The sequence below is a fragment of the Microcaecilia unicolor genome, chromosome 11 (genome assembly GCF_901765095.1).
Source record: "Microcaecilia unicolor chromosome 11, aMicUni1.1, whole genome shotgun sequence".
NCBI classification, from domain to species: Eukaryota; Metazoa; Chordata; class Amphibia; order Gymnophiona; family Siphonopidae; genus Microcaecilia; species Microcaecilia unicolor.
This window is the reverse complement of record NC_044041.1, coordinates 114,116,367-114,187,561: the sequence shown is the minus strand read 5'-3', so window position 1 is coordinate 114,187,561 and position 71,195 is coordinate 114,116,367. Positions and strand designations below refer to the sequence as shown.

At 44.7% G+C, this 71,195-nt stretch overlaps 6 protein-coding genes across 6 annotated transcripts; 4 read left to right on the top strand and 2 right to left on the bottom strand.

Annotated features, from left to right (window-relative positions):
* The first annotated feature begins 29,045 nt into the window (after window positions 1–29,045).
* On the top strand, window positions 29,046–29,382 carry LOC115480897 (histone H4-like). The gene has a single exon (XM_030219871.1). The coding sequence runs from the start codon at window positions 29,046–29,048 to the stop codon at window positions 29,355–29,357; it is 312 nt and encodes a 103-aa protein (XP_030075731.1). The 3' UTR covers window positions 29,358–29,382.
* Window positions 29,383–29,829: 447 nt separating this feature from the next.
* On the bottom strand, window positions 29,830–30,229 carry LOC115481068 (histone H2B type 2-E-like). The gene has a single exon (XM_030220066.1). The coding sequence runs from the start codon at window positions 30,226–30,228 to the stop codon at window positions 29,848–29,850; it is 381 nt and encodes a 126-aa protein (XP_030075926.1). The 5' UTR covers window position 30,229; the 3' UTR covers window positions 29,830–29,847.
* A 322-nt stretch (window positions 30,230–30,551) lies between these two features.
* Window positions 30,552–30,968, top strand: LOC115480427 (histone H2A type 1-E-like). The gene has a single exon (XM_030219092.1). The coding sequence runs from the start codon at window positions 30,552–30,554 to the stop codon at window positions 30,942–30,944; it is 393 nt and encodes a 130-aa protein (XP_030074952.1). The 3' UTR covers window positions 30,945–30,968.
* A 7,454-nt stretch (window positions 30,969–38,422) lies between these two features.
* Window positions 38,423–39,082, top strand: LOC115480157 (histone H1.11R-like). Its single transcript, XM_030218641.1, has one exon. The coding sequence runs from the start codon at window positions 38,430–38,432 to the stop codon at window positions 39,057–39,059; it is 630 nt and encodes a 209-aa protein (XP_030074501.1). The 5' UTR covers window positions 38,423–38,429; the 3' UTR covers window positions 39,060–39,082.
* Window positions 39,083–46,253: 7,171 nt separating this feature from the next.
* Window positions 46,254–46,634, bottom strand: LOC115479787 (histone H2B type 2-E). Its single transcript, XM_030217983.1, has one exon. It carries the CDS (start codon window positions 46,632–46,634, stop codon window positions 46,254–46,256), a length of 381 nt encoding a protein of 126 aa, XP_030073843.1.
* A 319-nt stretch (window positions 46,635–46,953) lies between these two features.
* On the top strand, window positions 46,954–47,379 carry LOC115479784 (histone H2A type 1-E). The gene has a single exon (XM_030217980.1). The coding sequence runs from the start codon at window positions 46,954–46,956 to the stop codon at window positions 47,344–47,346; it is 393 nt and encodes a 130-aa protein (XP_030073840.1). The 3' UTR covers window positions 47,347–47,379.
* Window positions 47,380–71,195: the final 23,816 nt, after the last annotated feature.

Genomic DNA, 71,195 nt, shown 5'->3' with positions numbered 1-71,195 from the left:
CAAATCTCCCACGTTCTCCATTAAGGCTAACACTGCCTTCCATCCAGTTCCACCCTGTAACACTTCGGTATTCAGGGCTAAGGACGCCCCCGCTCACTGATGATGCTGTTGAAACCTGAGCTCATTGCAGATAAGATTCAATCAAGCCAGAAGGTATCAAAGGTCTTTGCTGCTTGGCTGCAGTAGCAGCAGCTCTGCCCCTTCTCTTCGGCATTACAAGGTAATTAGAGAGTAACAGTAAAATCTCAAGGAGCTCTAAAACACGTCTGTCTCAGTCAGCGGCCATCTTGGAACCCACCACTCAGGATTTTATAGACCTCAATCGTATCCCCCATCTGCTGTTTCTTTTCCAAACTGAAGAGCCCTAACCTGTTTAGCCTTTCCTCATATGGGAGGAGTTCCATCCCCTTTATCATTTTGGTTACTCTTTTCTAATTCCGCTATATCTTATTTATTTTTTTAGATATAGCAACTATAATTGAACACAGTACTCAAGGTGAGGTCGCACTATGGAGCAATACAGAAGCATTATAATAATCTATAATAATTCCTAGCATCCTGTTTGCTTTTTTGGCCGCCGCTGCACACTGAGCAGAATATTTCAGCAAATTGTCTACAGTGACACCTAGATCTTTTTCTTGAGTGCTGGCTTCCAAGGTGAAGCCTAGCATTTGGAAACTATGATTTGGATTATTCTTCCCAATGTGCATCACTTTGCATTTGTCCACATTAAATTTCATCTGCTATTTGGATGCCCAGTCTTCCAGTTTCCTAAGGTCTTCTGTAATTTTTCACAATCCACATGTGTTTTGACAACTTTGAATAGTTGTGTCTGCAAATCTAATCACCTTGTTTCGTTTTCTGGATCATTTATAAACATGTTGAATAGCACCGGTCCCAGTACAGATCCCTGCAGCTCTCCACTACTCACCCTCCATTGACAAAAATGGCCATTTAACCCTATCCTCTATTTTCTGTCCAATAACCAGTTCCTAATCCACAATAGAACATTGCCTCCTATCCCATAACTTTTTAATTTTCTCAGGAGTCTCTCATGAGGAACTTTGTCAAAAGATTTCTGAAAATCTAGATGCTCTCTTTCAACTGGCTCACCTTTATTGACATGTTTATTCACGCCTTCAAAGAAATGAAGCAAATTGGTGCAAGACTTCCCTTGTCTGAACCCATGCTGACCATGTTTTTCTGTGTGTTCCATAATTTTATTCTTTATAATCCCACTAATTTGCTCAGGGTTACCTTTATGTAGTTTGCCATATCACCCCTAGAACAGTTTTTAAAAGTCTTACATTGGCCACCCTCCGATCTTCAGGTACTACAGGTGATTTTAACGACCAATTACAGATCACTAACAGCAATTTCACGTTTGAATTCTTTCAGTACTCATCTGGTCCAAGAGATTTACCACTCTTTAACTTGTTAATTTGGCTCAGTATTATGTCTTCCAGGTTCACCGAGATTTCTTTCGGTTCCTCTGCATCGTCACCCTTGAAAACCATTTCTGGTACAGGTAGATCTCTTACATCTTCCGTAAAGACCAAAGCAAATAATTCATTCAATCTCTCTGCTATGGCCTTGTCCTCTGAGTGTCCCTTTTTCTCCTTTATGATCTAATGGTCCCACAGATTCCTTCAAAGGCTTTCTGTTTTTGATGTACCTGAAAAACATGTCACTATATTAATATGTGAAATACATCTGGTCTGGGCTTCCATGATGGTATTTTTAAACAGTGCCCATGTCTGATTGCAAGTCCAAATCTTTGCAGCAGACCCTTTTAGCTTCTTTTTTTTAATTTATTTATTTATTGGTATATTTCATTATTTCACTACAAATTGTGAATATGCAATCGGCATTACAAACAGGAAATACATATAAGAATAAATCTCAAGGCCTATTCGTCCACAAATTAAGAAACATTTGGTTCCAAGAATCAAGAAATATAAGCAACAAAAGGTAATAAAAAAAACCCCAAAAACTACCAGTTGCTACCTCGGGTTAACGGCCCTAGCCTGCTATTTATGGAAGGCATACAACATTCATATCTACTCTAGCATCAAGAAAGTCTTTTAACTGTTTAGGGTCAACAAATTGAAACTGTTTGCCCTCCAGCAGTAAATTACATATACAAGGAAATCGTAATACAAAATTTATTCCCAATGCCAACGCTCTAGGACGCTGTTCCAAAAAGGCCCTGCGTCTAGTTTGTGTAGGCTTTGAGAGATCTGGAAAAATACGGACCTTTGAGCCCATAAACAGGTTTTCTAAATGTCTTAAGGAAAGTCTTAATATAGCATTGCGATCAGGCTCCAGAACAAAAGTGACAAGCATAGTAGACCTCTGAGTAATAATTTCCAGTGAACTCTCGAGGAATGAGGTTAGATTCATTCCATCCCCCACCACTGGGGGGTTTCCATCACCTCCCTTTGGGTTCCAGATGTAATAGGCCCGTGTTATGGGGGGCAATGAATCCTTATCCATTCCAAGAATGTCCACCATATATTTCTTGACCATTTCAACAGGTGGAATTAAAGGAGACTTAGGGAAATTTAGGAACCTAAGGTTAAGTCTCCTAGCCTGATTCTCCAAGTATTCCGTTCGTTTATGAAGAAAAATATTATCCTTAACCAAAGCAGTCTCTAAAGTTCCCATTTCTTGCAATTTGGTACTCATATTTTCCAATTTCGAGGACTGCTGCGCAGACACCTGTGCTTGGAGTAGCGCAGCTTCAGAAAGAGTTTTTATATTGTCAGTATTTTCTTTTAATGTGGTTTGCATAGAGATTTGAATGTTGTGTACCATGTCCCCTAGTGACTCTAGTGTCACAGTTGCTGGTCTAACCACGCCACAAGCTCCAGAAGGGGGTTGAGTTTGACCACCAACTTGAGACAGTTTAGTAACAATGTCCTGAGGAAATACCTGTAGTGCTGATTGAATTAGTGCTTCTCTTGGCTGGGGTTCATTCTCTAACGCTGCAGTCCTTCCCTCGAGCAGTTTGGGTTGAACTCCTTCGTTCTCCGTCCCTGCTTGGGCTGCCAGCAATTCCCTTCCGGGCTGAGGCGGAGCAATGCGCTCCACAGGGCTCAGGGAAGCCCCGTTAGCGCTCTCAATCGACGCCGACGCGTCGAGAGCTGCAGAAGGGGTCGAAGTTCCCCGAGGTCCCGGTAGCTGCCTCGGGAACTGCAGAGTCGTCTGCCGCCACGCCAAAGGTGCCTCAGGAGCCGAGGAATGCTCCTTGACTTTCCCCCTCCGTTTCCCCATCGTAGAGGTTACAGAGGCAGCGAGAACGGCAGGAAAAAACGGAGTCACCTCAGCAGCAAACACAGGTGCGTCCGGTCAAAGCGCCATCTTGGAATCCCCTTTTAGCTTCTTTTTAAACGTTTTCCTCATTTTGTCAGTCACCCTTACAAAAATTAAATGATGCTATTGTAGACTTCCTTAGTGACTTCATTCCAGATAGCTCAAATTTATTCATGTTATGATCACTATTTCCCAGTGGATCCAATACATTTACCTTTCATACCATGCCCCGCATTCCACTAAGGCCTAGATCTAAAGTATATCTACCTCTTGTTAGTTCTTGGACCAGTTGCTCCAAGAAGCATTCATTTATTATGTCTAAGAACTTTGCCTCCCTGGCACTCCCTGATGAAACATCCAGTCAATATAGTGGTGTGTAAAATCAATGAATACTAATCCAATGCTAAATACAGGGTACAATGTGCCCCAGGCCATCAGAAATCAGTTACCATTCAATTCTATGGTTCTTGAAGCAGTGTTAAAAAAATAGTAAATCTGGTAAAATCTATTTTTTCAAAATCCACCTAAAAAAAGATCCTAAGATTCTGGCAGTGGTAGACAGAAAACTTTACTTGGGAGCCATGCTAGCAGAATGAATTGCAGCCCATGATCTACAAATTCTGTATCAGCATTCTCTAGTAAACAAGGCATTAGACATGCTTTCCTCTGATCTATCTCAACCCATTTTTGAACAAATATCTAGTCATTGAGGAATGTACTCTACATCTTATTTGGAATATGTTTGACTTATATGACACTTCATCACACATTGCAGCCCACAAATCAGCTTGTTTGTGAGCATTGGGTTTCCTTGGGAGCCATACTAGTAGAATGAATTGCAGCCCATGATTTATAAATTCTCAATTATCAGCATTCTCAGGTACACAAGGGCTTAGACATGCTTTCCTCAATCTCAACTCATTTTTGAACAAATCTCTAGTTGAGGAATTTACATCTTATTTGGAATACATACGACACTGCATCACACATTACAGCCCACAAATCAGCTTGGTTGTGAGCATTGGGTTTATGTGAAGACCTCCTAGAGTGGCAAATGATCCATGTTTTGGAGACAATTTATGTGGAGACAAAGTGAGAGACACTGAAAAAACTGTGTTTCTTAACCATGTAAAATGAATTGGATATTTTCGTGCATTGATTATGTTCTGAAGTGTATTTCTCCTATTTGGCCAGCAGGTGGTGTTTCTTTGCTGTAAAGCTGTTGGTGTTTTTTCTTTAGTTGACACAAACAGGAAGCAAGAAGCAGTATCTATTTGAAATCTTGTTGACTGGGTGCTGATTGGCCTAGGATCTCATCTCATTTGGGCTTTACTGGTTTTGAGTTTAGTTTCAGTCCAGAAGAGAGAGTTCTTTGCTGAAGCCCTGTTAAAACAAAAACAAAAACAGTTATATTTGATAACTGGTGAGCAGCTATATACATCCTGATCTCCCCAGTTACATTCTAGGAAGTATCCAGATGTTTAATTAGTTTTCTAATTGATCTATTTTCAGTTATTTGTTACTGTTTGCTATTGACACATTTTTTGTCCACTGTTCCAAGGTCTGAGAAGAAACATGTTTGTTCTGCCTGTCTGGACTGATAAAGAATCCTGGTGGTTTGTGTGTTGGGTCTGTGAGTGCTTTCTGGGAACGGTTGGAACACTGGAAATGTGCTCCAGTAACCTAGAAATCACTGGGAAGACTCGCCCAGATGCGGTTGTGACCCAGTCGGTGGGAGGAGGGTGCTAGTGTAGAGCACGAGCGGCAGCTGCAGGTGGACCTGAGCTGTGCTGGGTATAGACCCTCTAAGTGGCCGTGGGGTAACCCCTGACGGGTGACTAGGTATTTTGTGACAGACCTTGTCCTTTTTTGTAGCAGCAGTGGGATTGTCAGACTCAGTGTGTGGAGTGAGGGTCACCTGCCACTGAGTGGTTCAGAGTCCTTATTTTTTTTAAATCTGTAACCTCCAGACACAGAGCACAGTGAACAAGTGCAGCAGTAACAGGGTCCCTTCCTGTTCAGAGTTTTTTTTTTTTTTGTAGTGTTAGGAGATTAGCAGCATGCTGATGGTGACTGGCAGTGGCCAGCAGACACTGGAGATACCTAACCTAACAGAAGGGCAACTGGATAACCTCAGCGGGGAGGAGCTGCAGGAGCAGCCTGCGCAGAGTTCTGGGGGGGGGGGGGGGGAGAGAGCAGACCCCTTAATGGTAGAGGCCTGAGAGTTGGCAGGGCCAGATGCCACACCAGCTGCGATCTGGTAGATCTACATGTTAGAGCGACAGTGGCTACACCAGCTGCAGCATGAAGAGAATTCTAGTTGCGGTGAGAGAAATGGGAAGAGTGACAGCAGCGCGACGAGTGTGAATTCCAGCTGCAGAAAATGAAGCTGGAGATGGAAATGGTTCATAGCCAAAGTTTTAATCCAACCACTGCAGCAAGGCCTGAGGCAGGATCCACAGCCCGGATTGGGCCCAACTTGTTTTCGCAGTTTAATGATATCCGTCTATGTCACATCTGGTATCTAACTGCCTTTGAAAAAAATTTGCCACCTCAGTGAGGTTCCTCAAAGATTGGATGCGCTATCTGGGAGGAAAGCTCATTGGTAGAGCACGAGGCATTTCAAGGACTGTCCATGGAGACGTGCTCCATGTTTGAGGAGGTGTGCAAAGCTTTGTTGAACCGTTCTGCCATTACCCCTGAGACATACAGACTAAAGTTCGGACGTTACAAAAAGGGAGTGGATGATACAGTGATTTTGTGATTCAGCTAAGATACCAGCATCTATGGTGGCTTAGTGGAGCTGAAGTTAAAACCCCGGAGGATTGCCAAAACCTGGAGCAGTTTCTTTATTGTCGTCCAGAGGTGAGGGAACATGTTTATTTATTTATTATTTAGATTTTGCTCACACCTTTTTCAGTAGCAGCTCAAGGTGAGTTACATTCAGGTACACTGGATACTTCTCTGTCCCAGAACTCACAATCTAAGTTTGTACCTGAAGCAATGGAGGGTTAAGTGACTTGCCTAAGATCACAAGGAGCAGCAGTGGGGTTTGAACCGGCCACCTCTGGATTGTAAGACCAGTGCTCTAACCACTAGGCCATTCCTCCACTCACCATCCCCATACTCCAGAGAAGGTGGCAGAGTTGGCTGACATCTTCATGTCTAACCATCCCTGGTTGGCAAAGAGAAGCCATCCTTATCCGCAGCAGCTGGGATCAAAGGGCAGCCAGGGCCCTAAGCCAAATATCCATGCAAACTGTCAGCAAACCCTCCAGTGCTCTTCAAAAACCTAAAGACTTTAGGCATTGAACGTCCTTGTTGCCAGTGTGGGCGTACAGGACATTTCAAAGTGGATAGTCCAGATTATTCACTAAAGAGCATTCCAGTTCCTACGCCAAGGCTGGTGTCTTTTGTGGGTGGCTCCAGTACTGTGAAGGAGACCCACACAGTTACCACAGCACAAAACGTTACTGGTCATTCTTCAGTCAAGGAAGCAGATGGGTTTCCACAACACTACAGCATCCCAGTAACTGGCTGGGTTTGTGGACACTGGCTCTAGCATGACTTTAATTCGACCGGAGCTAGTGCTGGAAGATGCTATTCTACTAGGGCCCACTGCAAAGGTAGTGCTTGCTAATGGATGCAGAGAGATTGTACCCATTGCTCAAGTATTCCTTGATTGGGGTATCCAGCCTGGATCCAGAGAAGTAGGCATAATGAAAAATATGCCAGTACCAGTGCTGTGTGGGACCAACAGGGGTCAAATGAACCGTACCCTTTATAACGGAGTCAGCATTTCCACTATGGGGACCAGTTGTCAGGCCAGGGTAGTCCAAGAAACAGCAGAGATCACCTCTCCAGTTCAGGTGGAACCAGCTGACCAAGCAATAGGAAGAGGTGCTCCAGTATTTCCACTAGCACCAGTTCCAGCGGTGACTGTGGCTATGAGTATGGAACAGCCTGACTTAACTGATACACCTATTGATCAGACTGATGGCCATGATTTGTCAGAGTCACCAGCAGAGACCCTTCCAGATCTGAATACTGCTATAGGACAGAGACATTTTTTTCAGGAAGCACAGTGCACTGACCCTGACCTGGAAGCTCTGAGGCAAAGGGCTGGTCAACAAACCAGTGAGACTGGTAAAGATCATATCCTATGGAAATGGGGCTTGTAGAGAGATACTGATCCTGTTGATCCTAATAGCCCTGTACAGCAGGTCAGCAGCTTATAGTGCCCAGGGCATACAGCAAACCTGTTGGCTGGGAGTATTGTTGAACGTGTGATGTGTGCCAAGGAGTAGGTTTAGCCCAAGATCACCCTTGAGCCCCCCTGAAACCTTTACTGTTATCAGCGAGTCCTTTGAGAGAATAGCTGTGGCTGTAGTGGGGCCTCTAGCTGTCCCAGGAAAATCTGTCTATTGACAGTGGTGGACTTTGCTACTGGATATCCTGAAGCAGTAGCGTTATCCTCCATAGAATCAGAAACTTCTCACTGCCCTGCTAGAAATATTTTCCTGGGTAGGATATCCACGAGAAATACTCATACCAAGGGCCACAGTTTGTCTGAGTTGATCCAGAATCTGTGAGCACACTGGCGTGAAATCTGTACATACTACACAATATCACCCTGAAACTAATGGGTTGGTGGATAGATTTAATGGTACATTAAAATACATGCTAAAGACTGCTGTAGACTTCTGTAGAGACAGAGATGGAGGAAAAATACTTACCCTACCTACTGTTTGCATATAGAGAAGTACCTCAAGAGTCTACAGCGTTCTTATTTGAGATGCTTTATGGCTGGAGGGTGAGAGGGCCCCTTAACCTAATAAGAGAACACTGGGAGGGGAAAGTTGGTGCTTGACACCCCTGTAATTGAATATGTAGTTAATGTGGCAGAGATGAGAAGAAGTTGTGGGCTTTGTCAGAGATAAAATGCAGCAGCCCAGACTAAGCAAAAGACCTGGTATGATCATAAGGCCTGCAATAGAGTTTTATGATGGCCAGCAGGTACTTGTTATAGTCCCAGTTAGAATAAACTTCAAGCTAATTGGGTGGGACTTTACAGGGTCATAAGGCATCTGAATGATACAAACTGTTATATCTATGGACTCTCAAGACAGAAAGCAGTGTACTTTTCATGTAAATATGTTAAATGCCTATGCAAATCCCACAGTTGTGCTAGCTGTATGCAGTCTACACGATATGTGTCAGGATAGTGAGCCCATACCTGACCTCGTAGTAGAGACCTTAATAACAAATTCTACTGGGAGAGCAATTAACCCCCACCCAGTGACAGCAGTTAGAAGCAGTATTGCAAGAGTATGCTGATGTGTTTTTCACTAAACCAGGACTTACCCATTTGGCTAATCACAATGTAAACACGTGTGGCCATGACCTGCTGAAATAGGGTCCCTATCAAATATCTACTGAGGTGGGGAGGCAAACGAAGCAGGAGATTGATTGGGATGCTAGTCCTAGGTGTTATCATGAAGTCTCATAGTCTCTCTCATTCCCAAAAAAGATGGCACAACCTGCTTCTGCATGGATTACTGGAGACTTAATGATTGTACTTTATCTGACGCCTATCCGATGCCCTGGATGGACAAGTTAGACCACTTAGCTGGGCCCCAGTACCTGACTGCGATGGACCTTAGGCGAGGGTACTGGCAGATCCCCCTAACAGCGGCTGCTCAGGAGCAATCAGCATTTATTACTCCATTTGGTCTGTATGAATTTACTGTGATGCTTTTTGGAATGAAAAATGTCCCTGGTACATTTCAATCCATGGTGCATTGTCTGCTAGTTAGACTCCATGAGCATGCTGGGGCTTATCTTGGTGATATCGTGTACAGTCAGGTTTGGGATCACCACCTGAGCCATTTGAATGGAGTTCTGGACCAGAACAGGGAGGCCTACCTGACTGTAAAACCCAGCAACTGCCAGGTGTGGATGGCAGAAGTGCAATATTTAGGGCACAGAATGGGAGGTGGCCAGTTGAAGCTATTCAAACTGGGCCCAGTACCCAAACTAAAAAGCAAGTGTTGGCCTTCCTTTGAACAGCTGCATATTACAGGAACTACACTACAGCACTCATAGCCAAGCTCCTAACTGACCTAACTAAAAAGAGACTACCCTGAATTGTTACCTGGTCGCCAGGGTGTGAAGCGGCCTTCCACTCATTAAAGACAGCATTAGCTACTGATCCAGTGCTAGCTGCTCCTACCAGCAAAGATTTGTAGTACAGACTGATGCCTCGGCATAATGCATTGGGGCTGTACTCGGTCAAGTGAATAGCAGAGGGGGGAGGATCACCCTATTGACAGCCTATGCCACTATTGAGAAAGAATGTCTGGCCTTAGTGTGGGCCCTCAAGAAGTTACAACCATACCTGGCTAAAGAGGGTCTCAGGTGAGAATTGGAAGCTACTCCGATGGAGCCTGTCCTTTCAAATTTTACAACTTCACCATACAGCATCAGAAAGGCAGTGAACATGGTAATGCTGATGGCCTTTTGAGGAAGGAAGAGCCAGAACCACCCCTGATACTGGACTGTTGAGACCCGATCAGCAGTCTGTAGAGGCTGCAGTCTGGGGTCTCTCTTTTAAGGGGGGAGGTGTGAAGAGACAGTGTGTTTTAAGCCTGTAAAAGGTGTTGGATATTTTCCTGCATTGATTATGATCTGAAGTGTAGTTCTCCTATTTGGCCAGCAGGTGCTGTTTCTTTGCTGTAAAGATGTTACAGAGACCTGAGTGTTTTTTCTTTAGTTTGACACAAACAGGAAGCAAGAAGCTGTATATATTTGAAATCTTGTTGACTGTGCTCTTATTGGCCTAGGAGCTCATCTCATTTGCACTTTACTAGTTTTGTGTTCAGTTTCAGCCCAGGAGCAGCCAGGAGCAGAGAGAGAGAGAGCTCTTTGCTGAAGCCCTGTAAGACAAACAAAAAAAAATTATATCTGATAACTGGTGAACAGCTATATTTGTCCTGATCTCCGCAGGTACTTTCTAGGAAGTATTCAAATGTTTAGTTAGTTTTCTAATTGATCCATTTTTCTGTTTGCTATTTGCACATTTTTTTTGTGCACTGTTCCAAGTTCTGAAAATAAACACATTTGTTCTGCCTGTCTGGACTGATAAAGAATCCTAGTGGGTTGGGCTTGTGTGTGCTTTCTGGTAGTGTGGCTCCAGTAACCTAGAAATCACTGGGGATAATTTGAGAGCGGGAGACTTGCTCAGAGGCAGTTGTGACCCAGTCAGTGGGAGGAGGGTGCTAGTGTAGAGCAGATGCAGGTGCACCTGAGCTGTGCTGGGGATAGACCCTCTAAGTGGACACGGGGTAACCCTGCGTGGCTGGCTAGGCATTTTGTGACGGACCCAGTATCTCAGATCACGGAAGATTTCTCTACAGTCAAAAGAGCTCAGCATGCCTACAAATTACAAAGGCCAACTCCTCAAAGAAAATGTCCAATTCCTTTCCTCACAAATCGTATTATTCTTGCTACTACTGCGAGTATTATTACAAGAAGAGATATCATCCCTGCTCTTGTCCTTCAGAACCTTGTGCTACATCTTGGAATTCTTGCCAAAAACAAAGGCCATGAGAAAGAATAACGCAGCAGTAACTGGTGGGAGTGTGCCTTCATCCCTTAACTTTTTTCAGCAGGAATGGCACACAGTCACCACAGATCAATGGATATTGAAGATAATTGTGCCCCCCCCTCCCATTTTTTTTTTTTTTTATACAAATCTTCACACTTCTCAGTGCAAGATTTTACAAAGGAAATCATTTCACTCCAAGCAACCACAATAGAGGAGGATCCCACTCAACAAAAGCGTCATGGTTTCTACTCCCATTATTTTCTAATTCCATAAATGTCGGGATGTCTAGGGCCATTTCTCCATTTAAGGAAGCTGAATTTCTTTGTACAGAAGGAGAAATTCAGAATGTAGATCTGTCCCACTTTCAGACACAAGGACCATGGTCACAACAGGAGTTGCAATTCCTCATCAACCTAGTAGAATGTCAGGTGATCCACCACACACTTCTTGCTTTTAGACATCTCTTAATAGGGAAATCCTTCCTATTGCAAACATACAACCAAGTGCTGATGTTTTATGTAAGCAAAAGTGAATGGGATCACAGAATTTATGCAGAGAAGCTTGTTACATATGGCTCCTTGCCATTCAACTACAGGTCCAAATTCAAGCAACGTATATCCCAGGAAAGCAAAACATTTTTGCAAACAGTCTCACACGAATGATATCTCTTCAGCAAAGCCACCTGGAAATTTTTTCTGAAATGGGGAACACTAGAGATCAATTTCTTTGCTTCACCAATCAACACCAAATGTCAGTTCTGCTTGAGAATTCCAGCACACAACAATCTGTCACTGACCAAATGAACATTTGCGGGGTTGTTTGTCAGCTTACACCCCCTCATGTTTATTCACATGAGGGGGGGTGTAAGCCCATGACATGCCTAGGGCTTCCAGTTTGCCAAACCATTCCAGGACACATACTGTTTCAATATGCTGGCATACATGATGCTTCATAGATTGCAGATCAGTCATCTGGCGCTTGTCCCTGACACGATGGAAGTCTATCCGTATGCAATGAGATCTCGTATGCCACATATTGTGATTGTGGAGCTGATGGGTTCTGAGCATGTGGTTATCTTTCTCTTTATGATGGTGACTTTAGACTCCACTTTGACCCCGTTCTCCCATAATCAGACTAGTGTCCTAGTATCTAGCTCAATATCTAATGCTGTAGAATCATCTGGCATTACATATCCATATACATTTGGATATGGAGTGCATTGCAGAAATATTTCTATTTGCTCTTCATCTCTCTTCCCTCAGTTCCTCCCTCTCTTAATCTTTCTCCAGCTGTAGACATACGCAGACAGGCTCGGGGGCCTGGTGCAGTGAGGCCTGATGTGCGGTTATACCTTTGTGTATATCATTTTAGCCAGGTAGATATTGTACTGCTTTCTCTCACTACAGGCACATGCTTACTTTGTGTGCAGCACTTCACCAATCTGTTACTGCTATTGTATACGGTACTTTACTGGCAGAATCAGGCCCCTAACATAAATGTTTAGCATGTGATTTCTGTCTGTGACATGAGCAGTGCAGGATGCAGGTCCTGTGTCAAAGTTTCCTCATCTGGCCTCATACAGATTGTATGTCTTTCTGGATGGAGCTTGCCGATACCCTGAATGCGGTCTGTTTGTACATTGAGGAGATTGCCGCCCCCCCCCCCCCCCCCACCCACACACACACACACACACACACACTGTGCATTTTTCCCTTCTCACAGTATGTTCATATGACTACCAATGGCCCATGTTCCAGTACAGAAGAGCACGTGAGCCTGATCTCAGTTCTCTGGGAAAGTTGTTTCTTAGTTGTTTACCTGCTTGGGGTGAAATATCCTGCCATGATATCGTGCATAAGGCCATTCAAGGTGGGTGTGGAGAATCCTCATTGAGGTGAGATAATGTGCAGCATCCCCAGCTAGCTTTCTCAGGTTAATGAGCATCACAAGCGGTATAGTCAGAGTACACTTGCTGGGGGAAGAAAGCAGTACCTGCATCAAGTACACTTCACGATTCTGTTCTCTGAACACTCTGATCCCTGTATGGCTAATGTTCCAAACTGAGGATAAGGATATGCATCATCTGTTAGGATGTGAGGAGCCATCAGGTGCTCTGGGAAGAGTGTCATGAGAGAGGGATCTGAACCACACTTACAATTTCCCTCATGTGTGGCTGATGTTTTATTTATTTATTGCATTTGTATCCCACATTTTCCCACCTCTTTGCAGGCTCAATGTGGTTTACAATACATCATGGATAGTGGAAATGAGAAGAGAATAGACATTTGGTGTTACAGAAGGATTTTGGGTTGCATGGTAATGGAATACATGATAGTGATATAACAGAAGGCATTATTTACATTTCTGGATATATGTGGGAGTTTCACATGTTTTGATCTGGCCTAAACACTGAGCAGCTGCCATGTCCACTCCCAGGAATACAGTGTACTGTCTATTAATGACATCACACACACACACACACACACACACACACACACACACACACACACACACACACACACACACACACACACACACACACACACACACACACACACACACACACACACACACACTTTCAAAGCACTTAGACGTATGAAGTTCCATAGGTTACTATGGAACTGTGTAAGTCTAGTGCTTTGAAAATACACCCAATGGGGGCTTATCCTGCCCTTTCTTTATGTTTATGTTCAAAATGTGAATCAATGCCATTAATCAGTGGAGTATGTGAACAGTCCATCTCATTAATTATGAAAGGGTGGTTGTTGGTGGTGTGGGGTCCTTCCTGGGGTGGGGGGGTGTTAGGGTAGTGGGTGAGGAGCCCCCTCCACAAACACCTGAATGTATTCACTGACTCCACATTTGGAAGATTTAGAGGTGCAGCTGCAAAATGTCAATTTTGCGGCTGCACCTGTAAAAGGTCTATTTTTATATGGGTTTGGCTCACACCTTTTTCAGTGTGAGCAAACGCTCGAGGTGGGTTACTTTCAGGTGCTGTGGCCCTGGAGAGAGCTCACAATGATATTTTGTACCAGAAGAAGTGGAGAGTTCAGTGACTTGGCCTGGCCAAAATCACAAGCAGCACCACTGGGATTTGAACCCAAATGATATGGATTTGATCACTCCTTGTGGTGTTAGCCAAATCATATGTGTTATGTTTTATATTTGACACATTTTATATCTACACATTATTGGCTAACATTACATGATGTCATACCCACGCACTATTGGAGGAGCCAGAGTGCTATGCTAATTGTTTTCTTTGCCTGAATGTGCCAATAAGTGGATGTTGTGTTTCCTTAAGTGCAAAGGTGAGTGTGTGTGCATCACATGTATCCTATATTTATCTGTTGCATGACCCTCACTCATGTTGTGCTACTACTGTGTTGCCCTTATGAGATGTTAGGTAGATGTGTAGGCTGCTAGATACTAGTCTCCGATGTGCAAGGGAGTCTGTTTTGTGTAACTTTTGGGAGTGTTTGGTTCAGTAGATAACACCTTGGAGGGGGGGGCCCTCTGTATCTGTGAGTGGTGATCTTGAATTCAATATTATCCTGTCATATATTACAGTGGCTAATGGTGCTCTGCAGAGCGGTGTGATAAATAGAAAATGGTTAAAGTGAGGTCTCTGAAATATGCAGGAGAACTAGCATTGGCAGGCTGTTGAGTTATTATAACTGTTAATGATGTAAGTGTACTATGCAGCTGAGTGTTAGGGAAGGTGCTTGTGAATTGTGGACTTGGAAACACTCATGTGCCATAGGCATTGTGTTTGTACACCTGCCTCATCCCACATGCTCTGTGTTTAAATAATATGTACAAGTGGTGATCTGGTGTGCTTATAAAATGCATATGCAGGTGTGTGTTTTGCTCTCACAAATGATGCAATAATATATGTATAGGTGGCCACAGTTTGAGACAGGGCAAGGAATGAATGCTGTAGGTTAACTGACAGGTCAATGTCAGGTATAAGGAGGCGAACGTTTGTGGGCCAAAAATGGGTGTGGCAGGTGTCATTGTCCTAGTTGGCTGTTGAGACTTCTGTGTCAATCCCGTTAGACCTGTTTCCTAGGGCAGTGTTTGCAAAGTCCAGTCTTGGATTACACCTTCCCAGTCTGTTTTCACAAATATAATCATAAACCTGATTTGTATACACTGCCTCTGTTAAATGGCAATCTCTTTCATACATTTTAATAGTACCTAACTGGTAAGAGGTACTCCTGGACCAGACTTTGTAAACACTGTCCAAGGACTGCTGAGAATCTAGTTTTGTGTCTTAACAGTCCTTGGGTGACACTCATCACAATGCTGTCTTGGGTGGTCTCCAGCTGCTACAAGTGTGTAACGCTCATCAGGTTGTGTGGTGTAGGTTGTTCTAATTCTCTACTGGCACTGCTTGGAATGAACCTTTTAAGGTGGTCTGTAGATACTATCCTACATCCTCAATGTTCTTCTGTTACAATGGGTGTCCTATGATCACATTGTATACGCTGAGGGACTGCATTATCTACAACACTGTCTTTTGGGCCTTACACTGTTTGAGAGGGTCCAGATCTGTGGGAGTATTGTTAATCCTTCCAATGGTGCACTCCATTTTAGGCCTTCTGGCTTCATAGATTTGTGCCCCACGCCCCTGATTGTCAGTCAACGGGTCAGGACACTCATCTTGCCCTTCCAGCTTCAGGTTATCCAGAGAACAAGAAGGTTTACCTTAGAGCAACATTGTTTCTTGTATTTCTTTATTGTTCAAACTTCTATACTGCTTAAATCTAAGCGTTTGACAAAATACAAACCAAACATAGGCGCCCGGTATAAGAGGCTTGGACCGTCAGATTATGATTGACAGGTGAGGTCGTGATGATGACGCCGACACGACACGCCGCATCAGCAGCCCCCAGTTCCGCCCATGGGGCTCGCCGCTCGGCCCAGCCGCAGGAGGATCAAGATTGCAAGAAGACTTTTTTGGACTGACGCGCGTGACTACGACGCCAGGTCATCCCACATTCAGCCTGGCCCCCCAACCCCAGGCAGTTGAGTTCCACCCGCCCCGCTCTGGTTCTCACCGTCCTGTGTGCCTGCAGTGCTTACTGCTTGCTTGCTTCTTTCTTCGCCCCTCGCCCGGGCTCTCGCCCTCAGCTCACGAGTCACGCCACAGCAGCCAGTCAGCCTTCGGGCGCTCGCTCCCATCCCGTGGTGTGTGTACTGATCTGCACAGGAACGCAAGAAGAAGGAGACAGAGTCTGATGTTCCCTATCCCTCCCACTTCCTTCTAGAAATTTGCACTGACGACGACCGTACCTTGGATTTCAGGAGACAGAGGTAAGGTGCTGCTGACTTACTCTGCAGCAGGTTTTAAAACAAAAGAAGTAAAAAAAAAAATACTTTTGTTATTTTTGTAAGTTAGATCTCTTTGCTTAAACATAACTAAATGCTTGGGCTATATAAGCCAAGCAAGCCCCTAATGCTTTTGAGTTTTTTCCTATATTGTTTGTGATGATGAAGACAGACTGTGTGACCTCAACTATTAGGCAGAGATGCTGACTGACGCTGAAGCCTGAAGGTTTTAAAACAAGTCAAAATAAAAAAAATAAATATTTTGTTTCATGCACATCTCTTTTGTTTAAACATAACTAAATGGGCTATAAGCCCCTAATGCTTTTGGTTTTTCCTATATTGTTTGTGATGACAGATTGCGATCTAGTGCCATAGCCAGGGCAGCTGACACCCAGGGTGGGTCGCTGCTGTGCACCCCACCCCCTTTAGCCTCCCCAAACAGTTGGGCCACCGGCCGCCTATGAAACCAAATCTACCTTAAATAGAAATTACAATACAGTCAACACACACACCAAAAAAATATGATCTCTTCCTCTCAAATCCATGCTGCAGTGTGTAGCTTTTGGTGTGTTTTTGGCATGAAACCTGCCTGAAGCTTTTATTACACACTAACATGTACATGGTTTTAAATTCTTGGTATGACCAGGACTTGTGCATTTGTTTGAGCCTCACAGTTCAGTCACATTTCCATGATTTTTGACAGGGAAAAAGCTCTGATGGAGAATCCACACTACTGCTATTAGCCAACTGTGTAGGTTTGGAAGAGGGGGGGGGGGGGGGGGGGTCAGCCCTCCTTGCAAGACTCTTCAGCAAAGTACTATGCCAGCAGAATAGTAGATGTGCATAGAGAGATGATGAGTATAGTAGTTCTCACTTAAATATTTTGCTAATGTAAAACACACATAATAAATGTACAGACACACATGAATATCTTTTGTACAAACAGTTTGGCCTGGGGATCTTATTTACAGATCTGGCATAAACACTGTGTCCCTCCCATGTCACTAGGAATTAATGGGGCAATCAGGACAACAAAATCAATGTTCTAGGCATCTGTTATCCACAGGGTAAGGTGACACAAACATTTCCTCACCCTGCAAATAGGGTTATGGCTTCTTGGTGTGAGCAATAGTGTAAAAGAAGTGGGAGAGCGACCAAGGATACCAGAAACTGGAGGATGTTCGATAATAAACAATTTTATTAATAATTTGAAGACTCGACACAACGTCGTGTTTCGGCCGTCAGGCCTGCATCAGGAGTCTATAAAAACATACATTTATATAAAAAAGTGGAAAAGACAAAGTATAATACACGCAAAAAAAATGTAAAACAATAAGTTTGTAAATTAAATAAACTTATGAATTTTGAAAATTTATGTGTATCAATATGGTTGAAGAACTTTTAAGAAATACACACAAATACAAGCTAAAACCATACTATATGTGAAATGGCGATGCAATAGATGTATTTCAAAAGCAAGAAACGTCATGCAAAAACACATAGAATTGAGCAAAAAATAACAAAGAAATATAAAGCACACGTGTGTTGATTAGGGGAACAAATAGTTAAAAGCCTTGATGTCATAGCATAAAAACTTAGGTGCCATTATATGTACAGCATTAAAATGACATACATATTAAAACTATTTCATGTAAAATACATGTAATGTGATGTCACTGGTATGAATAAGTGAATGACGAGATGCAAAGTTAATGGATAAAATTATATAGAAAAAATGGCAAATTTAGATATCTGAGATAAGGATAACATCAGACAATAAAAAATACAAATCAAAAAACAAAAACTTCAATATTCTATTTAAAATAACACTGACCTGCTTTGCGCAGTGCTGCGTAGCAATGGTGACGACAGACCTTTTAAAAGTTTACAGCTGACAGAAGATATGAAACGTAAAATGTAAGAATGAATGACACCTGGTAATTTGATATAAAAATTGTGTGATATATTGAGAGACACTGACCTCTAGGGCAAAATATTGCAAAATAACGTTGAAGATAATCCTTCGGACGTAACGTTGTAGTCTGTTGAAAAGAATAATGAAGAAATATGTACACAACTAATTGTGCTTGAAAAACAAAGATGATGCAGAGAGTTGAAAACCAGGGAACTCAAACGCTACCAGAAATATAAGGGAACAGGGGCAGTGGTTAGACTTGAAACACTCGGAGCTACACATATAGTGACATGATGATACATGAATGAAAATGGACATGAAGCAATGAAAAAAAAACGAATAACGGAAAAAATAAATAAACACTTGTGCACAACTAAAGCAAAGGGTGCAGAGAAATAAAGCGTGAAAGGATTAAGTGGTAAAAGTAGTTGCGATATTAACCTTTAAAAAGTTGCAATACTAACCTTTAAAAAGACTGTGTTTGGGAAAAAGATGCCGTCAGATGCGCTGCACGCGCTGTTTGTAATGCAATTTGAAAAAAAGGTGCCTTGAAAAAAGCCGGCACTATAAACAAAAAAAGGCGCCAAAAACAAAAAACGCCGAAGTACACGGAAGCGAATGACGCTATACCGGAAGTGACGCACTCTACAGTGTGCCGATGATACTGAGGAAAATAAAACAAATTGCGCAAAAAAAGCTCAAAAGAAACAAAAATAAAACATTAAAAATGTGGATAAAAAACAAAACGATGTACTGTGCTAAAAGAAATCTATGATAAAAAGAAAGCGCTAAAACGGAAATGACATTCACAAAGGAACCGAACTTGTAAAAAACCTGGCTAATAGAAAAAGAGATGGATGGCAAAAACATATTTGAATGCGAAAATTAATATGCGAAAGGTCGCAATGGTGCTAAAAATAATACCAAAATAAAAAAGATAAATAAATGTATGATGATGCGCCAGTCTTGGGAAAACGAAAGCGAATGCTGTCTGAATTGAAGATGACGGTGGTTGCTGTCTGGGAAATGAAAACTAGATGAAATATGATGAAAAGGCAGCGCTAAACCAAAAAATATATATATAACGTGCACTGAAAAAGGGGGGCAAGTGGCAAAACCTGATGGAAAACAAAATAATAAAATAATAAAATTTTTATAGTGCCAGAAAAATGCCAAAATGAATGAAGTGTGAAAAGTAAATAGTTGACGGTACACCAGTCCTGGGAAAACGAAACTGGCGAAATTAAAAAAAAAGTGTAATAATGATGGTGGTAGTTATCTAAAAAACAGAAACTGAATAAAAATAGAGCACACAACAAAAGCAAAAAATGAGAGTAGATGTTGAATAAAAATTGAAAAAATGGAACAATGAAAAAATAAAAGGTAACCATGCGAAGGAAAAAGTGTTGAATATCATGATAAAATTAAAACGGAAATAATACGTTTAAATTATTTGTTAAAAAGGGGAAAGGGGGAAATTGGCTAAAAAATAAATGTATAATTGAATAAAAAAATAATAAAAATAACTATGAGATATGAACCATCCTAGAGCTAGAGAAATTAAACAATAACATAAATGATGCAATCATCTTATTTGTAACATGAAAAACAATAGAAAAAGTGAATATGAATTGTATAAAAAATGAAAAATTAGGAAAAGAGAAGAAGATAATAAAAAAGGGGAAAATACTGGTGGAAAAAATACTGATTGTATGGGTATTCGTTAAATATTAACTATATTAAAAAGAATGTTCATAGAAATGGCCGGTAGTCAATCTCGTTGTTTAATCCATCAGGTGTCAGGGTGTTAAGATCAAAAATAAGTTTCTGTTCTTCCTGTAGCAGTTGTCTATCCAGGTCGCCTCCTCTCCATTTCCTGATCTTGGTTTTGAAAACAAGAAATTTGAGGTCTGAAATCGAATGATTTGCTGCATACCAATGTTCGACAAGAGGAGCGGATTCAACCTTCCTTTTAATGCAACTCCTGTGTTCAATGATGCGGGTCTTTACTGCTCTAAGGGTTTTGCCAACATATAACATAGGACAGGGGCAGATAATAATGTAGATAACAGATGAAGTGTTGCAATCTGACGTATGATTTAATTTGAAAGATTTCTTGGTTTTGGGATGAATAAAATTGCTGGTTTCGATACAGTGAATACAAATACTGCAATGGCCACATTTTCGGAATCCAAGTGGCAGTGAATCTATAGTCACATCAGGTAACGTAGAAGGCACGAGGTGTTCTTTCAGATTCTTATTTCTAGAATAGGCAATGACTAATTGCTTATACTGAAAGCATTCTAGTCCTTCTAAAATGTGCCAATGTTTCCTAATTGATCGTGAAATGTGCTTAACTAGAAAGGAGTATTTTAATGTACACACTATGTCTGGTGTGTTCTTGATTGCTGATGATTGTAGTAATTCTTTGCGGTCTTTCTCAATGGCTCGATTGAGACCATTGTTAATATGTTGTTGTGGATAGCCCCTGGTTGTAAATCTATTTTCAGAATCTTTGCTTGATGATGAAAATCATCGAAGTCTGAGCAGAGACGTCAAAGACGAAGAAATTGACTCAGAGGCAGATTGCTCTTCAAGCTAGGGTTATGATAACTTGAATAATGCAGGAACATATTACGATCTGTGGGTTTTCTGTAAATATTTGTTTTGAAAAAATAGTCAGTTTTGGTAATTGAAATATCAAGAAAGTGGATATTGTTGTTATCATATTCTAAAGTGAACTTAAGATTTGGATCTTGTCTATTCAGCCATTGGTGGAAAGAATGAAGGCTTTCCTCATTGCCTTGCCAGAGAATAAAAACGTCGTCTATGTAGCGTCGATAGATCTTGATATGCTGTAGAAATGGATGATTAGTGAGGAATTTTTCTTCAAATTTTCCCACATACAGGTTGGCTAGATCTGGTGCCATACTGGCGCCCATCGCAGTGCCTTTGATTTGTTGGTAATATGTGTCATTAAAACGGAAATAATTTTTAGTAAGCGCTATGGTTGCGCAAGTCAAGATCAAGTGATTAGGTATTCTGCGATGGGTAGTCCTTTTCTGTAAGATTTCTTCAATTACATTCAATGCTTCAAGTTGAGGAATATTCGTGTATAAAGACTCAATATCCATAGTTACCATGATGGTATCTGTAATTGGCCCATCATAGTGTTCAAGAATATTAATCATATGAGTGGTATCTTGTACATATGACGGAATAATAGGCACAAAAGGCCGTAAAAAGAAATCCAGAAAAATAGATAATGGTTCTAAAATGGAACCATTTCCTGAAACAATGGGCCTCCCTGGTGGGTTGATAGTAGACTTCCCCCTCCTGCTCTAGTCTGAATGTCCTGCAAAACAAAAGCAATCCATGACAACTGTTGCACTGTCCTGTACACAGGGTACATACCTTGTTTGTTTGGCAGGCTTGGCAGTGTGTATGGGGCCTGGTGATACCTGGCTGGCTAGGCTTCAGGAGCTCATGGGTGGTTTATATCAAGCTATACTGTGAGTATTGGCATGGACAAAAGTCACTCAGCATGGAGGAGCATAGTCCATACCAATCACAGCCCAGATCTCACACTCTCCCCCTCCCCATCTTTCTTGGTCTTCACCTTGTGAACTGAAAGCCTTTCTTTCCCCTCACACCCCAAACATACCCCCACCACCTTTTAATCAATATCTTGACATTTGCCTCTAAATGCACCATTCCCACTGCTAGCTCCCCCTGGGAACACCATCTCTACTGCACCATTTCCCCAAATTACAACATATCTGTCACCCTCTTCACTCCTCCCTCAGCTCCCCCATCCTGGCTGTGGTCCTTCACCCCATCTACTGGATGTTTTTGTAGAAAAGGTGATGTTTTGAGCTTGGGGTCTGGCCTGTGCTCTCTGCTGCTGACCATACCCTTCTCCCAACTCTGGGCTGCCTGTGGTAGGCATTCAGTTTGTGCAGGAAAGAGAGGGAAGATTGTGATCAGCATCAGAGAACCTAGTGGCCAGAATCCTGTAAGGCAGCGGTTCCCAAACTGTGCACCGTAGCGAACTGGAAGGTTTCAGGACTGTTGCTAGCAGCATTGTGTAAAATTCTGCCACTGTCGGGGACCTCTGGAGGGAGACACATTTGCAAGTAGACATGGGGAAGGGGGTGTTGAGAGAGGAGGAATCTCGATTTGGGAATGGAGAGGAAGGGGATAAACATGCTTGGAAGAGACAGCATGGCAGGGAGCCTGAAGTGGAGCTGAACCAGGTGAAGGTGAGCAATGGAAAAAAAATGTGTGGTGGTGGTGGGGGCAGTACAGAACTGTGTGGCCGGGGGGAGGAGACCTGTTTGGCCAGGAGAGGTGGAGACTTGTATGTCGGGGGGGGGGGGGGGGGGGGGGGTGCCATGAAAAATTGCTCAAACACAAAGGGTACCGTGAACCAAAAAAGTTTGGGAACCACTGCTGTAAGGACACTTGACATGTTTGAGGTACACATGGGGGAGGAGAGGGAAGGGGAAGAAAACAGCATGATTTGGAAGAAGGAAGGCTATAAGAGAGGAGGAGTGGGTATATGTAAACAATGAGTAGGTTGAGCTGCCTGTTGTGTGAGCTACAGGTCCCAGAACGCCAAACTACTCTGGGGCCAGTGACACTGCAGATTCCACAAAGGGTGTACCCGCTGCTGGCAGTGATACGTACCAAACCCATGTTGTAGTTTGGCAGGTAACACATTGGAGGAGGTTTGCACTGTGATCTAAGCCAGACCAAATTACTTTGTGGGCAAAATGTGAGGACCCAGGTATAGGAGACCCTTTGGGAAGTCCTAGATGGCAAGGTGGAGTAGGCATGGTTTGCAGAAGGTAGAGAGATGCAAAATGGCAAACCTTAATGGACAGACACAATACAAGAACCCCTAGGTTCCTTCAATGGTTGTGTCCTGCTGTGTGAATTTTGCATATACCTGCATACTGTCCCTATTTGACACATCCCCTACTCTTCCTTTGCATGTTGAATTGATACCTCAGATAGTGATGGAGGTAGGGAGGGATGCAGGGATCCTGTCTGAAACAGCCTCCATGGTAGTCTACTAATGGCCATTGCCTCTTAGGAATCTATCACCACACAGCATGCTAGACACTGTGGCACAAGGAGTGACAGTCAGGGGCTACCTGATTGCGTAGTCAATGCAAGAAGAGCCACATGCAATGATGAGAATACTGACACTGCTATTTCAAAGAGATTTCCATTACATTGTATTTCTGTAGCACAAACCACATTGCATCACACCACCATTGACTCCTACAATGTGGACATATGAGCTGGCCTGTTCTACATCCTCATCAATTTTGGTACCAGTAGGTGGCTAATGGCCTTCTCCCCTATGCACCTCCCTCACCAGCATTTGTGTAGTCACTCTGATGCCATACTTATCACCATAGTCACACCAGGCTCCTTTGTAAGATGGACATTGAATATCATTTTCCCAACAATCCTTCCCCCTTCCACACATAGACTGGTGCGACATAGCAGTTATAAGAATTCATGACCAAGGAAGACTTATGCTATGTGGAAGGAATGTAACTAGTTACTGGGTACACAGGGCTGGTGCTAGGGTTTCTGGTGCCCCTCCTGCAGCCTATTAGTGCCTTCTACCCACCCAGCATCTCCTCTCTCTCTTTTCTCCTCCCCTCCCCCCATCTAGCACCTTCTATCTCCCCTCCCCTCAGTGAGAGCCACACAAACTCATCCACCTCCAGACACCTTCCCCCAGTGCTTTTATTGTAGGAAAAAAAGGTACTGGTACTCCTTATGGGTAACCTTAGGGGTGGGATCATTATGGCTCTACCCCTACCGTAGCCACACCCCTTTTATCAACCATGACGCATATAAACAGGCATCATTGAAAATATTACACTAGTATAGGAGAAGAAAAATAAAAAAATTATAAATAATTTCTGTAAGCTGTTACAGATCCAGTATATCAAAAATGACACAAACCATATTAGCACACAGACCAGGGAATTAGAACAGTCTTGCCAAATCTGAGACACACTATGTTATCAAAGTCTCAGAACCTAACAAACAGATCCCTATTCAGACACTTGGCCTTGCAGTCACACATGCAGAACAGAGATAGTCTCTCTTCAAATTCTACAAAAATGAATCTGAAATCCTAAGAAGCTAGACTCTGCATGCAGCACAATACCAGAAAAACACAAAGAAACACATTGCTATACATTGCAAAATAAGACAGCAGATGTAAATTCTCAAATTGGACATATTGCAAACACTAAAATGAAAATAAAATGATTTTTTTCTACCTTTGTTGTCTGGTGACTTTGTTTTTCTGATCATGTTGGTCTCTGTATCTGGTTCTGCTGCTCTCTGTCTGTTCTCTTAACTCTGTTTCCAGGGCTTCCTTTCCATTTATTTCTTTACTTTCCTCCTTCTTCATTTGTTGCAGCAGCAGTGAAAGAAGCAGGCTTGCCTTGTCAGCCTTCCCTTCCCTCTCAGTTTCCCGCCCTCAAGAAAACAGGAAATTACTTCAGAGGAAGGTGGAACACTGAGAGGGAAGGCTGACAAGGCCAACCTACTTCTTTCACTGCTGCCGCTTTGACTTTGAAGTGCAATAAAAGATTTAAACGCAGGGTGGATGGAACAAAAAGAGGGCTGTCTGGGAGCTGAGGGTGGGCAGGTGGGGACCCAGGCCTGGAACTGTGAGCTGCCAGCGGCAGTAAGCATGGCTTGTGGCACCCTCCAGAGGTCAGCGCCGCCCTGCCATGCTTACTGGGTTGTGCCGGCCCTGTGGGTACACATTCAACATGGCAAAGTATTAATGGCCTCACATTCTAACTGCTGCTGCTCCCACCAGGCTTGGTCAAGCAGCCCAGGCTGCTTCAGCCGGATCTCCCTGGCTTTTTTCTTTAGGTCTTCAAGCTGCCATTGCAAACAGTAACAACACTATATTACTCTACATCCATCAAACATATGTCTCATGTACTCATTTCAGACTTCTCTATTGTGGTTCCATGTTAGTCATCACTCTGTATCAAATGAACATACACCATTGGTTCCCACATACACATTCAATTTGACAGCTGGCAGCTCAACATGTACACTCTAGTAGAGCAATGGCTGCTACCACCTACAGCCAAGCATATGTCAGTGCTGTGCATGGTGATACAGTTATGACTGTTGTACCAGTGTTCTCTATCCAATAACATCATAGTGCTACAATGCAGTATGGCATTTATTTATTTGTACCCCGCACTTTCCCACTCATAGCAAGTTCAATGCGGCTTACATAGTAGTAGGATTACAAAGTATAGAACAGAGAAAACAGGTTAAGCTTGACAGAGTAGTGGGAAGTGTAGCTAGGTAATATTATAAGGGAGAGGGAGTAGAAGAGGTAGTAGGAGGTGCTAGTTTTAGGCTAGATTAAGATAATCAGGGATAGGGTCAGGGTAAGCATAGGGAGAAAAAAAAAATTAAGGGCCTGCTCCTCATCTTTGGACATTTGGTAAGTCACAGGAGCAATGTGTTAATCATGGAGTAGTAGTGTTGGGGGAACTTTAGGCCACTAGCATTGCTATTCTATTCTATCAGTGCTACTGGCCTAAGTTCCCCACACACTGCTACTCCATGATTACCACATTGCTGCTGTGACTGATAGCCTGAGATCACAGGCCTGCTGCACTGCCAACTCCCTGTGCAGGCCCAGCTGGCCAATGACAGATAAACCTAGCTTATGCCTCTGTGTGTGACACCAGATATATACAGACATCTAGCTCCCAGTGGCTGGTGGTTTCTACAGTGCACCAACAATTGGTTTCTTCCACTGCACAGCCATACTGTTCCTCATATCATACATGCTAAGTGTCACCCACTGTATGGGACACTTAGCTTGTTGTGGCCCTTTCTGCACTTCAGTGAAACACTATATTCAATGTGGCTTCAGCCTCATGGGGCCAAGCCCATTCCGATAGGATCTTCTCTCTCATACAGCCATGTTTTGCATATTCAGCAGCACCAGCCCTGTTGAGCTAACCTGCAGCTCTTTTGTGTCAGTTTGAGTCTGGATTTTATCCACGCTGACACAAATGAGTTGCAGGTGAGCTTATCTAATCTGTGGTTGCATATGCAAAACATGGCTGCATGAAAGAGAAGACCCTATTGGAATGGCCTTGGACTTATGAGGCTGATGCCACACTGAATATAGTGTTTTATTGAAATGCAGAAAGGGCCAAAACAAGCTGTCATCCATAGTGGGTGACACTTAGCACTCCTTTCCATGAGTGCCATTGTGCACATGTAATAAAAAAGCCAGAGTTGAGGTTACACTGTTACACGCCACCGTACATTTTCCTTCAGCACATGGCACTCCAACATTCAGATCTCTATTTGTGTGATAACACTGAGACTATATCTAGGGGATGACAAAGGCATGTGGGCTTGAAGTGGTACAGCAGCCATAATACTTATCACTAACCAAAAAGGCCAGCATACAGCATACACATTTTGAGGCTAAAAGGTGTACACAGTGCGTTTTTTTCTAGCAAAAAAGGTGCCGGTACTCAAATGCTAGGCCACCCTTCAGAGGTGGGGTGATCACTGAGGGACCCACCCCACAATAGCCAGGACCCCTGCAACCAGGCACAGAATCTATGACAAGGCAGAATTGGTGGCTCCTTCATTAAAACTTGGGGACCATGAGTCAAATTTAGCAGACAATGGAAAAGGTGCCGGTACTCAGTACTCCCAAGTACCCCATCAAAAAAAGCCCTGATTGTACACCACCTTAGCTGGATCTCTTCAGAAAGGGGCCAAATAAATCTCACAAAAACAGTAAACATATTTGATAGACCTGGTCCAAAGGGCCACTCACTCCTATCACTAAGTCCCTTACTGGTGCATGGACCCTGTAAGGGTCTGCAATTACCCAAAGGGTACACATTCACACTAGTACAGTTTAACCTACCTCACGCTCCTGATCAGCCCTTTGATTATACCGATACCTGAGCCTCCTCCATCTCCTGTTGTACTGCACCTTGTCGTAGGTTTTGGAGGACCCAGGGAAGAAGGTGTCCTTATGCCTGAGGACAAGCTCAGCCAGGAGGTGGAGGTCATGCATTGTGAAGCGAGGCATCCTGCTCTTCTTCCTTCTGGCAGCCATTTTCCCAATGTGTTGTGTTGTAAAAACAAAAGAGAAAGTAAATCATGGTACATGAGTGTTGTGTACATAGATCACACTGGACACAGGGACCTGCTGTACATACCTGCATATAATCCCTGCAGGGATCTACTGTACACACCTGTATATAGTCCCTACAGGTCTGTATACTTTAAGGTGATGCTCTTTGCCCTCATTGTGGTTTCATCCACTGAGTGAGCCACCACTTTCAAGGCAGAGCCCTAAGGGGCTGGAATGGGAATTGAACCCAAAATGCTGGTTTCAGAGAGCAATGCATTACCCATTAAGCCACTGTAAAGGTACAAAATTATCCTTCCTGGAAGTATATACACCATTGCTGAATGGTCATAGGCGGTCGGTGGCCCAACTGTTTGGGGAGGCTAAAGGGGGCGTGGTTAGGGGTGGGACCAGGTGCGGAGCTTACATCCATAATTGTCTGACAACACAGAAAAAAAATAAGTAAAAAGAAAATAGTCACAATTAATACCTTTGTATTAAATTTAGATATTAGATATGTATCATATGTCAAAGAATAAAGTGGTTGCTCAAAGCATATACTAACCACAATCGCTCAACTGAAACACACTCAGAACCTTATTGTACCATAAATATTACATTGGGCAGACCCTAATACACCAATACCACCCATACGGAAAATGCAGACCTTCAACAGTATGAAACAAGGGATCATAATATCACAATTCTCATGTAGAGCCACAAAACACCCTTTTAGGGTGGATAGTGTTCACAATGAGCTCCTTTTATTAACGACCATATGTAGATCCTTCAAGAGGTAGTGTGTCATGATTTAGGCTCTACACCCTTTCTGATGTTTTGGTGCCACCTCAGTAAGGCCAACACACAATCTCTCCACTGCAAAACACTATACACAAACTTGTGCAAAAACAGACTCATAACCTTACCAAACCATAACAGCACTAATTGCAGTTTTGAAAATAGGTGAGGATTAAGGCCTGTATAGTATGTTACTAAAATGCTCACTACTGCACGCAATTCACCAATTGCACTCAATCGGGACCTGACATTAGAGATTCACTTTCTTGGATTACTGCATTCCCGGTTGCACAGTCCTCCTACCCTTTTTGGCATGAAATCTTAAATCTTGGCCTCCCTGCTCTCTAGGGTGTCCTTCTTTGTTCGGCAAATTTGATTTGATTGGTATTATCAATTTTTTGTTGCATATTTTTCCTGAAAGCAGATCATGGTCTGCTGAAGTGCTGATACCGCATTTAGAATAATGGAAAAATAAATTCATTTAAAGCAGCAATGGTAAAAACAAGCGGAGACCAACACAAGAAGTTTTAGTATGGAATGAGTGGAGACTGGGGGGTGGGGGGGGGGGGTAACATGGCACTTTATGTCCCTACTCGTCCTCATATTCCATGTAAACATCCTTCACAACGTTTCGAATATAGCAACATTGTAAAAGAGAGCATAGGATCAGTTAAGGTCCTTTCTTTTCCTCTCACATGAAATCGTAGAGCAGTTGGAGAAAGAATGGTCTCCGAGTCGGAGGCATGAAGTGTGGGAGAGGGGAGGATTTAGCTGTCCCGCCTTTTAGCACGGAGTCCAGTTCTCCATAAGGTCCGCTCACTGCTATATCAGCGGCAGCCTACAGCTGTCTTCGTCAATCAATCCTTGTAGTGTAGTGCTTTTTACTTTTTGAGCTAAACATGTCTGGACGTGGTAAAGGCGGCAAGGGCTTGGGGAAAGGAGGCGCTAAGCGGCATAGGAAGGTGTTACGCGATAATATCCAGGGAATTACAAAGCCTGCGATCCGGCGCCTGGCTCGCCGAGGCGGAGTCAAGCGTATCTCCGGTCTCATCTATGAAGAGACTCGCCGGGTGCTGAAGGTTTTCTTGGAGAATGTTATCCGAGACGCTGTCACCTACACTGAGCACGCCAAGAGAAAGACGGTAACAGCTATGGACGTGGTGTATGCCTTAAAACGGCAGGGCCGTACTCTGTATGGTTTCGGAGGTTAAAGGACCCGATCCTTGCTTGTATCTATCCAGGCAACCCAAAGGCTCTTTTCAGAGCCACCCACACTTTCAGTTACGGAGCTTTGATTTCTTTTTGCCTGTTGTATGTGATGAGGGAATCATGGGTAACCCCAATTCTGAGACCCCAAAAAGAATGGGTGGTGAGGGTCATGGGTAACCCCAAAGAGAATGTTTGTGTGATGAGGGAAATATGGGCAACCACAATTCTGCAAGCCGGGAGAAAGAATGTTTGTGTGATGAGGGAAACATGGCCAACCACAATTCTGCAAGCCGGGAGAGAGCATGTTTGTGTGATGAGGGAAACATGAAAAGACTTGATTTCCCTTCCCTGAGATAAAGTGCTACTTTTGGGCCAGCCCTACTGGTACAGTAAGAAGGTGGAATTTTAGCGCTTTATGTGAAGCAAGTGGGTGGCTCTGAAAAGAGCCTTTGGGTTCTTTCTATGTGCCGAAGCTGTAGGCTGAGGCCGCCATTACTTGGAGCTGGTGTACTTGGTGACAGCCTTGGTGCCCTCGGACACCGCGTGCTTGGCCAGCTCACCCGGCAGCAGCAGACGAACTGCAGTCTGGATTTCCCTGGAAGTGATGGTGGAGCGCTTGTTATAGTGAGCGAGCCGGGAGGCTTCTCCAGCGATGCGCTCAAAGATGTCATTCACGAAGGAATTCATGATGTTCATGGCTTTGGAGGAAATGCCAGTGTCGGGATGAACCTGCTTCAGCACTTTATACACGTAGATGGCGTAGCTCTCCTTCCTGCTTCTCTTGCGCTTTTTGCCATCCTTTTTCTGAGTCTTGCTCACAGCTTTCTTAGAGCCCTTCTTGGGCGCGGCAGCAGATTTGGCTGGTTCAGGCATAGCGAGGCAACAAGCTGCTGAACAAAAATTTCAAACACACAAAAACCTTTTCGATGGCTATTTATAGGCTTTACACATGCAAATTACTAGCCCTCAGCCTCTCTCCTCGCTGTTTGGTCTAGGCTAGTGACACGTCATTAGACAGCCTGGCAGCCCTCGGATTGGTCTATTTGTCAGCCTATTATGATAATAGTTGAGACAGGCCGGATTGAGGTCCTTAACCAATCGCCAAGGAGTGTCAGAAGCACTTAAGGAGTATAAAAAATGGCCGGGTGGCGGGTGCTTCCAGTTCTTTCAGCTATTTCTTATTGAAGCTCTTCCAAATGTCTGGACGTGGCAAGCAAGGGGGTAAAGCTCGGGCTAAAGCTAAGACTCGCTCGTCCCGGGCGGGGTTGCAGTTTCCCGTGGGGCGCGTACACAGGTTGCTGCGGAAGGGCAACTACGCTGAGAGGGTAGGTGCCGGCGCCCCAGTCCATCTGGCAGCGGTGCTGGAGTATCTGACCGCCGAGATCCTGGAGCTGGCTGGCAATGCCGCGCGCGATAACAAGAAGACCCGTATCATCCCCAGGCACTTGCAGCTGGCCATCCGCAACGACGAAGAGCTGAACAAACTGCTGGGGAGAGTCACCATCGCGCAGGGCGGCGTGCTGCCTAACATCCAGGCGGTACTACTGCCTAAGAAGACCGAGAGTCACAAGGCGGCCAAGGGCAAGTAAAGCTTTGTCACGCGGAGAGGTGGGAAACCAGAAACCCAAAGGCTCTTTTCAGAGCCACCCACTTTGTCTTGTAAAGAGCCAGTTTGCTGCATGAGTATCATCTTGAAAAAAAAAAAAAGTTTTCACAAGTTAGATATTTCTCTTTAGAGGCTGCTGAAGGATGGCGAGAGCACTCCATGGTAATAGCCCAGAATACCTGACTGGCCAGTTCCTATGATACAATCTTACTAGGACAGCTAATGACATTAATAGCCAGAGTAATGGGGGGGGGGGGGGGGGGGGGGGAATCTATGATTTTAGAATACATAGTTAAAAATAAAAATGAGTTATGCCAGGAGTTCTGAAACAACCAGTGTTGACAGAAAATTTGAAATAAAAAGCCCATAACACAGAGAAACAGCTTTTGGAAAGGTCCTCTCTATCTCCCAGTAGCAGTTTTGAGGTCTTGACCGGGAAAGATTTATCTGACCAATCCATGCACCGGGCGGGCTTTTCAAACCTCACCACGGTGTTCACTGCATCTATTAAACAGCCGCTATTTAAAGGTGATGCCAGCTTGAACGATACATCATAGATGTACATTCGTTCCCTGGATTCTCACATAAGCAAGAAATGGCATTTCAAACTGGATGCAGAATTGCTTAATTACACTGATCAAGGGATTAAAAGATGTGGCATATGTGGAGCAGATCAGAAATCTTAAATTTGAAAAGCAGGTAATTTGATCCCAGGAGCCAAATCTACATACCAGAATTTGCCCACATTACCTAGTAACATAGTAGATGACGGCAGAGAAAGACCTGTACGGTCCATCCAGTCTGCTCAACAAGATAAACTCATATGTGCTACTTTTTGTGTATACCTGACCTTGATTTGTATCTGCCATTTTCAGGGCACAGACCATAGAAGTCTGCCCAGCACTAGCCCCGCCTCCCCCACCGGCTCTGTCATCCAATCTCCGCTAAGCTTCTGAGGATCCGTTCCTTCTGAACAGGATTCCTTTATATTTATCCCACGCATTTTTGAATTCCGTTACCGTTTTCATCTCCATCACCTCCCGCGGGAGGGCATTCCAAGCATCCACCACTCTCTCTGTGAAAAATACTTCCTGACATTTTTCTTGAGTCTGCCCCCCTTCAATCTCAATTCATGTCCTCTCATTCTACCACCTTCCCATCTACGGAAAAGGTTCGCTTGCGGATTAATAACTTTCAAGTATTTGAACGGCTGTATCATATCACCCCTGTTTCTTTGTAGACATGTTCAGGTCAGCAGGTCTCTTTTCATACATCTTGTAACGCAAATCCCATACCATTCTCGTAGCTTTTCTTTGCACCGCTTCAATTCTTTTTACATTCTTAGCAAGGTACGGCCTCCAAAACTGAACACAATACACCAGGTGGGGCCTCACCAACGACTTATACAGGGGCATCAACACCTCTTTTCTTCTGCCGGTCACACCTCTCTCTATACAGCTTAGCAACCTTCTAGCTACGGCCACCACCTTGTCATACTGTTTCGTCGCCTTCAGATCCTCAGATACTATCACCCCAAGATCCCTCTCCCCGTCCGTACATATCAGACTCTCCCCGCCTAAGACATACGTCTCTCGTGGATTTCTATTCCCTAAGTGCATCACTTTGCATTTCTTCGCATTGAATTTTATTTGCCAAACCTTAGACTACTACTACTACTTAACATTTCTAGAGCGCTACTAGGGTTACGCAGCACATTCTTCTAGCTTCTGCAGATCCTTTTTCACGTTTTCCACTCCCTCCCGGGTGTCCACTGTGTTACAAATCTTAGTATCGTCCGCAAAAGGCAAATTTTACCTTCTAACCCTTCGGCATGTCACTCACAAATATATTGAGCAGAATCGGCCCCAGCACCGATCCCTGAGGCACTCCACTACTCACCTTTACCTCATCCGAGCGAATTCCATTAACCATCACGCTCTGGCGTCTTTCCGTCAACCAGTTCCTAATCCAGTTCACCACGTCAGGTCTTATCTACAGCCTGTCCAGTTTATCTGAGAGCCTCCAGTGGAGAACCGTGTCAAAAACTTTGCTGAAATCTAAGTAGATTACGTCTACAGCACGTCCTTGATTCAATTCTCCGGTCACTCAGTCAAAGAATTCAATGAGATTTGTTTGACACGATTTCCCTTTGGTAAAACCATGTTGTCTCGGATCTTGCAACTTATTGGCTTCCAGGAAATTCACTATCCTTTCCTTCAGCATCACTTCCATTACTTTTCCAATAACCGAAGTGGGGCTTACCGGCCTGTAGTTTCCAGCTTCTTCCCTATCACCACTTTTTTGAAGAGGGACCACCTCTGCCGTTCTCCAATCCAACGGAGCCTTTCCCGTCTCCAAGGATTTATTAAACAAATCTTTAAGGGGACCCGCCAGAACCTCTCTGAGCTCCCTCAATATCCTGGGGTGGATCCCGTCAGGTCCCATGGCTTTGTCCACCTTTAGGTTTCCTAGTTGTTCATACACACTCTTCCGTGAACGGTGCTATATCCACTCCATTCTATGGAGTGCTATATCCAGTCTCATATGTACTTTTGCCTGTCAAGTGCAGTCCTTCTCCAGGATTTTCTTCTGTGAAAACAGAACAAAGGTATCTATTTAGCAAATTTGCTTTTTCTTCATCATTATCTACATAGCGGTTCGCAGCATCTTTCAGTCTCACAATTCCCTTTTTAGTCATTTTCCTTTCACTAATATACCTGAAGAAATTTTTGTCACCCCTCCTTACCTTTCTAGCCATTTGTTCTTCCGATTTCGCCAGACATATTTCTCTCTTCACCTCTTTCAGTTTCATCCGGTACTCCTCTCCATGCTCCTTTTCTTGAGTTTTTCTGTATTTCTGGAACGCCAACTCTTTAGCCTTTATTTTCTCAGCCACTTGCTTGGAGAACCATATTGGTTTCTTTTTTCTCTTGCTTTTATTTGCTCTCCTTACATAAAGGTTTGTGGCCCTATTTATACTTTCTTTCAGCCTGGACCACTGCCTTCCACTTCTGGTATGTCCTCCCAGCCCATCAGCTCCTTCCTCAGGTATTCCCCCATTTTACTAAAGTCAGCATGCTTGAAATCCAGGACTTTGAGTTTTGAGTGGCTGCCCTCCACTTTAGCTGTCATATCAAACCAAACCATTTGATGGTCACTGCTGCCCAGGTGGGCACCCACTCGGACATTTGACACACTATCCCCATTTGTGAGCACCAGATCCAGCGTCGCTCCCTCCCTCATGGGTTCCGTCACCATTTGTCTGCGCAGAGCACTTTGAAAAGCATCCACGATCACTCTACTTCTTTCCGATTGTGTAGATGGAACCTTCCAATCTACATCCGGCAGATTGAAATCTCCCAGCAACAGCACCTCTCTTTTCTTTCCCAACTTTTGAATATCTGAGATCAGATCTCTATCTAGTTCCTTCAATTGTGTCGGGGATCTGTAGACAACACCCACGTGGACAGAGGTTCTATCATCTCTTTTTAAGGTGATCCATATCGCTTCTTCCTTTCCCCAGTTCCATGTCATTTCAGTCGCTGGGATATCATTTCTCACATACAGAGCTACTCCTCCACCTTTACGACCATCTCTATCCTTCCTAAATAGATTATAGCCTGGTACGTTTGCATCCCATTCATGGGAACCATTGAGCCACGTCTCCGTGATTGCAACAACGTCTAAGTCTGCCTCCAACATCAGGGCTTGAAGGTCATGAACTTTATTGCTTACACTGTGAGCATTTGTGGTCATAGCTTTCCATCTACATTTCCTAGTATTTGTTTCAAATGTAGTGATTTGGGGGTGTCTTTTCTTTTTGGGTACCTTCATATCTTTTTCTTCCACCTTCATTGCTTTTTTTTTTTTTCCTTCCGCCTCAGTTCTATTTTCAGGAACATCACAGTGCTGTAATAGAGCAAAATAATTCTGTATCCATTAAATGGATAAGTGATCCTCTGAGGCAGTGGCGTAGGAAGGGGGGCGGTCCGCCCAGGGTGCACGCCGCTGGGGTTGTCTGCTCCGTGCTGGTGCACTGCCCTCTCTGCCCCGGAACAGGTTACTTCCTGTTCCGGGACAGAGAGAGCAGTGAACCAGCGCGGAGCCGACACTCCCCAGGAACGTGCAGTCGGGGCGGATCGGCCCTCCCGCCCGTACTTCGCTGCAGGTATGCGCTCCGGGGGGGGGGGAGGTATGCGTTCCAGGGGCGGGGGTGCACTCTAGCGGGAGGAGGGTGCGCCATGCTGCACCCGGGGGGGGGGGGGTGTGCGCAGTGGCGACCCGCCCCGGGTGTCAGCTCCCCTCGCTACGGCTATGCTCTGAGGCCATCTAATCTAAGAATGTAGACACTTATGAAAGTATATTGTAATTTAGACTTCACCGTACAGCAGCCTTAGAAAGAAAGAAAGAAAGAAAGAAAATCATAATTTTTCCAGATCTCCCCTAATATCACCAATTGACATGGTAAAGAAGTATTTGGGTGAAATCTTAGGGATGTCAAGTGACACACTGCCTCCTATAGTTCGGGCACAATATTTACAAAGCAATACAAAATTGGATGGTGCAACTTTTCAACCACAAATAGGAGACGGTATGAATCTAACTTCAATCCTCATTGCAAGTCACCACTCAGAGAACTACTGTAGTGGTCTCTTTTGCCTTGGACTGAGATGCTGTCCTAAAACTTTCCTTTAGTCATTGGATTTCATGTTTTAGGATCTAAAATAAGAACTTACCCTCATCTCTCTATAGAAACTCAGAAAAGGCACAGGGCTTTTTTGGCCATGCACCGAGGACTTTAGCCCTCGGGGCTAATTTTGTACTAAAATTTCCTTGCATCTGTCGAATATTGTTTCAATCTAAGCAATTTCAACTCTTTCATCCTAAACAGTCAGAGGAATGTTTGTTAGCAAAAGAGGATGTTAATGTAACTGTTAACTAACAGATAGCACACTGTATGATAGGCTTCAGGAGGCATGATGGGTAGTAGTAACTATTTACTAATTTTTTGAATTTGAATTTTCTCTTCTTTTGGATCAAAATTGTTTAAGAATAAAGGTCGAAATAAAATTTTAATTTCCACTTAATTGATAATATGGATAAATGATTTACGTTATTTTCTAAATTTCTTAATCTTTTTTTAGTTGTATAACGAAGAAATGAATAAAAATTTTTTTTTAAAAAAGCACCAAAGGTCTATAAGAACAGGCAAGTATGAAATCTCTACTGAAGGACCCGACATGGGCCATGTTTCGGCTAACGCCTGCTTCAGGGGCTCAGCCTTAGCAATACACTTTTAGATGAAATACCAAGAAGTGCCCTAAATGGGGCACTAAGGCATCAAATCTCTATTGAAGGACCGGACACCAACCATGTTTCGGCTGCTTCAGAGGTCGACCTTTGTAATACACTTTAGATGAAATACCAAGAAGTGCCTTAAGTGGGGCAGTAAGGCTGATGTAGGCGATATGTCATGGTCCATCCAGTTTTGTTGGGCAGACTGGATGGACCATGCAGGTCTTTTTCTGCCGTCATCTACTATGTTACTATGTCGAGAAATGGCTCTACTTTTCAATCTTTATTTTGTGGGAAATAAGTTTGGATATTTCCTGATGTAGATAAACAAACACAAGAGCGGAGAAACTGATAAGGGTGATCGGCCAAACCGGAGCTCGCAATTAATGGGTGTGGGGTGGGGGTGGGGGGTTGGTGAGCAGCTCCTTATCTCCAATGTCTGCAGGGCTGCTGTGGAGGCATCCAGCTAAATTCCTCGCTTGCCCAGGCTCCTGGAAGAGGAGTGAGTGGGGGGGGGGGGGGGGGGGAGGGGGGGAGGGAGGGGGAATGCTGCACTAGCAGCGGGAAGAAAAATGCATCTGATCGGAAGACTTTTTAAAAACGACTGTGTGCGGGAAGATTTCACAAATGGGAGTGGGACTAGACCAGAGGGCATAAAAGGAGGGCTGCCTCTTGTTGCCAGTTTTTTGTTGGGTGGGAGTGATACCCAAGATAGGAGTGCCTTCAAATGAGGCCCTTTAAAGTAGGCCTTAACATTCATCAGGTGGTCAATGATAGGTCTAGGCTCTGAAGTAGAGGCCTGGAGGTCCAGGTCTCCTTTTTTTTTTTTTTTTTTTGCTCTAACTATTGTGCTTGGGCAAGGCATTTTGGTTAGTTTGAGTAAATTCTTTGTTTTTTTCTTGCTGGTGTGGTGGGTCACATTATTTTTGGATAATCCTTGTCTAATATTTCATTGCTCGAATGACATATTGTAACCACCTATAAAATGAAGCTGCAGCCTTTTGTTTTATACCAATACATATTTGTTAAACTTAAGGAAGTTGTCTGGTCTGCTACAATTGTTTAATCATTTTCAGGTATAGGAGATGTCTCACATCACCTGTCTTTTGGTGGTGGTGGGGTCCTTTTTGCCGGCATATGCTTGTAAATGTATGTTAAAATACCTGATAGTAAAACATAGGTAGTTACTGCCAGATCAATTAATAACCTTCCAGGACTTAAAGAAGATCACAATAGGAGATATTTAATTAGGACTCAAGCAATTAGATTGAGGGTTTAAATTGATGCTAAGGCCTTGGGCCATTTTAGTTACTTTTAGATTTCCTTGTCTGTTTGTTACTCTCCCTTCCTTTTTGTGCTCTGAAAGGATTTGATGTATTATTTTCTTGTGGAGACTACTTTTTTCTCTTTTTGTTTTGTGTGTTGCTTAAATGTTAACTGATACATTATTTTCAACAAATTAATAAAAATAAATGAACCCCAGGCATCACTTGAGTGGTTATAATAAAAAGTTAACACCTAAACTAGGGTTTTGATGATTAAGACAAACTTTTAATAGATTCAATACTAGGACAATGCAGAATGGTATGTACTAGTTGTCTTTAGTTAGGTCAGGTTAGTTTTTTGTTTTTTTTTACAGAATTTTCGAGAGAAGAAGCTGATGAGGACCAGTGTGGTTTTACACCATTTTTTAAAAAATTGTCCCATTGAGTTTATATGAATGCAGAGCCAGAGATTGTTTTAATTTTCACAAATAAAAATGATTGTTTTATAGCTTTGGGAGTTGAAAAAGACTGAAGGAAGCAGTTGGTGGGGCCTTTTAAACTTTATTAATCCCACATGTAGAGCACACACCACGGTTTCTGCACACTGTAAAATCTTTTTTGTAGAGATCCGAATGAGAATGTTTGTGTAAATGAATGCCACTTTGTTATAAAAAAAGATCATTTCGGGTGCTGATAAAACCGTAAGGCTAGCAGAGCCGTAGGCCAGGGGTCTGTAGCATGCAGGCATTGAGTGTGCAGCCAATCAGAAGGCGGCTGCTACTATAAATAAGAGGAAGAGCGCTAGGGCGATGCAAGTTTGTATCTACCCGAGTCACGTGAGAGAGGGGGAAAAATTAGTTTTCTATATTTTTTTTCTTTCTGTAATTTAGGGTTACTTACTTACGAGAATGGCAGAAACCGCTCCAGCAGCAGCATCAGCCGCTGCACCTCCTCCGGCTCCAGGCGCGGCCAAGAAAAAGGCCAAGAAGCCGACTGGAGCGGCGAAAGCGCGTAAGTCATCGGGCCCCAGCGTATCCGAGCTGATCGTGAAGGCCGTGTCAGCCTCAAAGGAGCGCAGCGGCATGTCTCTGGCTGCCCTGAAGAAGGCTCTAGCGGCATCTGGCTACGACGTGGAGAAGAACAACAGCCGCTTGAAGCTGGCCGTCAAGAGCCTGGTGAGCAAGGGCAGCTTGTTGCAGACCAAGGGCAGCGGAGCTTCGGGCTCCTTCAAACTGAACAAGAAGCAGCCGGAGGGCAAGAAGAGCGCTCCCAAAAGCAAGAAACCGGCCGTGAAGAAGCCGAAAAAGGCGGCATCGGCGGGAGTGAAAAAGAGTCCGAAGAGAGCCAAGAAACCGTCAGCAGCCGCTACCAAGAAAGTAGTCAAGAGCCCCAAAAAGCCCAAAGCGGTTAAAGCCAAGAAAGTAGCTAAGAGCCCGGCTAAAGCTAAAGCAGTGAAACCGAAGGTGAAGAAAAGCCCAGCAAAGGCTGCCAAACCCAAAGCCAAAAAGGCCGCAAAGGGGGCCCCTAAGAAAAAGTGAAGCTGTGCGCCTTGCTCGATTCTCTTATAAACCCAAAGGCTCTTTTCAGAGCCACCACCACACAGATCAAAGAAAGAGCAAGATGACTTTAGTTCTTATTCAATGCCTTTAAAAGGCTGCTTCTGCACAGGTGTATTATGTGGGTGTGCGCGCTAGCACAAACTCTGGAGCTTGGGCACAGGCGAAGCTGCCAGCAAGTTGGTTTAATTCCACAGAAGCAGACATGCTCAGACTCCTTTTGGCCTTTTCTCCATGCGAAAAAAAAATGAATGCTAAAATACTGGAAGTGTTCGGAAAGAAAAGGCCAAGGGAGCATGTGTTTCAGCATAAATAGAGGGTTCGGGGAAGGCTGCAAGGTAGACTGACTCGTCAACTCTCTTGAATAGAGGGGTTGGGTGGCTCTTAAAAGAGCCTTTTGGTTGTGTAGCTGGAGCATAATGGCTTTCTAAGCCCTCTCACCACGAATACGGCGAGCCAACTGGATATCTTTGGGCATGATGGTGACTCTCTTGGCGTGGATGGCGCAAAGATTGGTATCCTCGAAGAGTCCCACCAGGTAAGCCTCGCTAGCCTCTTGCAGGGCCATGACAGCCGAGCTCTGGAAGCGCAAGTCGGTCTTAAAGTCTTGCGCGATCTCTCGCACCAGGCGTTGGAAAGGCAGCTTACGAATAAGCAGCTCGGTAGACTTCTGATAGCGGCGGATTTCCCTCAACGCTACAGTGCCCGGTCGATAACGATGAGGCTTCTTCACACCGCCTGTGGCCGGGGCGCTTTTGCGAGCTGCCTTAGTCGCCAGCTGCTTTCGAGGAGCTTTTCCTCCAGTAGACTTACGGGCAGTCTGCTTAGTACGGGCCATGCTGGACACACACTTCTCACTTCCTTCGTGCTTTCAAAAGATACTGATGGAAATCATGGAATAAAAGCACGTCGTCTCGGCACACTGCTCTTTTATAGGCTGCTCCTAGTCAGCTGATAGGCTCTCAGAACCGTTAAAGAAGGCTTGAAAAGCTCGCTCTGGTGTGGCCGTGGCCGGATTGGTCAGAAATGCATGTCTTGCTCGCGCGCTCGCTCGCATCGGCGTACGCAGACAGGGTTAACGTTTGCATAATTTTGGTTCTTAGTCAGTCTGGTATAAATTGTGTGTTACCTAGCTCTTTATTTATTTGAATGTTTGTTTGTTTCGTATTCTCCGCTTTCATAGGATAAATTAGCCCTTTTGCAATCTTGTAAACCATTAGTAAACTGAAACCTAGGTTTGAAATTCCCGCCCTCTGCAGTGATTGGAAAGATACTCTTCCAGTTAACGGCAGCAAATTTAAAGCGCGGGCTCCAACAAATTCTCAATTGTCTTGGGATTTTGATGTACAGGCTGCTATTACTGCTATACTAAACATGTTTTGTTCCGTAGGGTGTGGACCCATTTAAGGCCAGAGATATGGGAGGGATTTTCTCATTTTGATTCGGGGGGGGGGGGGGGGAGGAAGATGCCTGCATCTGGACGTAAACAGTAAAAAAAAAAAGAACATATTTTCTATAAAAGTGTTAAAAGAGGGAACTGTCCATTAAAATCTGCAAAAGTGTGTTTTCACCAAGTGCACTTGGCATTCATCCTACTTATTTGCACTGGCCCCGCTTAGCTTTCGGCGAAGACTAAAGCATCTCTAGCCTCTGGACCAGCAGAAGCCAGCCTGCCTTGTCTTCCCCTGAGATACCACCTCTTTTCTGGGCTCAGCTCTAAAACAGACAGGGCAGGCTCTATATGCAAAAGATTCACACAAATGGGCTTTCTGCTGGATAGTAGCTGTCTTTGCGTTCTATTCAGAGTAACAGCCTATATCATAACTCCACAGAGAAGCTAAATCCTAAGGAGCTTATCCCAAACCTGCAAATTTAGGACTCCTTTACACAAAGCCACGCTAGCGATTCCAATATTCGAGGTGCGGTTGCACCATGGAGCGATACAAAGGCATTTTAACGTCCTCATTTTTATAAGCATTGCCACACCGGGACAGACCAAAGGTCCATCAAGCCCAGTGTCCTGTTTCCAACAGTGGCCAATCCAGGTCACAAATACCTGGCAAGATCCCATAAATGTTCAATACATTTTATACTGCTTATCCCAGAAATAAGCAGTGGATTTTCCCCAAGTCATTTTAACAATGGTCTATGGACTTTTCTTTTAGGAAGCCGTCCAAACCTTTTTAAAACCTCATTAAGCTAACTGCCTTTAACACATTCTCTGGCATCGAATTCCAGAGTTTAATTACATGTTGAGTGAAGAAACATTTTCTCTGATTCGTTTTAAATTTACTACATTGTAGCTTCATCACCTGCCCCCTAGTCCTAGTATTTTTGGAAGGAGTAAGCAAATGATTCACGTCTACCAGTTCCACTCCACTCATTGTTTTATAGACCTCTATTATATCTCCCCTCAACCAACCGTCTTTTCTCCAAGCTGAAGATCCCTAGCCACTTCAGCCTTTCCTCATAATAGTACCTAACATTCTGTTTGCTTTCTAAGCTGCCGCCGCACGCTGAGCAGAGGGTTTCAACGTATCATCGACGATGACGTCTAGATCCCTTTCCTGGTTGGTGAATCCTAACGTGGAACCTTGCATCACGGAGCTATAATTTGGGTTCTTCTTTCCCACATGTATCACTTTGCACTTGCACATGTTAAATGGCATCTGCCATTTAGATGCCCATTGTCTCAGTCTCGTAAGGTCCTCTTGTAATTTTTCACAACCCCCTTGCGATTTAACAACTGGAACGCTGGAAGAGGAGTGAGTGTGTATGTATGTGTATGTGTGTGTGGAGGGGGGGGGGGATGCTGCACTAGCAGCGGGAAGAAAAATGCATCTGATCGGAAGTTTTTTTAAAACGACCGTGTGGCGGGAAGATTTCATAAATAGGAGTGGGAGCAGATCAGAGGGCATAAAAGGAGGGCAACCTCTTCAGAGGTGGATTATTCTTGCTCCTTGGAGGCATCCTGATTGCCTGTCCACCCTGGAGTAGGGAGCTGGCTATTGTCAGTTTTAAGATAGGGGCACCTTCAAAGGAGGCCTTAACATTCACCAGGTGGTCAATGTTAGGCCTATGCTCTGAAGTCCCAGCACAGACCCCTGGGGAACCCCACCATCTACCCTTCTCCATTGAGAATTCTGCCTATTTAACTCCACTCTCTGTTTTCTATCTTTAACCAATTTATAATCCACAATAGAACACTCCCTCCTATCCTATGACTCTTCAATTTCCTTTGGACTCTTTCATGAGGTACTTTGTCAAATGCCTTTTAAAAATCCAAATACACAATACCGACCACTCACCCTTATCCTTGTTCACCCCTTCGAAAGAATGTGATAGATTGGTGAGGCAAGATTTCCCTTCACTAAATCCGTGTTGGCTTTGTCTGGTTAATCCTTGCTTTTGAATAGGCTCTGTTCTGTAATTTTGTTCTTTATCATAGTTTCTACCATTTTGCCTGGCACCGATGTCAGGCTCACCGGTCTGTAATTTCACGGGTACCGCGCTTGATTTTAAAGATAAATTACATATTACTAACAACAGTTCTGTAAGTTTATTTTTCAATTCTATCAGTACTCCTGAATGAATACCATCCGGTCCAGGCGATTTGCTGCTCTTCAATTTGTCAAATTGAACCATTACATCCTCTAGATTTATAGAGATTTCACTCAGTTTCTCTGACTCGTCAGCTTTGAATACTATTTCTGGCACCGGTATCTCTCCCAAATCTTCCTCGGTGAAGACACAAGCGAAGGATTCATTTAATCTCTCCGCTATAGCTTTGTCTTCACTGAGTGTCCCCTTTACCCCTCGGTCATCTAGCGGTCCAACTGATTCTTTTGCCGACTTCTTCCTTTTAATATACCGAAGAAAAAAAAATTATTATTATGTGATTTGGCCTCCAGCGCAATCTTTTCCTCAAAGTCTCTCTTAGCCTTCGTTATCAGCGCTTTGCATTTGATTTGCCATTCCTTATGCTGTTTCTTATTATAATCAGTCGGATCCTTCTTCCATTTTCTGATAGATTTTGTTTTAGCTTTAATAGCTTCCTTCACCTCACTCTTTAACCATGCCGGCTGCCGTTTGGTCTTCCTTCCTCATTTTCTAATACACGGAATATATTTGGCCTGGGCTTCCAGGGTGGTAGTTTTAAACAGCATCCACGCCTGATGTAAATTTTTGACCTTCACAGCTGCTCCTCTACGTTTTTTTCCCCACCGTTCTTCTCATTTTATCATAGTCTCCTTTTTGACTATGCTAAATTAAAAAAAAAAAGTTAAGAAATGAACTAGAATATTTGAAAGGAAAGAGTCACAGTCACACCAGGAAGAGATGAGATACGAAGAGCATCAGGTACTTGTAACTACTATCAGGATCGTGGCTCCAAATTCACACAAGCCGAAAAAAAAGGCGAGTTTTTAAGAAAGACTTAAATGTGATAAAGGGTTTGTCTTCAGGTAGAGGCTTAAGGAGCAGGTTCCAGAATAGCGGTGCCAGGAAATTAAACACACTCTGCTGTGGAGTAGCAAGCCTTGCCAACGATGGTCGACCTAATGTTGGTTCCTCTGGCCACAGCCCTTTCCAAACTAAGTCTCAACCCATTTATTTATGCGGATGATATCACTGTCTCTATTCCTTTTAAAACAGACTTGACCGAAATAGCCGGTGAAATACAGCTTGGGTTGCGCACAATACTGGATTGGGCCAACACTTTTAAATTCAAATTCAATGCTGAGAAAACACATTGCCTCAACCTCTCCACTCCCTATAACAAGTTTATGACCTCCACATAGCCTGAGCGTGTCTTACAGATCTCTGATTCTCTAAAAATATTAGGTGTAATTGTTGACAGGCACTTAACTCTGGAGCAGCAAACGAACTCTACCACCAGATAAATGTTCTTCTCTCTTTGGAAGCTAAAACGCATAAAGCCATATTTCCCCAGGGAAGTATTTCAAAGTTTAATTCAGTCTTTCATCCTTAGCCGCCTTGATTACTGTAATAGGTTATATGGAGGGTGCAAGGACATGCTTCTGAAAAAATGACAAACTGCCCAGAACACAGCTGCTAGGCTTATTTATGGTAAATCAAGGTTTGAAAGCTCAAGACCGCTGTGTGAGAAACTGCATTGGCTCCCTGTCAAGGACCGAATAACATTTAAAATGTGGGCACTGGTGCATAAAATTCTCTATGGTGAGGCCCCAGCCTATATGGAAACCCTTGTCAGCTCTTGTAACTTTCACAGATCAGAATAGTCAGCCATACTGGATGAGGCCCATGGTCCATCTAGCCCACTATCCTATTTTAAAGCAGTAGGCAATCCAGGTCAGGAGTATCTGGCAGAGATCCAAATAGTAGCAACATTCCAAGCTATCAATCCCAGGGCAAGCAGGGGCTTCCCCATGTCTGTCCAAACCTTTTTTTTTAACCCAGATACCCTAACCACTGTTACTACATTCTCCAACAAGGAGGTCCAGAGCTTTAACTATTCATGGAGTGAGAAAAGATTTCCTTCTATTTGTTTTAAAAGGATTTCCATGTAATTTCATTGAGTGTCCTTTAGTCTTTGAACTGTATGAAAGAGTAAATAATCGATTTTTACCTTTACTCGATCTACACCACTCAATCATATCTCCGTTTTGTTGCATAATCTGGGGGACCGGCCTAGGCAATATTACCCTAATGCAGTTTTGAAAATAGGTAAGGATTAAGGCCTGTATAGTATGTTACTAAAATGCTCACTACTGCACGCAACTCACCAATTGCACTCAATCGAGACCTGACATTAGAGATTCACTTTCTTGGATTACTGCATTCCCGGTGGCACAGTCCTCCTACCCTTTTTGGCATGAAATCTTAAATCTTGGCCTCCCTGCTCTCTAGGGTGTCCTTCTTTGTTCGGCAAATTTGATTTGATTGGTATTATCGATATTTTGTTGCATATTTTTCCTGAAAGCAGATCACGGTCTGCTGAAGTGCTAATACCGCATTGAGAATACTGGAAAAATAAATCCGTTTAAAGCAGCAATGGTAAAAACAAGCAGAGACCAACAAAAGAAGTTTTAGTATGGAATGAGTGGAGATTGGTGGGGGGGGAGGAGGGTTAGATGGCACTTTATGTCCCTACTCGTCCTCATATTCCATGTAAACATCCTTCACAACGTTTCGAATATAGCAACATTGTAAAAGAGAGCATAGGATCAGTTAAGTTCCTTTCTTTTCCTCTCACATGAAATCGTAGAGCAGTTGGAGAAGGAATGGTCTCCGAGTCGGAGGCATGAAGTGTGGGGGAGGGGAGGATTTAGCTGTCCCGCCTTTTAGCACAGAGCCCAGTTCTCCATAAGGTCGGCTTCACTGCTATAACAGTGGCAGCCTAGCGCTTTCTTCGTCAATCAATCCTTGTTAGTGTAGTGCTTTTTACTTTTTAAACTAAACATGTCTGGCCGTGGTAAAGGCGGCAAGGGCTTGGGGAAAGGAGGCGCTAAGCGGCATAGGAAGGTGTTACGCGATAACATCCAGGGAATTACAAAGCCTGCGATCCGGCGCCTGGCACGCCGAGGCGGAGTCAAGCGTATATCCGGTCTCATCTACGAAGAGACTCGCGGGGTGCTGAAGGTTTTCTTGGAGAATGTTATCCGAGACGCTGTCACCTACACTGAGCACGCCAAGAGAAAGACGGTAACAGCTATGGACGTGGTGTATGCTCTAAAACGCCAGGGCCGTACTCTGTATGGTTTCGGAGGCTAAAGGACCTGATCCTTGCTTGTATCTATCCAAGCAACCCAAAGGCTCTTTTCAGAGCCACCCACACTTTCAGTTACGGAGCTTTGATTTCTTTTTGCCTGTTGTATGTGATGAGGGAATCATGGGTAACCCCAATTCTGAGACCCCAAAAGAAAATGTGGTGAGGGTCATGGGTAACCCCAAAGAGAATGTTTGTGTGATGAGGGAAACATGGGCAACCACAATTCTGCAAGCCGGGAGAGAATGTTTGTGTGATGGGAGATAAAATTCATGTTTCCTTCTCTGAGATAAAGTAAAAGTAGTGCTAATTTTGGGCCAGTCCAGCAAGAAGTTGGAATTTTAGCACTTTATGTGAAGCAAGTGGGTGGCTCTGAAAAGAGCCTTTGGGTTCTTTCTGTGTGCCGAAGCTGTAGGCTGAGGCCGCCATTACTTGGAGCTAGTGTACTTGGTGACAGCCTTGGTGCCCTCGGACACCGCGTGCTTGGCCAGCTCACCCGGCAGCAGCAGACGAACGGCGGTCTGGATTTCCCTGGAAGTGATGGTGGAGCGCTTGTTATAGTGAGCGAGCCGGGAGGCTTCTCCAGCGATGCGCTCAAAGATGTCATTCACGAAGGAATTCATGATGTTCATGGCTTTGGAGGAAATGCCAGTGTCGGGATGAACCTGCTTCAGCACTTTATACACGTAGATGGCGTAGCTCTCCTTCCTGCTTCTCTTGCGCTTTTTGCCATCCTTCTTCTGAGTCTTGCTCACAGCTTTCTTGGAGCCCTTCTTGGGCGCGGGAGCGGATTTGGCTGGTTCAGGCATGGCGAGGTAACAAGCTGAACGAAAATTTCAAACACACAAAAGCCTTTTCGATTGCTATTTATAGGCTTTACACATGCAAATTACTAGCCCTCAGCCTCTCTCCTCGCTGTTTGGTCTAGGCTAGTGACACCTCATTAGACAGCCTGGCAGCCCTCGGATTGGCCTATTTGTCAGCCTATTATGATAATAGTTGAGACAGGCCGGATTGAGGTCCTTAACCAATCGCCAAGGAGTGTCAGAAGCACTTAAGGAGTATAAAAAATGGCCGGGTGGCGGCGGGTGCTTCCAGTTCTTTCAGCTATTTGTGAAGCTCTTCGAGATGTCTGGACGTGGTAAGCAAGGGGGTAAAGCTCGTGCTAAAGCTAAGACTCGCTCGTCCCGGGCGGGGCTGCAGTTTCCCGTGGGGCGCGTACACAGGTTGCTGCGGAAGGGCAACTACGCTGAGAGGGTAGGTGCCGGCGCCCCAGTCTATCTGGCAGCGGTGCTGGAGTATCTGACCGCCGAGATACTGGAGCTGGCTGGCAATGCCGCGCGCGATAACAAGAAGACCCGCATCATCCCCAGGCACTTGCAGCTGGCCATCCGCAACGACGAAGAGCTGAACAAACTGCTGGGGAGAGTCACCATCGCGCAGGGCGGCGTGCTGCCTAACATCCAGGCGGTACTACTGCCTAAGAAGACCGAGAGTCACAAGGCGGCCAAGGGCAAGTAAAGCTTTGTCGCGCGGAGAGGTCGGAAACCAGAAACCCAAAGGCTCTTTTTAGAGCCACCCACGTTGTCTTGTAAAGAGCCAGTTTGCTGCATGAGTATCATCTTTAAAAAAAAAAAAAAAAAAAAAGTTTCCCCAAGTTCGATATTTCCCCTTAGAGGCTGCTGAAGGATGGCGAGAGCACTCCATGGTAATAGCCCAGAATACCCGACTGGCCAGTTTCTATGATACAATCTTACTAGGAGAACTAACCGAATAGGCCGAAGCGGAGGGAAATGACATTATTAATACCCAGAGTAATTGGGGGGGGGGGGGGGGGGGGAATAATCAATGATTTTAGAATACATAGAGTTTTTAAAAAATGAGTTATGCCGGGAGTTCTGAAACGACCAGTGTTGACAGAAAATGTGAAATAAAAAGCCCATAACACAGAGAAACAGCTTTTGGAAAGGTCCTCTCTTTCTCCCAGTAGCAGTTTTAAGGTCTTGACCGGGAAAGATTTATCTGACCAATCCATGCACAGGGCGGGCTTTTCAAACCTCACCACGGTGTTCACTGCATCTATTAAACAGCCGTTATTTAAAGGTGATGCCAGCTTGAAGATACATCATAGATGTACATTCGTTCCCTGGATTCTCACATAAGCAAGTGATGACATTTCAAACTGGATGCAGAATTGCCTAATTACACTGATCAAGGGATTAAAAGATGTGGCATATGTGGAGCAGATCAGAAAACTTAAATTTGAAAAGCAGGTAATTTGATCCCAGGAGCCAAATCTACATACCAGAATTTGCCCACATTACCTAGTAACATAGTAGATGACGGCAGAGAAAGACCTGTATGGTCCATCCAGTCTGCCCAACAAGATAAACTCATATGTGCTACTTTTTGTGTATACCTGACCTTGATTTGTATCTGCCATTTTCAAGGCACAGACCATAGAAGTCTGCCCAGCACTGGCCCCGCCTCCCCCACCGGCTCTGCCACCCAATCTCCGCTAAGCTTCTGAGGATCCGTTCCTTCCGAACAGGATTCCTTTATGTTTATCCCACGCATTTTTGAATTCCGTTACCGTTTTCATCTCCACCACCTCCCGCGGAAGGGCATTCCAAGCATCCACCACTCTCTCTGTGAAAGATACTTCCTGACATTTTTCTTCAGTCTGCCCCCCTTCAATCTCATTTCATGTCCTCTCGTTCTACCACCTTCCCATCTACGGAAAAGTTTTGCTTGCGGATTGATAACTTTCAAGTATTTGAACGTCTGTATCATATCACCCCTGTTTCTTTGTAGACATGTTCAGGTCAGCAGGTCTCTCTTCATACATCTTGTAACGCAAATCCCATACCATTCTCGTAGCTTTTCTTTGCACCGCTTCAATTCTTTTTACATCCTTAGCAAGATACGGCCTCCAAAACTGAACACAATACACCAGGTGGGGCCTCACCAACGACTTATACAGGGGCATCAACACCTCTTTTCTTCTGCCGGTCACACCTCTCTCTATACAGCTTAGCAACCTTCTAGCTACGGCCACCGCCTTGTCATACTGTTTCGTCGCCTTCAGATCCTCAGATACTATCACCCCATTTCTTCGCATTGAATTTTAATTGCCAAACCTTAGACCATTCTTCTAGCTTCCGCAGATCCTTTTTCACGTTTTCCACTCCCTCCCAGGTGTCCACCGTGTTACAAATCTTAGTATCGTCCACAAAAAAGGCAAAGTTTACCTTCTAACCCTTCGACAGTGACACTCACAAATATATTGAGCAGAATCGGCCCCAGCACCGATCCCTGAGGCACTCCACTACTCACCTTTACCTCATCCGAGCGAATTCCATTAACCACTGGCGTCTGTCCGTCAACCAGTTCCTAATCCAGTTCACCACGTCAGGTCCTATCTTCAACCTGTCCAATTTATCTGAGAGCCTCCTGTGGAGAACCGTGTCAAAAGCTTTGCTGAAATCTAAGTAGATTACGTCTACAGCACGTCCTTGATTCAATTCTCCGGTCACCCGGTCATAGAATTCAATGAGATTAGTTTGTCACGATTTCCCTTTGGTAAAACCATGTTGTCTCGGATTTTGCAACTTATTGACTTCCAGGAAATTCACTATCCTTTCCTTCAGCAGCGCTTCCATTACTTTTCCAATAAGCGAAGTGAGGCTTACCGGCCTGTAGTTTCCAGCTTCTTCCCTATCACCACTTTGTGAAGAGGGACTGTTACAAGAAATGATTTATCTTGGGGGAAAGAGCTCTAGAGCACTCGCTACTGTTTATAATTTAAGAGCAGGCGCTGTATTTATAAGTTTTAGGATATTAATTTCTCCACCAATCACCAAAGGTGATAATTGCAATAAATTAAATAAATTAAGTATATAAAAAAGATACCATATACTCAGAACACAAAGAGACCGTATTTTTAGCTTCAAAAAGGTTGATTTAATATACAAATCATGTAAACCAAACGAGAGGTAGGTCTTACAGATCTTTACAGATAATCTGTGCTTAAGTAAAGTAAAGTAGCAGGTCTAGATCAAAAGTTAGGTTACTTACAAGTCCTTGTTACATAGTATGAATAGCATGAGGTAAGCACATGTTTGCAGAAGAGGTCCTCATAGCAGGCAGGTGGGCTACAGGTCCCAGGAAGAGAAGAATCTGTGTTGCAGTTGAAGGGAAGCATCTGCTTGTCTGGAACAGCTTCTATCTTTTATACTCTTGCAAGCTACAGGAAGACATGCCATGTGTATCTCTGTCCTGGTTTCCTGGTTTGCACAAGACCCTTGGGCATTTGCAAAGCATTGTGGTATCTTGGTCTCATGTCTTATGACATTACAAGACTTGCTGTCTGGATTTTACTGACAAATGGTTTATTGTAGTGCAGGGTTTTCCCTGCTTGAATTTCAGTGATAAGATTTGTCTGGGGCAGCCAGCAGGTGTCCTTTGTTTTTAGTAGCTGTATTTCACACCTTTCCCACCTGCCTGTCTCCTTGCCTCTACTGGTTACCATTGATGTTTGTTGTGTTGATCAGCCAGGCTTTTTTGATCAGAGGAAGAGAGTCAATTTAGCCTTGAGGCAGTCTCTTACTTGAGAAGTCTTTTGTTAAAGAGGGAGGGAAAGGGGGAGGTGAGGTCCTTGCAGCAGAACCTTTGTCTTTTAAATGTTTTTTAAATGTTCCCCAAAGGGAGGGGGAAGAGGGCTTTTGGAAAGAAAGCCAGTTCTGCTGCAGTGTCAAATATATTTTTAAAAGCTGCAGAAATATATTGGTGTATATATTGTAAAGAGTATGTAGGAAAGGCCCCAAAGGAACCCTGGGATAGGCCAGAATACCCCCGTTATAGGCAGGCATTCCCCAGAAAAAAACTAGAAATAAAGAACTACAACTCCCAGCATGCCCCAAGGGAGCCTGGGGATAAGAGAAACTATGTGCATTCCCAGGAGTCTCCAGAGGAGGGCCGCAGGGGAAGGAGTAAGGCTGATTCTCCAACCTGGTGGAAGAGGTGGTGGAACAGGTGGGTGGAGAAAGAAGAGACACCAAAGAGCTTTAATGAAAGAAAGGGTGAGCAGCTGGGAGAAGGGCGGGGCGAGGAGAATATGGATTGGGCTCCTGAGGAGAGAGAGGAAGAGAGTGGGCCTTGCCCTATGGAGTTGACTGAACCGGAGAACACCCTGGAAGAGCCGATGGACTTTTCAGCTCTGGCTCAGCGAAAGCCAAGGAAGTAGCGGGGCCAAGCCGGGTCATGCGGGGGGGAGGTCAGGTAGGAGTATGACTGACCAAGAGGGTGGGACCCTAGGCTTTGAGCCCGCGCAAAGCCATTACTGTGTGTTTTGAAACCCTAGCTGAACTGAGCTGTGTTTTGAAGCTTGGCTAAAATTGAACTGTGTTTTGAAAGCCTAGCTGGACTGAGCTGTGTTTTGAAGCTTGGCTAAAATTGAACTGTGTTTTGAAAGCCTAGCTGGACTGAGCTGTGTTTTAAAGCTTGGCTAAAATTGAACTGTGTGTTGAAAGCCTAGCTGGACTGAGCTGTGTTTTGAAGCTTGGCTAAAAATTGAACTGTGTTTGGAAACCAGGGCTGAATTGCGCCGGGTGTTTTTTTTTCTTTTTCCTGCTACTCTCCAGGGGACCGGGAGAGAAAGCAGCGGTTGAAGCCTGCACGGTGTAGCATTGTTTGTTGTTTTGGAGAAGCAGGGACGTTCCTCCTATTCAATAAAAAGCTTCATTATTTTTGTTTTTGAGAAAAAGGGGAGCCATACAGGAGTGGTTTTTTTGGTTTGGCTTTTTCTTGGAAGGGCTGCAACCCAGGAGAAAAGAGGATCCACTTTACAATTGGTGTCAGGAGTGGGATCACTTCGCGGACCTGTCGCTCGAGGAGGCCAGGACGAGCCAGACAGAAAAGCCTGACGGAGGGGCCAACACTGAGAAAGGCGCAGACCCGTCTGGGGTTCCGGTAAGCGGGGCCTAGATTGGGGGAAATAAAGGGATCCTAGTAAAAGGGGGGAAAATAAGTAGTGAAACCGCACTTGGAGGTGTCCTCTGTTTTTTTTTTCCCCACCAGGAGTCGCTGTTCCGGAGCAAGGATGGACCCCAAGGAGATCTTCGCTTGGATGACGATGCAGTTCCAGAAACAGCAAGAACTGACGGGGAAGATGGTGGAAGACTCCTTGACGGCGGCACGAGAGCAGCAACAACCGGTGCTGAATATGCTCCAGGACTTTTTTCAGCGAGGGATCGAGGCTCCCAGGGGCGGTGGAGCCGGAGCAACTGGACAGGGGCCAGGAGGAAGCGGTGCGGTAGGACCTTTATCCCTGAACTCACTTACTTGGGGAAAGTTGTCTGAGCAGGATAATGTAGATGATTTCCTGACCGCCTTCGAGAGGGTGGCAGTGGCCGCAGGATGGCCACAAGAGCAGTGGGCCATGCGGTTAGTGCCTTCACTATCTGGGGAGGCTCTAGGAGCCTTTAGAGACTTGGCTCCTGGGGACGCTGCCAACTATGGGAGGTTGAGAGAGGCCATTAAAGACCGGTATGGACTGAGTACCCAGGCTTATAGGCGTAAGTTTCGGTCCACTAAATGGGAGGAGGGGGAAACCCCTAAAGCGGTGGCCACTAAACTGATGGACTTGGTAAAAAAGTGGTTGGAACCTGATCGCCACACCCCGGGAGAGATTCTTCAAGAATTGGTAGTGGAGCAATTCCTGCAGGGCCTTCCTAGGGAGATTAGGGCAGGATTGGTCCAAAGGGGCTGTAAGATGGTGGAGGCCGTGACAGCCGGGTTGGAGTGTTATTTGGAAGCCCAACATTGGGGAGAACCCGGCCTGGAGGGTGGTAAGCCCCGACCTGTGGGAGGCTGGGGTTCCAAAAGTTCTTTCTTTAAGCCTGATCCCCAGGGAGGGAAACCCGATTACGGCTGGGGTGGTAAAAAGCCCTTAGTGCCCTCAGGCCCTGAAAAAAAGGCCCCCTCGTATGAAGGAAAAACCTGTTATAAGTGTGGGAAGACTGGGCACTTCCGGAGGGATTGCCCAGGTCGAGAGAGATGGACCTCGCAGGTTGCCCAAGGGTTTAGGCCTTGGTATACTGCTAAGGTGGAGGTTGAGGGTTTACCGATTGTAGCCATGTTAGACTCCGGGGCAGACCAGTCCATGATCTCTAGGAGGTTATGGGAACAAATAAGAAAGAGGAGGACAGGAGGTAAGGATACCTATGAGGGAGCAGTGGCTATTCAATGTATACATGGGGCCAGTACTCGTTATACCCTCCATAGGGTTCACGTGAAGGGGCCCACAGGGGAGATAGAGATAGCCGTTGCCGTTCTGCCCAGACTGCCACAGGAGATGATTTTGGGAAGGGACTGGCCCCCCTTTACCGAGTGTATTAGTGAAAAAAGAGTGTTGGTCACTACCCGCTCTCAGGCTCGGCGAGACCCTGAGGCTGAGGAAGAGGGAATAGGAGGTATTTTTCCTTTTCAAGGGGAGGTCTTAGGGGAGCCGGGAAAAGAGAGAAAGGGGAAAGCTTTGAGAAAAAAGGAGCAGAGGGGCAGACGGGAGGCCTTGGAGCAGGCAAGAAAAGAAAGTTATCTGCCAGTAGCCCCGAAAGAATTGAGCGAGCAGTTTCCCCAGTTTCATAGGGAGCAGGCCACGGACCCTACTTTAGAATATGCCTGGGAACGGGCCCGACAGGGGGAGGGCCAGGAAGCCCCGGGGTTCATGATAGAGGGGGACATTCTATATCGCAGGGTACCCAATTGGGAGAACTCTGAAGCGGGGAGACAGCTAGTAGTCCCCCAAGCTTTCCGTCCCCTAGTAGTAAGGCTCGCGCATGATCACCCTTTGGGGGGGCATAAGGGCTCCCAAGCTACCCTGACTCAGATATTGGGCCGGTTTTATTGGCCAGGAGTTTATGGGGAGGTGGAGAGGTATTGCAAGTCCTGCCCCAACTGTCAGAAGGTGGCAGACCGGCTACCGCCTAAGGCACCTTTAAAACCCCTTCCTAGAGTGGAACAACCGCGGAGGAGAATCGCAATGGATATTATTGGCCCGGTAACAAAATCTCAAAGAGGCTTCCTCTATGTTTTAGTGGTTATGGATATGGCCACTAGGTACCCCTGGGCCATACCTTTGAGAAGCATATCAGCGAAGGGCATTGCCAGGGAACTGATAAAAATCTTTTGTGAGGTGGGATTCCCCCAAGAAGTTTTGACTGACAGGGGGTCCAACTTTATGTCAAGTACCTTAAGGCAAGTGTGGGAGGCTTTTGGGATCCAGCATATCCGTACAGCGGCCTACCATCCGCAAACGAATGGGATGGTGGAACGTTTTAATAGAACTTTAAAGGGTATGTTAAAGAAAGCGTTAGGCGAGGATAGGACAGGTTGGGACCAGCTGTTGCCCTTCGTGCTATATGCCTACAGGGAGAAGGTGCAAGACTCCTTAGGTGTTTCGCCTTATGAACTACTGTTTGGCCGGAGGCCCAGGGGAATTTTAGATATATTGCAGGAGCACTGGGTACCCCCGGAAACACCCGATCAGTCAGTGGTCGAATACCTACAGGATCTGAGGACCAGATTAGATAAGTTACAGGAATATTCCCAGGATAGGCTTGAACAGAGCCAAAACCGTCAAAAGGAATATTATGATAAGGGTACTCGTGAGAGGGAGTTTGTAATAGGAGATAGGGTCCTTATCCTAATCTCGGAGGATCCTCATAAGTTTGCCTCTAGGTGGAAGGGTCCCTGGGTGGTGAGGAGGAGACTTGGGCCCCTTACATATGAGGTGGCGAACGAAAAGGGGCGGGTCCAAACCTTCCATGTTAACCTGATGAAACCCTGGGTAGCAAGGGTAGGTTTTCAGACCCGGGGGGAGGAAAAGGAGGGAGAGGAGTTAGGACCGCAAATAAGAGATATTTTCAAGCCCGGTGAACCAGGGGTTAATCCCCGGTTGACACAAGTACAAAAGAAAGAGATAGGAAGGCTCCTGAAAGGGTTTGATGATGTGTTGACGGCCTGCCCTGGAAATACTCACTTAGTGGAGCATGACATCATAACGGAAAGGGGTAAAGTAGTTTGGCAAAAGCCATATAGGCTGTCCCCCATGAAAAGGAGGGAGGTGATAAAACAGGTCCAGGAAATGTTAGACTTTGGGGTGATCGAAGAGTCAAATAGCCCCTGGTCAAGCCCAGTGGTGTTAGTACCAAAACCCGAAGGGGAGTGGAGATTCTGCATAGATTTCCGCCAGCTTAATAATATCTCTCAAGCAGATGCATATCCTATGCCCTATATTGAGGAGCTGGTGGACAGGCTAGGATCTGCACAATATCTCACCACCCTGGACTTGACAAAAGGGTACTGGCAGATTCCCCTTACGTCAGGGGCACAAGCTAAGACCGCCTTTAGTACGCCCATAGGCCTGTACCAGTTCAAAAGATTGCCCTTTGGCCTTAATTCAGCAGCTGCCAGCTGCCAGAGGTTGCTGGACAGGATTCTCCGACCACATCAGGCATATGCCGCCGCATATATGGATGATGTGGTAATACATAGTGGAGACTGGAACACCCATTTAAACCAGGTAGAGGCAGTGCTGCAGGCTTTTAGGGATGCAGGTCTCACCCTGAACCCAAAAAAATGTTATTTTGCGCAGTACCGGGTGAAGTATTTAGGGTATAATGTGGGAAGGGGAGAGGTCCGGCCCTTATTGAATAAGGTTAAAAGCATCCAAGAGTTTCCCAGACCAAACGCCAAGAAACAATTGCGTAGATTCCTGGGGATGGTAGGGTATTACCGCAGGTTCATCCCTCATTTTTCCGCAATGGCCACTCCCTTAACTGACATGCTGAGAGGGAAGAATCCGGACCACTTGAGGTGGGGAGCGGAGGAGTTGAGGGCATTTGAACAGATGAAGCGGGCCCTGTGCCAGGAACCTGTGCTGAAGGCAGTTGATTTTGAAAAACCCTTTGTCCTTCAAACAGATGCTTCGGGGAGGGGGTTAGGCGCAGTGCTGTCCCAAGAGCATGAAGGGGAGGAACACCCGGTGCTTTATTTAAGCCGGAAGCTCCTGCCTCATGAGGAACATTACTCCACCATAGAAAAGGAGTGTTTAGCCATACGATGGGCAGTGCAGGAGTGTAGTGTCTATTTAGAAGGGAGAAAATTTAAGTTGGTAACGGACCATGCTCCCTTGAAATGGTTGAATGTGATGAAGAATAATAATGGGAGACTAATGCGATGGTACTTAGCATTGCAGCCTTTCCAGTATTCTGTGGAGCATCGTCCCGGGCGATGTTTAGGAAATGTTGATGCCCTGTCCCGGGTGGAGGAAGAGGAGGAAAAAGAATGTGGGGGTGGAAATTTAAGGGGGGGGGGGGTATGTAAAGAGTATGTAGGAAAGGCCCCAAAGGAACCCTGGGATAGGCCAGAATACCCCTGTTATAGGCAGGCATTCCCCAGAAAAAAACTAGAAATAAAGAACTACAACTCCCAGCATGCCCCAAGGGAGCCTGGGGATAAGAGAAACTATGTGCATTCCCAGGAGTCTCCAGAGGAGGGCCGCAGGGGAAGGAGTAAGGCTGATTCTCCAACCTGGTGGAAGAGGTGGTGGAACAGGTGGGTGGAGAAAGAAGAGACACCAAAGAGCTTTAATGAAAGAAAGGGTGAGCAGCTGGGAGAAGGGCGGGGCGAGGAGAATATGGATTGGGCTCCTGAGGAGAGAGAGGAAGAGAGTGGGCCTTGCCCTATGGAGTTGACTGAACCGGAGAACACCCTGGAAGAGCCGATGGACTTTTCAACTCTGGCTCAGCGAAAGCCAAGGAAGTAGCGGGGCCAAGCCGGGTCATGCGGGAGGAGGTCAGGTAGGAGTATGACTGACCAAGAGGGTGGGACCCTAGGCTTTGAGCCCGTGCAAAGCCATTACTGTGTGTTTTGAAAGCCTAGCTGGACTGAGCTGTGTTTTGAAGCTTGGCTAAAATTGAACTGTGTTTTGAAAGCCTAGCTGGACTGAGCTGTGTTTTGAAGCTTGGCTAAAAATTGAACTGTGTTTGGAAACCAGGGCTGAATTGCGCCGGGTGTTTTTTTTTCTTTTTCCTGCTACTCTCCAGGGGACCGGGAGAGAAAGCAGCGGTTGAAGCCTGCACGGTGTAGCATTGTTTGTTGTTTTGGAGAAGCAATTGAGAGAAGGAGGGACGTTCCTCCTATTCAATAAAAAGCTTCATTATTTTTGTTTTTGAGAAAAAGGGGAGCCATACAGGAGTGGTTTTTTTGGTTTGGCTTTTTCTTGGAAGGGCTGCAACCCAGGAGAAAAGAGGATCCACTTTACAATATATGTATGTGATCCAACACAACATCATGCTACACATTTAATTCTGATGATTGGCTTATACCATAACAGGACCACCTCCGCCGTTCTCCAATCCCACGGAGCCTCTCCCGTCTCCAAGGATTTATTAAACAAATCTTTAAGAGGACCCGCCAGAACCTCTCTGAGCTCCCTCAATATCCTGGGGTGGATCCCGTCCGGTCCCATGGCTTTGTCCACCTTTAGGTTTCCTAGTTGTTCATACACACTCTTCTGTGAACGGTGCTATATCCACTCCATTCTATGGAGTGCTATATCCACTCCATCCATTCTCATATGTACTTTTGCCTGTCAATCGCGGTCCTTCTCCAGGATTTTCTTCTGTGAAAACAGAACAAAAGTATCTATTTAGCAAATTTCCTTTTTCTTCATCATTATCTACATAGCAGTTCGCAGCATCTTTCAGTCTCACAATTCCCTTTTTAGTCATTTTCCTTTCTCTAATATACCTGAAGAGATTTTTGTCACCCCTCCTTACCTTTCTAGCCATTTGTTCTTCCGCTTTCGCCAGACATATTTCTCTCTTGACTTCTTTCGGTTTCATCCGATACTCCTCTCCGTGCTCCTCTTCTTGAGTTTTTCTGTATTTCTGGAACACCAACTCTTTAGCCTTTATTTTCTCAGCCACTTGTTTGGAGAACCATATCGGTTTCTTTTTTCTCTTGCTTTTATTTGCTCTCCTTACATAAAGGTTTGTGGCCCTATTTATAGTTTCTTTCAGCTTGGACCACTGCCCTTCCACTTCTGGTATGTCCTCCCAGCCCATCAGCTCCTTCCTCAGGTATTCCCCCATTTTACTAAAGTCAGCATGCTTGAAATCCAGGACTTTGAGTTTTGAGTGGCTGCCCTCCACTTTAGCTGTCATATCAAACCAAACCGTTTGATGGTCACTGCTGCCCAGGTGGGCACCCACTCGGACATTTGACACACTATCCCCATTTGTGAGCACCAGATCCAGCGTCGCTCCCTCCCTCGTGGGTTCCGTCACCATTTGTCTGAGCAGAGCACTTTGAAAAGCATCCACGATCACTCTACTTCATTCCGATTGCGCAGATGGAACCTTCCAATCTACATCCGGCAGATTGAAATCTCCCAGCAACAGCACCTCTCTCTTCTTTCCCAACTTTTGAATATCTGTGATCAGATCTTTATCTAGTTCCTCCAATTGTGTCGGGGATCTGTAGACAACACCCACGTGGACAGTGGTTCTATCATCTCTTTTTAAGGTGATCCATATCGCTCCCCACGTGGACAGAGGTTCTATCATCTCTTTTTAAGGTGATCCATATCGCTTCTTCTTTTCCCCAGTTCCGTATCATTTCAGTCGCTGGGATATCATATCTCACATACAGAGCTACTCCTCCACCTTTACGACCATCTCTAGCCTTCCTAAATAGATTATAGCCTGGTACGTTTGCATCCCATTCATGGGAACCATTGAGCCACGTCTCCGTGATTGCAACAACGTCTAAGTCTGCCTCCAACATCAGGGCTTAAAAGTCATGAACTTTATTGCTTAGACTGTGAGCATTTGTGGTCATAGCTTTCCATCTACATTTCCTAGTATGTGTTTCAAAGGTAGTGATTTGGGGGTGTCTTTTCTTTTTGGGTACATTCATATCTTTTTGTTCCACCTTCATTGTTTTTTTTGTTCCTTGCGCCTCAGTTCTATTTTCAGGAACATCACAGTGCTGTAATAGAGCAAAAGAATTCTGTATCCATTAAATGGATAAGTGATCCTCTGAGGCCATCTAATCTAAGAATATAGACATTTATGAAAGTTTATTGTAAGTTAGACTTCACCATACTGCAGCCTTAGAAAGAAAGAAAGAAAGAAAATCATAATTTTCCCAGATCTCCCCTAATATCACCCATTGACACGGTAAAGAAATATTTAGTTGAAATCTTAGGGATGTCAAGTGACTCACTGCATCCTACAGTTCGGGCACAATATTTACAAAGCAATGCAAAATTGGATGGTGCAACTTTTCAACCACAAATAGGAGACGGTATGAATCTAACGTCAATCCTCATTGGAAGTTACCACTCAGAGAACTACTGTGGTGGTCTCTTTTGCCTTGGAGATGGACCGAGATGCTGTCCTAAAACTTTCCTTTAGACATTTGGACTCCATGTTTTTAGGATCTAAAATAAGAACTTACCCTCATCTCTCTAGAGAAATTCAGAAAAGGCACAGGGCTTTTTTGGCCATGCGCCGAGGACTTTAGCCCTTGGGGCTAATTTTGTACTAAAATTCAGTGGCGTACCAAGGGGGGGGGGGGAGGTGGGGGCGGTACGCCCTGGGTGCACGCCGCTGGGGGGTGCCGTGGCGCGCCTGCTCCTCCGAGTTCGCTAAACTTCGTTCATTCGCTGCAGCTCCCTCTGCCCCGGAACAGGTTACTTCCTGTTCCGGGGCAGAGGGAGCTGCAGCGAACAAATGAAGTTTAGCGAACTCGGAGGAGCAGGCGCGTGCCGTGGCACCCCCCTCAGCGGCGTGCACCCGGGGGGTGTCATTTCGCTGGAGGGGGGCAAGCGTCATCTAGCGGGGGGGGGGGGGGGGGCGCATTGGCGCTTCGCCCTGGATGCCATCGAGTCCAGGAACGCTACTGCTAAAATTTCCTTGCTTCTGTCGAATATTGTTTCAATCTAAGCAATTTCAACTCTTTCATCCTACACAATCAGAGGAATGTTTGTTAGCAAAAGAGGATGTTAATGTATCTGTTAACTAACAGATAGCACACACTGTATGATAGGCTTGAGGAGGCATGATGGGTAGTAGTAACTATTTACTAATTTCTTTAAATTACTATTTGAATTTTCTCTTCTTTTGGATCAAAATTGCTAAAGAATAAGGGTCGAAAGAAAAATTTCATTTCCTCTTAATTGATAATATGGATAAATGAGTTACAATCTTTTTTAGTTGTATAATGTAGAAATGAATAAAAATTTTTTTTTTTTTAAAGCACCAAGGATCTATATGAACAGGCAAGTATGAAATCTCTATTGAAGGACCGGACACGGGCCATGTTTCGGCTAATTCCTGCTTCAGGGGCTCAGCCTTAGCAATACACTTTTAGATGAAATACCAAGAAGTGCCCTAAATGGGGCACTAAGGCATCAAATCTCTATTGAAGGACAGGACACCAACCATGTTTCGGCTGCTTCAGAGGTCGACCTTAGTAATACACTTTAGATGAAATACCATGAATTGCCTTAAGTGGGGCAGTAAGGCTGATGTAGGCGATATGTCGAGAAATGGTTCTACTTTTCAATCTTTATTTTGTGGGAAATAAGTTTGGATATTTCCTGATGTAGATAAATAAACACAAGAGCAGAGAAACTGATAAGGGTGATCGGCTAAACCGGAGCTCGCAATTAATGGGTGTGGGGTGGGGGGTCGGTGAGCAGCTCCTTACCTCCGATGTCTGCAGGGCTGTTGTGGAGGCATCCAGCTAAATTCCTCGCTTGCCCAGGCTGCTGGAAGAGGAGTGAGTGTGTGTGTGTGTGGGGGGGGGGGGGGGGGGGGGGGGAGGGGGGCAGGGAGGGGGAATGCTGCCTAGCAGCGGGAAGAAAAATGCATCTGATCGGAAGACTTTTTAAAAATGACTGTGTGCGGGAAGATTTCACAAATGGGAGTGGGACCAGAACAGAGGGCATAAAAGGAGGGTAGCCTCTTCAGAGGTGGATCATTCTTGCTCCTTGGAGGCATCCTGATTGCCTGCCCACCCTGGAAAAGGGAGCTGGCTAGTGTTGTCAGTTTTAAGATAGGAGCACCTTCAAATGAGGCCTTAACATTCACCAGGTGGTCAATGTTAGGCCTATGCTCTGAAGTCCCAGCACAGACCCCTGGGGAACCCCGCTATCTACCCTTCTCCATTGAGAATTCTGCCCAATTAACTCTACTCTCTGTTTTCTATCTTTAACCAATTTATAATCCACAATAGAACACTCCCTCCTATCCCATGACTCTCCAATTTCCTCTGGAGTCTTTCATGAGGTACTTTGTCAAATGCCTTTTGAAAATCCAGATACACAATACTGACCGACTCACCCTTAGCCACATGTTAGTTCACCCCTTCGAAGGAATGTGATAGATTGGCGAGGTAAGATTTCCCTTCACTAAATCCGTGTTGGCTTTGTCTCGTTAATCCATGCTTTTGAATATGCTGTGTTCTGTAATTTTGTTCTTTATCATAGTTTCTACCATTTTGCCTGGCACCGACGTCAGGCTCACCGGTCTGTAATTTCACGGGTACCGCGCTTGATTTTAAAGATAAATTACATATTACTAACAACAGTTCTGCAAGTTTATTTTTCAATTCTGTCAGTACTCCTGAATGAATACCATCTGGTCCAGGCGATTTGCTGCTCTTCAATTTGTCAAGTTGTGCCATTACATCCTCTAAATTTATAGAGATTTCACTCAGTTTCTCTGACTCGTCAGCTTTGAATACTATTTCTGGCACCGGTATCTCTCCCAAATCTTCCTCGGTGAAGACAGAAGCAAAGGATTCATTTATTCTCTCCGCTATAGCTTTGTCTTCACTGAGTGCCCCTTTTACCCCTCGGTCATCTAGCGGTCCAACTGATTCTTTTGCCGGCTTCTTGCTTTTAATATACCGAAGAAAAAAAATTATTATTATGTGATTTTGCCTCCAGCGTGATCTTTTTCTCAAAGTCTCTCTTAGCCTTCCTTATCAGCGCTTTGCATTTGTTTTGCCATTCCTTATGTTGTTTCTTATTATAATCAGTTGGATCCTTCTTCCATTTTCTGAAAGATTTTGTTTTAGCTTTAATAGCTTCCTTCACCTCACTCTTTAACCATGCCGGCTGCCGTTTGGTTTTCCTTCCTCATTTTCTAATACACGGAATATATTTGGCCTGGGCTTCCAGGGTGGTAGTTTTAAACAGCATCCACGCCTGATGTACATTTTTGACCTTCACAGCTGCTCCTCTACGTTTTTTTTATCACCGTTCTTCTCATTTTATCATAGTCTCCTTTTTGACTATGCTAAATTTAAAAAAAAGGTAAGAAATGAACTAGAATATTTGAAAGGAAAGAGTCACAGTCACACCAGGAAGAGATGAGATAAATAGAGCATCAGGTACTTGTAACTACTATCAGTATCATGTCTCCAAATTTACATAAGCCGAAAGAAAAAAGGCGAGTTTTTAAAGAAAGACTTAAATATGATAAAGGGTTTGTCTTCAGGTAGAGGCTTAAGGAGCAGGTTCCAGAATAGTGGTGCCAGGAAATTAAACACACTCTGCTGTGGAGTAGCAAGCCGTTCCGACGATGGTCGACCTAATGTTGGTTCCTCTGGTCACAGCCCTTTTCAAGCTAGGTCTCAACCCATTTATTTATGTGGATTATATCACTATCTCTATTCCTTTTAAAAGAGACTTGACCGAAATAGCCAGTGAAATACAGCTTGGGTTGCGCACAATGCTGGATTGGGCCAACACTTTTAAATTCAAATTCAATGCTGAGAAAACACATTGCCTCAACCTCTCCACTTCCTATAACAAGTTTATGACCTCCACATTAGTCACGCCTGAGCTTGTCTTACAGATCTCTGAGGCCCTCATGATCAAACCGCGAGATAGCGCTGTTCCAACGCGGTAGTAACACGGTGCAGCACTTAATATATGCAATAATATGCAGCGGTGTTGCGGCGCAAATCTCTGTAGATGGTGTAGTCAAATGAGGGTAAGTAGCTGTGACACATGCGCACTAATGTAACGCGCTAATCAGACGCGCTATTCAACAAACAGTGCACATGCGCGTAGGTGTTTTTGTACTTTTGTCGTAAAGTGTGTTAACCGTAAAACATTTGTGTTGACTGTTTATCGTGGTGGGTATTTTTTTTTTGTCTCTTTAGAGGCTGCATTTCATTTTTTAAATTTCTTTTGCATGTAAGTTTCAATCGCACATAGGATCTAACTGTTCTAAAATAATTGGGGTGATAAGGCCTGTGGAAATAATCCCTCCCTGGACACACGTTTTCATAGGCGGGACCAGAGCTTGAGAGACAGGGAAGGCCGAAGGCGCGTCGAGCCAAGCATAGGCGCTTCGCTGCCGCTGCTGACGCATGCCGCCTTAACCCCGACTGAGGAGGTACGCTTTTTAAATTTTAGGAGGAGGGGGGTTCCTGGTGCTGGGAGGGAGGGAGGGAGGACGGGCGGGCGGGCTGTTGCTCGTTGGGTTGGAGGGAGGGCGGGAGGAAGGCCGAACTGGGAGGGAGAGTGGGTGGACCAGCGATGGCGACGGCGCGCGTGCCCTCTCTGGCATGTGTGCCATAGGTTCGCCATCACTGCACTAGGGTATGCGGTTCCATTGAAATATTTTCTTCCGTGTGTAGAGGTGGTGCCCGATGTCCCTGTAGCTAGTGGAAGTCAGGAACAGGAGATAGAAGAGGAAGAATTGGCGTCTTCACCCTTGAACACATCTTGCCCGTCCAGTTTTCCATTGTCGCAATCTGTGTCTGACGAAGCACAGGCAACACAACGGAGTACTGGCACAGAATCCTCCTCTGCAGGTTTCATGGGGTTCGGCACTGTGTTGTCATGTGTGTTAGAGGACTTACAGCATGCACATGCCAGTACTAGCACTGCATTCTCCTCTACATGTCCCATGGGGTCAAGCTCTGTGTTCTCATGTTTGTCTGAGGACGTACAGGCAAATAATAGCACAGAACCTTCCTCGTCATGTTCTTTGGGGTTCATTTCTGTGTTGTCAGAACCTGTGTCGGGGGACGTTCTGCATACACAGGGCGGAAGCAGTGAAGAGCCATTATCACGTCGCCAACGTGTGGCACTGCAAACCAACTCTGTATCACTATCCCGAGATGCAGGGGGACAGTGTGTCTTGCCAATAGACAATATGTTAGAAAACCAAATGGACTGGAACCGTGTTACACATAGGCTCCTCAGGACCATGTCACGACACACGCGCAGCGTGTGTAATTCTGTCAATAAAATGGTGGACATGCAACGGGAGATGCGAGATGAGATGCGTAATGACATCCGTGCTGGACTGCCGGGCATCGTATACGAGATCCGTAGAATGGCTGATATCGTGTCCTCGAATGTTGACGGAGGTCTTCATACTTTAGAAGGTAATATTTCTTGGGCTGTTAATCTTATCCATCAACATTTTGTTTGTATCTGGGACGCCGGCGTGCTTCAGCTTTGCTGAGAAAACACGAGAGAGGGGGGACACAGACACCATATAGCACTGTTACTGTGTCAGTTTGGTGAACTGACAAGTGCTGTGGTTCAAGTTTTCTGTCTTTCACAATGTTGCTTGCTATACACTTTAACACGGCTGTGTTGTATTACTAATGCTCTTTTCCTGTCAACCAATCACAGGCATGGACCATCATTCACAGTGCACCGGCAGCAGTCCCAGTAGGTACTTTTTCAGACTTTAAACCACACAGAAGAAAATACTGAAGTGCGGGTGCAAACTACTGTATGTTAGTATATTTTCAGGGGGTCGTGAAATGCGGGGGTTTGCACATTATTCTCCTTATTCTTTGACCACCACACCGTTGAGACAAGGTAACTGTTATCTCTCTTTTTTCTATTCGGTCAATGCATGTGTGTTTGTACCTGCCTCAAATTTTTTTTTTTTTTTAAGGATCCCACGCAACATGTAGCGATGCTCGTGTTTCAAGCCTGCGAGTTCGCGATGCTGCAATAATTGCTACAGCAAGCAAAGGTAATTATTGTCCCACAATACTGCCATTCGCCACAAGGACATAGATGTTTGGTTATCCCCTCTAACTGCCTTTCCTGCCATTACAGGTGAACCGGTCGATTCCGCGTATGTTTTCCGACTTGTACCTTAAAATTATCATGCGTTACGTTTCTTGGTTTACCACAACTCGAGTTCTTGTGCATTGCAAAACCTCCTCTTTCATATGTTCTGAAAAGCTTCCTTTTACTTTACACAGGCCTTCATGAAGCAAGAAATACGCTGTACTCGGCCAATGGCGGACAGTCTCCGTATCCTCCGAACATCTGAACTTCTTTGATTGATGAAGAAACGTCATGTTGTACTGTAATGTCTTATTCCTATTTCATACTCGTGGATTTCAATGTATTGCCATAGCTTCATGTTACTTAACATGTATATCAGCATTAAATTTATCAATACCATGAGCTTTTACAGTATGTAATGTTACATGTATGTTCACATGCATGCATGTTTGTATGTTACTTGGCACATTACCACTTTTCAAGCTGTAACACGGGTATGGCAGCCGCCATAAAGGCAAACGTAAACCACATCGAACCTGCAAACTGTTGGTAACATGTGGTATACAGGTGCAAGCCAAATTAGAAATAAAACTGTTTTTCTCGTCTTACATATTCCATGTTATTGACCCGTGTGCATTGCTAGAATTTTTTCTCCCTGTTCGATATGATATGCTGTTCTTTGCCGTTTTTCTCAAAATAATGTATTTATAACAAATGTTTCCATACTATTGCGCTGTACAAGTCTTGTGTTAAATGTAAATGTTACAACGTTATGCACATTTATGTACAAGATTGTGTAGTACTGTTTCTTGTGTGCGTAGACCTTTTCCTGTACGATGCTTATTAAGTTATGTTAAATAAAGATGATTTATTATTTGACCGGATGAGTGTAACATATGACATCATTATTTGGAGATACGTTTATGTCCTGACCGTTTAGACACATTACATGACCTCACATAAATAACAAAATAAAATATGTCTCGTACTACATTGTGCATTTATAGCGCAACAGTTTCTGTCAAACAAATTTGTACTCTTTTCACAGACCATAGAGGCATATTTTTTAACTGTTTGCCCTTCGTAGGTTCCAGAGAAAACTATGGAACTTTGGATGGCTAACTACTTACAAATGAGGCGCAATGTGTATGGTACTTGCATGTTACTACAATTACTGCAACACATGCAAAAACTATGCCATGATTTGTGTATGTAACTCTATTAAGTATACAACACTAATGAAGATTGTACGTGGGAAATGAGGGCTTTCGTTCCGATATTCATATCGCTGTATGTGAAGCTTTTCAATAACATGGTGGTGCTTGAAGTGTTATACAAACAACAAGGGAAAAGGTTGATCCACCATGGTCTTAAATAGCTTTTCTGTTTGAACCATCCAGTTAACACATTTGTATACATCTCATATTCTATTTGATTGTTTTTGCAATCCATCTATTTGGGTCTTTGAGAAAAACTTGTTTAGATTGTTTTGAACAACAGAAACACAAGTGCTTTAAAAGTATTGAATTATTTCTGATACTTGTATCTGTGAATGGGTTTTCCAATGAAGACATGGTCAAAAATTGGTATCTACAAATTAAAAGGATTATCCATAGAAATCAAACAAAATAAAACATGAGAAAGAAAATCTGATGATACCTTTTTTATTGGGCATAACTTTATACATTTATTGATCATAAATAAATGTAATAGGTTATGTCCAATAAAAAAGGAATCATTTAATTTTCGTTTCCAAGTTTACATTTTTCTGATTTCTATTGATAACCTTTACGAGTGGACTAACACGGCTACCACAACCTCTCAACTTAAATGTAAAGGAGGATTCAATACACAAATCATATAATCCATTGCACTTAGCACTTCAATATTGTGTATTGTAATTCAGTTGTACCATGGGAAAAAGAAAAGGTACGAGAATGTTCTACTAGCCACTGGGCCCCGCACACGTGTCAGGAAGCGTGTGTGGGGGGTGGTGTGAGGGTTCTGAAAACACGTGCGATAACATTAAAAGTTTTCCATTGGCGGAGAATCTATGGAGGGCACGCCTACTGCCTGCGCGTCCGCCCACACATAAAACGTGGGCGTCAAATCCTCTGCCTGCAGACCCAGTGGACATCACGATGTCAACGAGTGCTGGTAAGACCCGCTATGCATTTTGACGGGGTGTACGGTGTTGGGGGGGCAGAACGCAAGGAGGCAGACGGACACGAGTGGTGTAGTGGTATTCACACAATCGTCTGCCATGTAATGTGGAACGGAAGGGAAAATTTGGGGGGAAATGCATGATAGCAGAGAATGGGGCTTTTAAAGACAGCTCGCAACAATAACAAAGTATTTGGGTTTTGTGTAGCGGGCAGGGAGTATGGTATGCGATAACTTTATCCAAAAATGTAGCTTATCAACCAGTACTTTATCAATAGCTACCTGATAATCTATTTCACTCTCTGTTCCTTCTGTTCTTGTGGCACCGCGTGGTCCAGCCACGGATGTGAGCTCAGAAAATGGAATATGCTTGTGGTGTTTTTTTGTCTTGGGGGGGGGGGGGGGGGAATCTACCGCTCTGCGGAACCCATGATGTACCTAACTGCTGTGCAGTACCACAATAAGCTGTGAGACTCTGTGTTCAAAAGTCTGTGATATAGATTTGAAAAAAAAAAAGTAGGAGTACACAGCTTTAGGAATGTTATGTTGTCTGCTTACATTCTATTGATTTTTTTGGTTTTTTTAAAATGGGAATACAGAACACCATTATGATTTCTTGTACTTTTCCTGTTTCAATCGGCATTGTTATTGGGAAATCTGTACCGGGAGGATCCAATTAAAACAGGGAAAGTACGATAATTTTCTGCTTTCCACTGGGCCCCGCGCACGTGTCTACAAGGGGGGGGGGGGGGGGGTTGTAGAAAACACCAATATTTTTTCATTGGCGGAGAATCAATGTAGGACACGCCTATTGCCTGCGAGGCCGCACACGCATAACGAAGGGCTGGCTGTGAAATAGGAAACGTTTGCTGGTGTTTGTTTTTCCATTTTTTATCGAGGGAATGTGCGGGCGTGTTGAACTCTCCATGTACTTATGTGCCCTACAGTACCCCAACGAGCTGTTTCACTATCTGTTCCTTGTGTTCTTGTGCCCCATCAACGCAAATTAAAGCCATGGATGGGAGCTGTGAAATACCAACAGGTTTGTGTGTTACTTCTAATTTCTTTTACTGCAACTTATCTGCTGTGTTGAACCCAGGATGTACCTATCAGGACTGTACCTAGGGTCTCTGGCGCCCCCCTGCAGACTATCAGTTGGCGCCCCCCCCCATGAAAATGATCACGCCCCCCCCCCCGGTGAAAATGATCGCTCACCACTTGCCACACTGACAGGAATTGTCAGCAATATTCTTAGAAACAAATTGCTATACATTGCAAAATAAGATAGCAGATGTAAATTCTCAAAGTGGACATATTCCAAACGCTAAAATGAAAATAAAATGATTTTTTTCTACCTTTGTTGTCTGGTGATTTTCTTTTTCCGATCATGCTGGCCCAGTATCTGAGTCTGCTGCTATCTGTCCTCTTAACTCCATTTCCAGGGCTTCCTTTCCATTTATTTCTTTACTTTCCTCCTTTCTTCTTCATTTCTTGCCCTATATCCATTTCCAGCAATTTCTTCTCTCTCCCTGGGTCCTGTCCTCCCATCCACGTCCATCCTTGTCCCTCTCTGCCCTTCCCTCCTCCATCCATAGCCAGCAATCCTCCTCGCTCCCCTCCCCTCCATTTCCAGCAATTTGTCCTCTCCCTGGGCCCCCATGTCCATCCTTGTCCCTCTCTGCCCTTCCCTCCTCCATCCATAGCCAGCAATCCTCCTCCCCTTCCCTCCATTTCCAGCAATTTGTCCTCTCCCTGGGCCCCCATGTCCATCCTTGTCCCTCTCTGCCCTTCCCTCCTCCATCCATAGCCAGCAATCCTCCTCCCCTCCCCTCCCCTCCATTTCCAGCAAATTGTCATCTCCCTGGGCCCCCATGTCCATCCTGGTCCCTCTCTGCCCTTCCCTGCTGCATCCATAGCTAGCAATCCTCCTCTCTCCCCTCCCCTTCCAGCAATTTGTCCTCTCCCTGGGCCCTGCTGCTGCCCTCCCATCCATGCCTCTCTGCCCTCCCATCCATGCCCTCCCATCCATGCCTGTCTCTCTGCCCTCCCATCCATGCCTCTCTGCTCTTTCCTCCGCGCCCTGGGGCCTTTAAATCTTTTACTTCCGGTCGCAGCAGCGTCAGTGAAAGCGGAGCGCTGCCGACATCTCCCTTCCCTTCGTGCTCTTGGTTCCCTCAGTGTACGCCTTCTTCTGACGTCAGAAGAAGGCGGGACACTGAGGGAACCAATGAGTGCAAGGGAAGGGAGACGTCGGCAGCGCTTTCACTGACGCTGCTGCGACCGAGGTAAAAGATTTATAGTCCTCGGCGGCGTGGGGCGAGGGTAAGCACCGCGGCGGCACCCTCCAGAGGTGGGCACCCCTCTGCGGCACTTACCCCGCTTACCGCATCGGCACGGCCCTGGTACCTATGTGCCCTACATGAGCCAAATACCCTTTTTCACTATATATCCCTTGTGTTCTTGTGCCCCCTCAGCACCGGAAATTAAAGTCATGGATGGGAGCTGTGAAATAACAGGTTTGTATGTGACTTCTAATTTCTTGTACTGCAACTTATCTGCTGTGTTGAACCCAGGATGTACCTATGTGCCCTACATGAGCCAAAAAAAGCTGTTTCACTCTATGTTCCTTGTGTTCTTGTGCCCCCTCAGCACCGGAAATTAAAGCCATGGATGGGAGCTGTGAAATAACAGGTTTGTATGTGACTTCTAATTTCTTGTACTGCAACTTATCTGCTGTGTTGAACCCAGGATGTACCTATGTGCCCTACTGTAGCAAAATAAGCTGTTTCACTCTGTTACTTTTGTTCTTCTGCCCCCTCAGCACCGCAAATCGAAGCCATGGAGGGGAGCTGTGAAATAGCAACAGGTTTGTGTTTTTTCTTTCCTTTCGCTGAGGGAATGTACAGCTATACTTATTTGCAAAACCCATGATATACCTACTTGACCAGTACTTTCCCGATATGCTGTCTCAGTCTCTATCCATTTTGTGCTTCTTTTTCCGCTATGCAGCCAAGAGGAAGCGCGACCCTCTATATATGGGAGGGGGAGGTGAGTTGTAAGCTAAATACACTCTACATAAACGTTGTGCAACATGAACAAAAAAACCCAGAACACCACATATTTTACATGTCTTTACCAAACTTTGAAATTAGTACTGTTTTTGTAGTGGATGATGAGGATGGGCCGTCCACCAGCCAAATAAGATCTCCACATACATCGAGTGAGTTTGTGTTTAGCACATTACATAGCATCTAACTGTGAGCGAGCATAAAACAACATCACACAACATGATATCCATTGCAATATTTGTATTATTGCAGGCTTGTCGAGTGACAGCACCTATGTTGGTGAGGAATTTCATGAACCCCTATTACAAATGCCACCGTGGATGGAGAGGGCGTGGAGTGTTTTTTTGCACCTCATGGAAGAACTGCCACGTAAGTGAACTAATATGCTTTTTACATCTACTCTGGAAATGTGGGAATTATGAAATACGAACATGAAAAACCAGAAATAAACAGCAAAGTGCTACAGTACACTAGTGTGTGTTAAACCTTTTCCACATTTTCTTGATAGGTTTCACATTACAAGCACAGCGCATGAGGGACCTTGCTCGTTGGCCACCACCCAGATGCCGTGAAGTACAAAGTACACCTATTCCACAAAGCACGCCGCCATTCTCTCCGCCTACCTCCTCTACTGGATCTGACATCGCACCACCCTTTTCGCCGGCTGCAGAACCCACGAGTGGAATCCAAGATATACAGGAGCTGGTTAGCAGAACGCAGGAACAGTGCGGGGACCTTTCGCGGCAAGTGAATGCCATAAACGATATGCTAACAGACCTGGAAGGTCGCATCCACCACCATGTCCCATGTGAAACGTAAATATAGCGACCTATCAATGCTCCAAGTAACTTTGATTTTAATTCTGGTGACAACTATTGAAACAGTTGGATTGTACCATCTTCACAATTGTTTCATACGTCACCATCATAAATTAACACAGTACTATACGAATTATCATACCTAGTGCCAGAAAAATCAGACACGACCATGTGTTACAACTGTGGGACAAT

Bases quoted from the DNA above. Each gene is read 5' to 3' on its own strand.
- LOC115479787 (XM_030217983.1), bottom strand. From the start codon at position 46,634: ATGCCTGAACCAGCCAAATCCGCTCCCGCGCCCAAGAAGGGCTCCAAG.
- LOC115480157 (XM_030218641.1), top strand. From the start codon at position 38,430: ATGGCAGAAACCGCTCCAGCAGCAGCATCAGCCGCTGCACCTCCTCCG.
- LOC115479784 (XM_030217980.1), top strand. From the start codon at position 46,954: ATGTCTGGACGTGGTAAGCAAGGGGGTAAAGCTCGTGCTAAAGCTAAG.
- LOC115480427 (XM_030219092.1), top strand. From the start codon at position 30,552: ATGTCTGGACGTGGCAAGCAAGGGGGTAAAGCTCGGGCTAAAGCTAAG.
- LOC115481068 (XM_030220066.1), bottom strand. From the start codon at position 30,228: ATGCCTGAACCAGCCAAATCTGCTGCCGCGCCCAAGAAGGGCTCTAAG.
- LOC115480897 (XM_030219871.1), top strand. From the start codon at position 29,046: ATGTCTGGACGTGGTAAAGGCGGCAAGGGCTTGGGGAAAGGAGGCGCT.